This window comes from Eleutherodactylus coqui, chromosome 6 (genome assembly GCF_035609145.1).
Source record: "Eleutherodactylus coqui strain aEleCoq1 chromosome 6, aEleCoq1.hap1, whole genome shotgun sequence".
In the NCBI taxonomy this organism is placed as follows: Eukaryota; Metazoa; Chordata; class Amphibia; order Anura; family Eleutherodactylidae; genus Eleutherodactylus; species Eleutherodactylus coqui.
In genome coordinates this window covers 242,599,633-242,667,216 of record NC_089842.1, presented here as the reverse complement: position 1 = coordinate 242,667,216, position 67,584 = coordinate 242,599,633, and the positions used below count along the sequence as shown (strand labels likewise).

The 67,584-nt window shown below is 45.2% G+C and overlaps 1 protein-coding gene and 1 long non-coding RNA gene across 2 annotated transcripts; one reads left to right on the top strand and one right to left on the bottom strand.

Annotated features, from left to right (window-relative positions):
- Nucleotides 1-16,356: 16,356 nt before the first annotated feature.
- On the bottom strand, nt 16,357-21,370 carry LOC136633455 (nicotinamide N-methyltransferase-like). Its single transcript, XM_066609208.1, has 3 exons — nt 21,186-21,370; nt 19,141-19,348; nt 16,357-18,487 (listed from the first exon to the last, which is right to left on the bottom strand). Exons 1-3 carry the CDS (start codon nt 21,334-21,336, stop codon nt 18,064-18,066), a joined length of 783 nt encoding a protein of 260 aa, XP_066465305.1. The 5' UTR covers nt 21,337-21,370; the 3' UTR covers nt 16,357-18,063.
- Nucleotides 21,371-22,449: 1,079 nt separating this feature from the next.
- LOC136631667 (uncharacterized) lies at nt 22,450-45,035 on the top strand. The gene is made up of 3 exons (XR_010793081.1): nt 22,450-22,535; nt 43,016-43,071; nt 44,757-45,035. It is a non-coding gene; the product is annotated as an uncharacterized lncRNA (long non-coding RNA).
- The last annotated feature ends 22,549 nt before the right edge of the window (nt 45,036-67,584 follow it).

The window sequence follows — 67,584 nt, the reverse complement described above, 5'->3', positions numbered from 1 at the left end:
GCAGGTCAAAAGATTACATAGATACAACGTATTGTTTAATTATTGCATAAGCATCTTGCAATTCTTCCATCCTCCGGTCCTCTGTGATTGGCCATCAGGTGGTGGATGAAATGACTGGGTTGTCTTAGGCCCACGTGTGGTTCCTTCGATATAATTGGGTTACATCATGAGTTAGTAATAGCATAGACCTCCCATGTTATTTGCATACGTTTCCAGTAAAATTGCTTGAGTAATTATTGCGGTAGCTGTTTCAGACTGCGGTTGTCCATGTCTGAGTTATACTGTCTTCCAAAGTTGCAAAACAGATGGAAAATGTAACGTGTTTATACTATATATTATCTTGTCAGCGTTTTGAGAACAGAAGTTTCATAAGAGGATGTATTGCATATTGCGTAAATGTAAGAACAGAAGGCAAACATGACATTTGGTTATACAGAATGTTAAATTCACTAATGTCCACTACCAAAGGCTCAAAGTCCAAAATATAGAAATATTGGGTTTCCACTACAGACCCCCCTTGAAACTATCTGTTTCACTAAACTCGCCCTGCTCCGTCCCACCCCCACCGCTGACCCTAGACTCGCATTGTGTTGTACACTGGAGCTACTGCTGTCATGGGGGTATAGGATGGTTCGACATCATCGTATTCTGGATTCATGATGACGACGTTTGCGCTGACAGTGGGCTTTTTGTTGGACCTCGTAGTGAGACAGGTGGACCAGGTAGTCATCAGGGTCGGAATACACTGTATGCAACGACAAACAGAAATTAGGATGACTATAAAGGTGACAAATATAATTAAAGGGGTTGTCCCGAGGCAGCAAGTGGGTCTATACACTTCTGCATGGCCATAATAATGCACTTTGTAATGTACATTGTGCATTAATTATGAGCCATACAGAAGTTATAAAAAGTTTTATACTTACCTGCTTCGTTGCTGGCGTCCTCGTCTCCATGGTGCCGACTAATTTTCGCCCTCCGATGGCCAAATTAGCCGCGCTTGCGCAGTCCGGGTCTTCTTCTTTTCTGAATGGGGCTCCGTGTAGCTCTGTGTAGCTCCGCCCCGTCACGTGCCGATTCCAGCCAATCAGGAGGCTGGAATCGGCAATGGACCGCACAGAAGCCCTGCGGTCCATGAAGACAGAGGATCCCGGCGGCCATCTTCAGCAGGTGAGTATGAAGACGCCGGACCGCCGGGATTCAGGTAAGCGCTGTGCGGGTGGTTTTTTTAACCCCTGCATCGGGGTTGTCTCGCGCCGAACGGGGGGGGGGGGGGGTTTAAAAAAAAACAAACCCCATTTCGGCGCGGGACAACCCCTTTAATAACTTCCTTATCAGAATAACCTCTTGTGTAGAACGTTCTGAAAACTCAGTAGAGTGGCGGTCTTTCACAACTGTCGCTTAGGCTGTAAATGCCCCTCTGATACCTAGGTGTGGGTTCATGGCAATCGGGTCTTTGGTACATGTGGAGGTCTAGGCTACCACCTGGGATCTCGAGGCATTAGGTTAGGAGAGGTGCGACTTTTACTATTTCAGGTAAACACTGCATAACTTGTATAGAACCCCGCCTTCTTGACATTACCTCGATTCATCAACAAGAGTGCAAAGTCAGGACTATCTAATGACTGATCAACATGACTGAATCTTTGTCTTATTAGTAAGTGCATTATCATATATATTAGTCTGGAAGGAAAGAGCTACAAAGGGATTATTCCCACTTCCCTTTCCCAGAGGCAGCAAGGTAACAGGACCAGGGGCGTTGTAACACCGGTATGTTGCGTGGACATAAGCAGAGTGCACTTCCTGAGGAAAACAGACTAAGGTTAGCTCTTTTTGGTTAGTGCGGTCAGCTTCTTAATGGCAACTGCGTCTTTACCCGCGGGTCACGTGTTGTCTGGAATGTAGGTACAAGTCAACCCTATCATCTAACAGACACTCCCTTTTTTGTCTAAAATCGTACCTAGTGCCATTCTATTTTGAAAAGTCATAGTCGAGGTAGGTCCTATTGGTCGACTAGTCCCTATAAGGCGTTTCTAGTATAACTTATAAATCACTTTTAATTGTAATAAACATAATTAATCCAGTCAACATTTTATTTACCATAATAATCAGGAAAATTTTAAAAAACTCGTCAGGTACCCCCCTTGGCTGTCTGATGACGTCAACGTACACGTGTAGGTCAAAACTATCACCAGGAGCCTCTCTTCTCACTCTAGTGTGCTGTTACAATACTAGTAGTGTGCACAGGTACGCATGGATTGGGACTCCCTGATCTTCACCCACACCAATGTCCCTCCTGGAGATAGTCCTGATGGTGAACACGTCCAGGCCGCCTACCCTGACCCTACACTACCTAGTGACAAGACTGGAAAGAGCCCTCGTACCTATGCAGAAAACAAGGGTAGACCAACATGACAGGATAACTACAGAACACAGCAGAGTTGGATCAAGATAGAGTAACTATGGGGGGTAACCTCATTATCCTCAATGTTGTCTGACAGGATGTGGAGGAGCATAAGGGCTTTATTAAGGCACACTCCCCTGTCCACTTACTTCCCAGACATGATGTCACATTATTTCACCTATGAAGTGTGTACCTTTGTTTACCTCATTCGCTTCCGGTACCCTGTATCTGCAGATTACCTCATTCATGAGCTTCTGTGTGGTTATCTGCTCATTTACCTTAGTATCAGGGTGAGCCTCCAACCTGAAAAAGACTCAAGCAACATCAAGCACATATTCATACCCCCCAACAGGTGTGAGCTGAATGTGGTCAAATTGGCAATCCCTGAAATGGGTAGAGTGGTCAAGGCAAGTGTTATATGGCCACCTTACTTCTGTCCGGACTCGCATATGGCAAAGATCATGCTAACTGGACAAATGATGCAGCAGCTACAGAGAACCTAGGTGTCACCCATTCTTGTTCAGTGTCGACGTCATCGCCGCTTTTGATTCTGTGTACCAGTTGGGCCATCATGGGGGACAGGGACCTCTGTAGGCGATTTCTGTTGATTGTTCGCCATACGCCGTCCTGTTCTGTTGCTCCCGTCTTTTAGCCCATTTGCTTTCCTTCCTCGTTGACTTGTAACTGTAAAGTCCTTGACATATCAAAGTCTTTATCAAAGTCCAAAGTTTTTATCAAAGTCCAAAGTCTTTATCAAAGTCCAAAGTCTTTGTCACTGACTCATGCTGTCAGTATCTATTCTTTCTTCCACGGTTTGAGGGCCGCTGCCTTTGCTGTGTTGTCGGCGAGGGTGTCACCTCTCGCTTCTCCATTGTAGAAATCGGTGTGAATTCTCCATTGCCAGGTAGTAGTAGTAGGGTTTCCATGAGACTCTGCACCGCTGCACCATTCTTAATTGGCTGTCCTACTGAGATAACAAGCTGTCTGGCCCTCCATATTGGGCCATAATCATGAGCTATGCCAAATGCATTCCAGGAGTCAGTGTAAAGAGTTGCCGTCTTACCTTCTACCACTCCACACGCCTCAGTGAGGGCCTCCGGTTTCGCTTCTTGCCCTGAGACATGCGGAGGCAGAGCTTCTGCGTTTAGGACATCTTGTTATGTGACCTCTGCATATCTGGTTCGGAATCATCAATCCTCACCCTGATACCATCTACAAAAGAAAACTCAAAATATGCATCATTAACAGTGTATTCTAATAACAGTTTTTGTCAGAATTTTGCTGCACAGAATCTTAAAAAACTTAAAAAAATAGCTGATCTGTCATACTCAGATCACCTATGCCTCACCTCCCCCGTTTGAACCGGAATACCTGATTAAAAGAAGAGTAGCCGAGTTCAAGGTATTACAACATTGGGAAGAAATATTGGGGGAGGCATGGAAAGGGCACATTGTAGCCGGATCTAATAGGCCAGAGATAAGTGCTTGGGTTGCACTTGCATGAGTATGTTCTGGGTGTCATTTGGGGTGTGGACCACTAGGGGGTAGTCCAATACCAACTTAGAAGATTTGTCAGCCATTGCCTGTACTGCTGCCACCGCACAAGCAGATGAGGGAGCTCCTCGAGTCACTGGATTTAACCTCATGGAGTAGTATCCCAGTGGCCGTGGTCGTCCTCCATGCTTTTGTGTCAATACTGTCGTATGGGTGGCAGTATGAAACAAGGCCCAGAAAGGTGCGGAATTTGGCAACAGTGTATGTACCGGTATGGCCTGCAGAACTTGGTTAGTCTTTGGGGGCCTCCAGGCCTTACCGCCTTCTGCAAGAGAAATTAACAGTGAAATTGTGGCCGGTTGGCAGTTTTTCCAAAGCATCAGCACACAGCACGTAACATGCGTGGCTGACCCTTTTTAAACTAGGGGGATACTGTTTGACCCAGGGGTGTGTATCTGGGTCTCGTATATATTATCATGGTGGGTATATTCAATTTCCCTATGCCTGTCTTGTGGGTGTCAGGAACCGTGGAAAGCTGAGTTTGAGACAGGAGAAAAAAACAAAACTTTTTCTTCTGGCTATCTATGATTCTTACCCCCTCCTTGGATAAGAGACGTGTTCTTGCATCATCTAGCTCCACCCCTCTGAATTTGGCTAATCACTTACTTCCTTATTCTGTCATTCAAGGTTGGCAGTGCTTGGATACACATCACAACCCAATAAAGATAAAGTCTTATGCATCACACAATTACATTTTACAAATTACGGGTCAATCTGCCCCGTTCCTCCTGTGGATACCTGGCCTTATCGTTACCTGCTTGTTTCCCATTCCTTGGCTTCTCTGCAGTTTCTCTTACTCCCTGTAGTTTATTTATTTATTTTATATTGTCTGCGAATGTACTTTACTGGTGCTGGGACGTTGTCAGGACTAGTAACTTCCTCTTTTTAAAATCTCTCGCTCCCGTGACAGCCTAGCGACAGGATTACAAGGGAGAACGTGGCTAATTTTTACTTTTACAACAGTTATTGTCCCAGACTTCCGGCGACCGGGCAGATGCAGTCTTAGATGCCGGGCATCTCCATTTGATTGGTAATGTTCTGCAATTCTTCCTATTTACTAAACTGTTATATTGAACGCTGGTGTCTTTGGCGTGTGTTAATACAGACGCCATTTCAGCCCACCTTCTCTTCCTCTTTCTGACACTTAGGGAAATTCTAACGTCTAATGCATAAATTACATATATTATGTTGTAACTTTACTGTCACAGCGGTGACCACCTAACATTGTATGTGGTTACAATTGAATTGGGGACTTGGCAAACATAGATGTATTTTCTTGTGGGCATGATGGGCTACGCAGTCTGTTACAGTTTGTATTCTTAAGAGCCCCCTCAGGATGTGAGTGGCATATAACTTTTTACATTTGTGTGACGGATCTATAACAAGGATTAGATTACATAACAAGCCATCCGCAGTAGTTTTAACATCCAACAGTAGTTATTTATTACAGCACAGGAATTGCTTCACTTCTATTAAGAGTTATGGCACTTCCTCTTTTTAAATGAAGTTAGCAGCCTTTTTTTTTTTCCTCTAAACACATTCAGTTAACCCTTTTTTATACATTCACTTACGGGCACAAGCCTATACTTTCAACGTTTAACAATTCAACAGCAACACAGTCTAGTAGTCTGTCTTACTAGAAGGGATCCAATAATGAACATGCAACCTACAAAGTCCAAACCCACAGCGCGCCGCTGTGTACGGTGCATTAATCTTGGCTATAACCCAGCCAATGCATTCTCATTGCTAACAATCCCTTCTTACAGTTGAGCAGGACTGATACTAATTCTATACAACAGACAAACAGACTATTTCTATATAACAACTCAGCAGGATTAGCTCTACACAACAGACAAGCACACTAACTTTATATAAAAGACAGGTAGGACACACAGGAAGATTGCTTCATTAATCAATGATAACTTGACTCTCCACCCCTTCCACACTTTTCTGGAGGGTGTAAGAATTGACCTCGGTACAATGTTTGTTGCCTTTCAATTTCAATCATGGCTGCCAGATTTATGATTATAGAAGTCTCCTCAGACGCCAGACACAATATGCCCCGCCCTAGAGTCTCTAGCATTTCTGTCACTACACAGTTTATTAATCTACCCTCAGACGGAGGGATCCACTCGTGGCCATTTAAACGATAAACAAATATTTGTGGACCACCATCCTCAAACAGTGGACCGTAACCACAGCGGTGGGCGGGGTAGGGATTATTCTGACTACAGATCTCCCATCCGAGGGTACTTTTCGTCAATAACAATCCTTTTTGGCAATTTGGGCAAGACATGGGTGGTATACCCACACAATTAGACAGACAAATAGACGGAGCACCAGTACGGCTGGTTTAGTCTAAACTGCCCCTCGGGATACTGTCTGGCAGCCCCTCTCTCCTAGGTCTCTTACCAGACTCTAACGGAGCAGCGGTGCCTGTCCAGACGTTTGACCGTTTCCTGACTCTAAGGTTTTAGACACCAAACCTGACCCGAGCAGGACCACCTAGTCAAACTACCCCGACAGGTCCCCTTACTCTAAGGTTTTAGACACCAAACCTGACCCGAGCAAGGGGCCCCTGTACAGGGTCTTCCTCCCCCTTAAAGCAATTCACTGACCTTGCCAACCGACCAGTACTCTCAAAACGACAGGCATGTAAACATTCCTTTATATCTTATGACAGGTTCTTATCGAGTGATCGAGACTTAAAAGTACCTGTCGTGCAGTTCCAAATCGTTCGGCCTTGACACGGCACATAGGCGAGCCTGGACTTAGCCACACAGGTATAGATAATTAATTTATCTTACCGTGTTCTGATGATATTTTGGGCCCACCAAGTCCAAGGTCGCATATGTCCGTGTCTTCTGTCCGCACTCTATGGAACCTATCGATCACTCCCCGTACGGGCCACCAGCTGTCGTGGCTTTCCTTTGTGGAACCACGGCTTACTCAATTTGGAATGTTTACACCCCTCCATATTAATTCTGAATTGATAATGCGCATAAGAAGTTTTCACACTGACACGAGGTTCAGCATGTATAGCTTCCTCAATTCTAACTTTAATGTTGGGCGTGTAGCCTCTTTTAAGAGTTTAACATCTGGGCAGGTCAAAAGATTACATAGATACAACGTATTGTTTAATTATTGGATAAGCATCTTGCAATTCTTCCATCCTCCGGTCCTCTGTGATTGGCCATCAGGTGGTGGATGAAATGACTGGGTTGTCTTAGGCCCACGTGTGGTTCCTTCGATATAATTGGGTTACATCATGAGTTAGTAATAGCATAGACCTCCCATGTTATTTGCATACGTTTCCAGTAAAATTGCTTGAGTAATTATTGCGGTAGCTGTTTCAGACTGCGGTTGTCCATGTCTGAGTTATACTGTCTTCCAAAGTTGCAAAACAGATGGAAAATGTAACGTGTTTATACTATATATTATCTTGTCAGCGTTTTGAGAACAGAAGTTTCATAAGAGGATGTATTGCATATTGCGTAAATGTAAGAACAGAAGGCAAGCATGACATTTGGTTATACAGAATGTTAAATTCACTAATGTCCACTACCAAAGGCTCAAAGTCAAATCTCACTATACCCCCCTTTCGGAGACAATGGGGGGGCAACTTGCAGCTGCGGCTTTTCACAAGAAGCACACATTAACCCTCTATCTCTCTTATATTCTTCCATTTTCAAAACCATACAATTCACACAATACATTCAACGTCTGTCTTTCTTCTATGACTTTGAATTTTTCATCTCTCTCTGGAACAGAACAATAACTAAGATTTTTAGAAAACAGCCAGAATATCCAGGCTCCAAACCACACCAATCATTAGCAGCAACAAGAGAAAACTAATATTTCTCTGCACAGACTATCAAACCCAGACGGCAGAGGAATAGTTAAACACATAAAAGAAAGTACAAAGAAGACTAAACGTATAGATTACATAACATGAAGACATACAGACAATATTGGTTATTTGACACATAATTATCCACAGATTCTGCATGAACTTGCTTTATGTCCCAAAGGAACACAAACTATAAAAGAATTCCCTTTTTCTGATAATTACCGTATCTACACGTGCCTTACTCCATTTATCTAACATACGTTACCCAACTTTGGCTTATCTCTGAATCTTTTTAAGACTTGTTGGTCTCAGATTCCCAAAATTCTAACTGGCTTTTCTCAACAACTTGCTAGATCCTCTCCTCACGGCTAACTTGCTTTGTCTGTCCTTTGTTATTTCTCTAGCTGTTTCCGTATAGGCATACTCCTTGCCTTGAACGTTTCTACTATTTCACATGAATTTTTGAGACAGGATTTGTAGCCCCAGTGTCTATAAGGAAGGGCACTTCCTCACTTCATATGGAAGCAGGCTCAAAAGTCTGAGTGCCTCTATCCTTTGTTTCCACGGTAGGGATACTGGGGCGGGATCGCCGGGGCTTATGAAAGCAATCCCTGGCCAGGTGGCCTATCTTGCCGTAATTATAACACTTGCGTGTTCCTCTATGGAGTCTGTCCCGGAGCTGAACCTTCCCCTCCTGGTTGCTATAGTATTTAACCGCCACTGCGGGGCGCTCCTCATCCATAGCAAACCCTACTGCCTTTTTATACAAGTCTCTGGGCTTGGCTTGTCGCCAGTCGGGGGTACACGCTTTTATTTTATCTGCCAATGATGGGCCAATGCCTTGCATGAACGCTTCACACATCATTGGGTAGTACACTTCATCTGCACAGAGGGTGAGACCCATGTCTCTAGCCTTTGTTTCTATTCTGCCAAAATAGCATTCAACGGTTTCATTCTTTTCCTGTTTACACATAGTTAAAGCTGTTTGTTTTTGTAAGGGGTTTTGTTGTCCGCACCTGGGACAATCCCAATAAGGTTTTTCTCTTTGGGGCTCTTGTGGCGGATTTACAGCGGTACAACTCTGATACTCAGGAAGAATTCCAGAGCTGTTTGCGGTTGGTAAGATCGGGTGCATTCTGGCTGGATCAGGCACCGGGGGTGCATACACAAGTATGCCCTCATTCCACGGTTCACAATCCCACCGTTCTACGTTTACCTTTCTACTATATTTGATTATGGCCTTTATTCCTTTATCTAGACTGACGTCTTTGATAGCTTTCATGTGTTTTGTTCCGTACTGCCGCCAGAACTCATAGTTAAAAGTTCCTGCTCTTTTAAGCCCTATCAGCTTGTAGACTTTACGGGCTTGCCTATAAATGTCCTCCCCCTCTCTCTCCCTAATTATCTCAATAGGGATCAAGAAAGTCTTAGACTGTCCGGACCCCATACTAATAATTGGACTTGCCGTTTTTGATTTACCACAATCACGGAGTAGTGAGGATGTACAAAACGTCCTCTGGGTAAATCTGGCGGTCGCAATGACCTTTTAGTCCCTTCTGCCAGATACGCGGCTGGCAGGACACGAATGTTCACTATGGACTTGATGTCCTCTGTTTCTACCTCAGTCCTTCGGGTAGATCAGGACAGTCCCTTCTGCCAGGTACGCGGCTGGCAGGACACGTATGTTCACTTATTAGTAGACCTTTTATGGAGAGAGAGGAGACCACGGCTCGCCTCTATACGTGGCTTTTGTAATCTTATAACAAATTACAGCTAGGAAAATGAGTGCGGCAGTTAAAGTACAACAAAAAGCTATCAGTTTGTGAGGGTATATATATATATTGCCATATGTGTTTTTTATGCTTTTATACCTATATGCAAGTTTTATTCAATTCCAAATGAAAAAAACTTATATGTCGCCTTACATCAGATATTTCAAGAGAGATGTTCTAGAAATTCAGAGAAAACCACCGAACCAGACATGAAGGACGCATGTACTTGGCTGTTTTCCCAGAAGCCCATATCAAGATGTTCAAATGTACATAACTTTCACTGTCTTAGGCCGAAATCCGGACTTCTTAGAATAGAATGGGTGATTCTTTGTACTGGAGTTAATTGAATACGTGATTTTCTGTACGTAAGCCAGAGGCGCCAGTATCAAGATAATGACTGTTGTATGACTTTCACTGTCTCAGTCCGCAAATCCGGACTGCCCATATATGGTTATAAGCCCATCACCCCTTGGTGGTGAGGGAGCAGAATGTATAAGATCTCATGTAATCTGTAATAAAGCACGGCGGCGACGTCGACGTCAGCCGAGACCCATGTCCCGTGTGAGAAACTATACCAGACCTCTGTGTGGTGTCTATTCTTACGGCCGGCAACGGGGCAAGTGGGGTGGGCCCGATTGGTGTTGCACTTAGAAATTTTAACCCTGATAAATGGCACCCGAACGTGCGGCGGTAAAATCAGAGCTTACAGCGCAATTCACCCGGATCCACGCCACTGAGGAACCGTCCTGCTGCAAACCGAGCCTGATCAACTCACAAGAACTCCAGGTAAGGCCAGTATATATTTATGTTGTGTTTTATACTGCGAGTCTTGCAGCAGGACTGACTATCTGTGGTTTGTGACCGGACGGGTTGGGTTAAGAGTTCTACACGGTAACTCGTGTGGGCTCCGGGTTTGGCGTCATGGACCACTGACCGTGATATGCGCACCAATGGCTCACCCAGAAACTAGTCTGTAGTCTATTTGTTGTTGAAGTCCGTAGCGTTTTAGCGATAGTGGAGATTGTTTGATTGTTTGTTGTATCTGCAGAATTTTTTTTTCTCTTACTTTTCATTTGGTCTCACAGACGAAGGAACCCTCCGTTTGAGTTTATTTAGTCGTTAATGGTTTAGAGGAGAGGGAAGCACTCTGTGAGACAGGTCCCATTGACGAAGGAACCCTCCGTTTTAGGTTAGTTTAGTAGTTAATGGTTTAGCTGAGGAGAGGGATGTACTCTTTGGGACTGGTTCCATAAGAAGAAGATGCCTTCGGTTGTATTGCCATATATTAGGGGCTGACAATTCGGGTCAGAAGGATTCACTCTATGGAGCGTGTTATTATTATTATTATTATTGTTGATGTTCTAATATGCGTAAGATCTTATTAAAGAAGATAAAGCCCCTCAAGGGCTGCCGCCGTGTGGATGAATCTGTAAAATGTAAGAAAACTCTAATGAAAATGTGTGACACCGACCCGCACGGCAGATTACAAAATGGTGTCTGGGAGGAGGTCTTTAGGACCCAGAGGTGCCTTGAAAGATCAAGGTTTGCTAGAAGAAGAGAGAGAGACAGTCAGAGAAAGTATGTACACATTATTTGTTTAAGAAAGTATCCGTAAGTGAAATGTTGAAAAGTACAGTAAGTGATGAAGAGGGCGTCAGGAGAGTGTCTATTGAAGGTTATATTGGCAGTTAGGTAGGGGAGAGAAATAAGGGGAGCAAGCAAGTCGATAAGTAAGTTACAATGCACGTGATTGGTTGGCAAAGAGAGAAAAAAATGTGTATAATACAAGATAGATAATAGATAATATGTATAATCCATACTAGGTGGATATATGTGTGTATATATGTATACTGTATGTGCAAATAGTTAACAGCTTGCTTGTAGGGGAGAAGAGTCTGTTGACATGTAGCTGCGACTCTGTGTAGCCTTCCAAGGTCAGGAAGATAACAGCGAGAGAGAAAATGCAATAACAACCTTGGTTAATATCTTGGCTTGCTTGCAATGAATTGAAATGAATTTAATTAGTTATACTGTCTTAGTAGGCAGGGAAATATAGTAATTTCTAATGTATATTATTACTTATACAGGGGTTGAAAATGAATATTGCAAGGTCCCAGGATATGTGTTAATTATGATTTCAAAATGCAGGCAATAGTTTAAGCTAAAACTTATTCAGTCTGTTTCATATTCGTGGAGAGATAACAGTCAGGGTCACAAGGGGGGCTGAAAAATACCCAGAGATTCTAAAACACTTCAGCGTTTAATACAGCATATAATAGCTTCAGTAAATAAGAAATATAGAATATTACAGTCACTCAGCAAACTTTTTCACATAATTTGTCATAAATAGCGCTCATTCACAATCTCACCTCAATAGAATTATGTACTTTATAAAATTAAAAGCACTCACCTCGGTGTTTTTCAGCTGATGTATGTATGTTTGTCAAACTTTTTTTTTGTCCGTGCATCTGTGTGTACTGGTACACCTTCAAGGGGGGTGACGGAGCAGACTTGAGAGCATGGATGGATGAGAGTTAGTGACCCGTGTTCAAGCTGCGGTGGGCTGCGTGGAATGTGTGATGCAGGTAATGACTGGGGATAGAAGTCCTCCCCATGCATGGGACTTTGCTTGGTTGTGATGTGGATGCTTGGACTGTTAAGCTGAAATTAAGCTGAGAAGACGGACGCACGGAGCCAATATCGAAGGGGTGGAGCTATATGATGTAATAGTACGTAATAATGTTTCATCCCTCCTCTTGCACGAGGGAGGGGGTGAGGATTTTGAGCAGCTAGTTTTTTTTTGTTTTGTTTTGGTTTTTTTCTCCTGTCTGAAATTTGATAAAGATATTGCAGGCAGGAACAGACTAATAATGAATTCACTTAAAGGGATATCACATTTCAAATATTAGTAGAGGTTTTGTAGATTATTCTGCCCCGGTGTAACTCATGTTTCTGCTATTGGTGTTAACATTTTACAGGCCTTATCTGCATCCATCAAATCTTTTTACAATGTTGTACTAACTTAAACCCGGCTACTATTGTTCCAATTGAGTACCCTGGTTTAAAGGGGGGGAGGAGAAGGCATAGGTGATCCAGGTATTGCAAGTCAGCCATTTTAGGTATTGCAAGTCAGCCATTTTAGGTATTGCCAGTCAGCCATTTTAGGTATTGCAAATCAGCCATTTTTAAATTTTTTTGCAAGTCATTTTTAAATTTCTAAATTTTTTGCAACAAGATTCTAATCTTTTTGAAATAGAATATCAGCCTGATTGTCTAGCAGTGATGCAACAAGAAAATTTAAGTTTTAAAAAGTTACTGAAAGCCCTTGTTAATAATGCATATTTTGAGTTGTTTTTTATAGATGGTACCCAGGGTGATTGACGACTCCACACTGGATATACAGTGGTTACACAACAAGATGTCCTAAAAAGCAGAATGCCTCCGCATGTCGCAGTACAAGAAGCGGAACTAAAAGCACTCACGGAGGCGTGTAGAGTGGCAGAAGGTAAGACGGCAAACATTTACACTGACTCCCGGTATGCATTTGGCATAGCTCATGATTACGGCCCAAAATGGAAGGCCAGACAGTTTTTTACCACAGCAGGACAGCCAATTAAGAATGTTGCAGCGGTGCAGAGTCTCATGGAGGCCCTACATCTACCTGACAAGGTGGAAAGCTCACACCAATTCCTACACCGGAGAAGCAAGAGGCAACGCCATCACAGACCACACAGCAAAAGCAGCGGCCCTCAAGCCGTGGAACAAAAAGAAGAAAAGAAGAATTTGATAATAACTTTGGACTTTGACTACTTTGATATGAACTTGGACTTTGATAAAAATCTTGGACTTTGATATGAACTTGGACTTTGATTATAACTTTGGACTTTGACTAAAACTACAAATGGACTAAAAAGGGACGGCGTATGGTGAACAGTCAACAGAACTTGCTTACCATAGTCCCTGTGCCCCATGATGGCCCAGCTGACGCATGGAAAGACGCACCTCTCAAAGCAGTAATGATGTCGATGCTTGAACGACGACGGGTGGCTCCTTGGTTTTCTGTAGCTGCTGCATCATTTGTCCAATTTTGCATGATCTTTGCCGTAAAGCAACAGGGCAGAAGTAAATTTGCCACATCACGCTTGCCTAGACCACTCTACCCATTTCAGGGATTGCAAATTGGCTACACTCAGCTCCCACTTGTTGGGAAGCATGAATATGTGCTTGTTGTTGATTTCTTTTCAGGTTGGAGACGTACTCTGTTACCAAAGTAAATAAGCAGGTAACCGCACAGAAGCTCATGAATGAGGTAATCCGCAGATACGGGGTACCGGAAGTGATTGAGTCAAACAAAGGTACACACTTCACAGGTGAAATAATGCAATACATCATGTCTGTTTGGGTATATTCTAGGTTTTTCATACACCCTACCATCCGCGGAGTAGGGGGAAAGTAGATACAAAAGACAATAGTGAAAATGGGTTAAATTTGAATTGAGTGTCTTCTATTAGTTTTTCTTTTTCTTAGGAGGGTACATGCCACAGTAGCAGAGTTTGGGAAATGATTTTCTTGTTAATTTTGTCATAGGTCTCTCCAAGGAATTGTTAGTAATGTATTCTGTAGTCTCTGCTTTTATCCCAGGTCCTACAGATGAGTGTCACAATCTGAAACCAGGTGACAGGGTCTATGTGAAAAAGTTGAGAGAGAAACCCGGTTTGAATGTCCTTACCAGATGTTGTTCACCACCCCAACTGCAGTCAAGCTCGAAGGAAAGCCCACTTGGATCCACACTTCGCACTGAAAAAACTAATGATCCTGCATATCCTTTACATGCTATGATGTGGTACAATTCCTCTAACACACCTTTGACTACTGTACACTAGCCCCCTGTTTCAGAACAAATTAATACAATCAAATGTACAATCAATATGAATCCTACACTGAGGGTGAGAATCCAACACCGCATCGTGCTAAGAGAGAAGTTGACGCTACAGGTGGTAACTTTAATCCACATGTATACATAGATGCAATAGGAGTGCCAAGGAGGGTGCGAGATTAATTTAATTCTAGAGATCAGGTTAAAGCAGTTTTTGAGTCCTTATTTGCTTTTGTCACTGTTAATAATAATGTAGATTGGATGAATTATATCTTTTACAATCAGCAGAGGTTTGTAAACTACACTAGAGATGCTTTGAAAGGGTTAGCTGACCAGTTAGGGCCCACTGCATCCATGGCCCTAGAGTGGCCCTGGATATGATTTTAGCAGAAAGAGGTTGGGTATGTAATTTTCTGTATGTGTATTATCCCTTTGATCAAAGAGTATGAGTATGAGTAATGTGACACCAACATTTCCCTTGTTTGAAAAAGATGAAGAGCCAGTTCCGATAATGCCAACCAGGTACGTTACCAGAAGAATGGAGAGATGGACTAGTACTGTGCCACCCCGGTCTCATAAGATGGACTGTCAGGGGACTTCCCATTTGCCTAGGGAAAGTGCAGAAGACCTTAGGTTCCGGCGAGGGCACACCCTGTGGGGTGTTAACTTGTACAGATAGAGGGTATGGATGCCCGGAAATAAGCCCAGGGAATCCATGGCCTCCTTCTGAGGTGAGGTAGGGATCCCTCCCCTTTAGGAGTAGGGACTTACGGGCAGTGGAGAAACCCTGACGCAAGGGAGAGACGACCGAGGAAGAGTGCAAAGTCTGATGCTTGATCTCCATATTAAGTTTTTTAGGGGGGTTTGTGAGGGTATATATATATATTGCCATATGTGTTTTTTTATGCTTTTATACCTATATGCAAGTTTTATTCAATTCCAAATGAAAAAAACTTATATGTCGCCTTACATCAGATATTTCAAGAGAGATGTTCTAGAAATTCAGAGAAAACCACCGAACCAGACATGAAGGACGCATGTACTTGGCTGTTTTCCCAGAAGCCCATATCAAGATGTTCAAATGTACATAACTTTCACTGTCTTAGGCCGAAATCCGGACTTCTTAGAATAGAATGGGTGATTCTTTGTACTGGAGTTAATTGAATACGTGATTTTCTGTACGTAAGCCAGAGGCGCCAGTATCAAGATAATGACTGTTGTATGACTTTCACTGTCTCAGTCCGCAAATCCGGACTGCCCATATATGGTTATAAGCCCATCACCCCTTGGTGGTGAGGGGGCAGAATGTATAAGATCTCATGTAATCTGTAATAAAGCACGGCGGCGACGTCGACGTCAGCCGAGAGCCATGTCCCGTGTGAGAAACTATACCAGACCTCTGTGTGGTGTCTATTCTTACGGCCGGCAACGGGGCAAGTGGGGTGGGCCCAATTGGTGTTGCACTTAGAAATTTTAACCCTGATAAGTTCAATGCTTGCAGCAGACAGCATGGCAATATACACATGTGGGTTCTTCCGTCTAGCACGGTTACCAAGAACACCGTAAATAACAGGCAGAAGTATCCTATAAACATGCAGCAACAAACCGTTCTGTCGACACGTGACTTTGAAGACAGGGGAACTCAGATCTAGGGCGGTAAGTCAAGGGCTTACCTTACACCGGTGTTTTGTAGATCTGGGGTCCCGTGGCCTCTGGTCCAGCTGGTCGGCAGGCAGGGTTGTCAGATATCGGCTGCAGGTAAGGAGTTAAATTCTGGCCCTCGTTGGTCGCCAAGTAATGTGGGGGGTCATAAACCGACCGTTGAGCTGATGCTGTCTGCTTCCGAATTGGTCTTTAGAGGTGAGTACTCAGACGACACAAATGGACAGCCACATGCAAGATGGGATTGCCATGAGTGAAGTAAGTGTTTATTCAGAGTTACAGAAGATATAGGAAAGGTTTGCTGACGTATTGATTTGATTACTGCGCATGCCCCAGGCATGCCCAAGGCTACATAACATCTGCAGATTTTAATTAACAATACACATCTTTCAAAGACGTCTCCTACATGAACAATACATCAATGTCCGGTGACAACTGTATCAAAACAAAATGTTCTTGGACGCTTCTTACTAGAAGGGAGTGAGCTTTCTCAAGGAAAGAAGACATGGGAGAGAGAAAGCTGATAAGACATATGGGAACATGTTCAGGGTCATTATAATTGGGATCTAACATCTTTCTAGGTAAAAGTTGAAATTAATACAGATACATGTATTAAAGCAAAGAAGCAAAGAGATACAAAATGGAGTCGCTGTAGTCTATTATTAAAGCGTCGGCCCTTACACGTATAAGCTTAAACCTTTAGCAGAAGAAGACGCAAATTATAAACACATAAGTATTCTGTGAAATACACTTATCAATTTAAAGGCATAAACCTGAATTAGCCCCTCACAGGTTCCTTGGGGTACCAGATGTTAGGAGATATGTTTCTCTGCATACGGTACATGTTAAGTGTAGCATACCATGATTTTCATAGCAAATTCAACAAAGCAACCTTTTGTATGCTGTTATATGAAGACAGAGGCACACAACCATATAGCAGAGCAGAGTCTTTATACACCTCTTTGTTGGAAAAGTTATGATTTTATATAAAATATAATAAGTGATTGAGCCCTGAGGATGAGCAAAGGTTCACGATGAATGGGGTCATTAATTTTTTTATATGCATTTTCATTTCTTGAATTTCAGACATATGAGGATTTTACGGCTCATACATCAAGATTCAGAATCATGTAGTAAGTAGGCAAGACATCCTGATCTCCTCAAGGAAAATACACAGTTCAAAGCTAAATATTTACCTTTATCACCATATTGATGTAATGCAGATGATCATATGAGATCTCAGGGCTATTCTCAGTCCAAATAAAGTTTCCAAACACAAAGTTTTAATAACATCAAACTAACCAATTGTTTAAAGGGAACCTTTTACCAAACTAACTTACGGGGCTGTTAGGGCAGGTGACAGAGATTTTCATCCGCATCACAGACTCCGGTGGCAGGTACCTCAGAATGCACAAAGAGGCCAAGTAAAAAAAAGTACATCACCCCCCAGCCCCCTTTACCTGCAAAGGGAATCCGTGACCACAATTATGCTGCTCTGTCATAGAGCAGCATCAATAGTCACACACGCTGATTCCGGCAGTATGTCTGTAATTTGTAAATATCCTATAGCTTAATTATAGCAGCATGCTACCACCACTATTAAACAGTATAGAAGTGTATTCATGATATGCAGGCTTCTCCCACTGCACAGTGATAGCTTTCTCCCTATGCGCAGTAAAAGGGAGAAGGCTGTCAATCAGTTGCTGGAGGGTGGGGGAGCTTACATTTCATGAATACATTGGACTCTTACTATACGGGCATCATACTGCAATGATGAAACTATAAGTTTAAATTAAACTATTGCAGACACCTATAGGCACATTAATAGAATTGTCTATGAATTCTGTAGGAGAGTGAGATCATACAGGAAGCCCCGGTTTGATTATTAAATTCTATTTGAAAGATTTACATATGAATTACTAACTGGCAGACTTAATTTTAAGTTTCTACTTCTCCTTGTGGGCGACAATGAATATGGTGCCCTTAGTGTCACAAAGGTCACTCACAACTTTTGACTCCATAACCTTACAGCAATCAATAACAAAGCCTTCTCCAACTAGAGCTTTCCTGGCCAAATCCTCATCATATCTGAGAACATGGATCTTGTCTTTACCGACTGTGAAATAGGTTGCATTTAAAGTCCCAATTAATATGATATGTCCTCCAGGTTTCAGCAGCCTTGAGAACTTCCCAAGACATCTCCTGAAATCATCATGGTCTTTGCTGATAACATCTAGAAGCCAAGCGCTGATAATACAGTCGGCTGGTGGGAGGTCCAGCGGTTCTATTATATTTTCTTTCTCGAAGTCATATTTCATAACATGTTGAATTGCTGATCTCATTTTTTCTTCTTTGTCCTGTAACTGCTCTCTGAAAGAAATGGGAAAAATGAGGAAAGTCATTATCCCACTGACATCACTATGGGCATTACAGCTCAGCAGTTACCACTATATATCAGTAATCTGTAGATTGTTGGCTCCCAGTGCGGGTAGAAAGACTTGAAGTCAACCAAGACCGGAGTACAAAGTGTCAGGCTTATATTTCTAACTATAGACTAGCATTACAAATGTATTGGGCCTATTCTGTCCAGTATATTTATTAATGTCCTGGTAGAGGGGCTGCACAGTAAAACAGCAATATTTGCAGATGAAACAAAACTATGTGAAGTAATTAACACAAAAGAGGACAGTGTACAATTGCAAATGGATCTGGATGAATTGGGAGTTTGGGCAGAAAAGTGGCAAATGAGGTTTAACACTGCTAAGTGTAAGGTTATACATATGGGCAGGAAAAAAGGCCACCAGCGCAGACTAAATGGGAAACCACTGGGCAAACCTGACATGACAAAGGACGTGGAGACTTTAATTAACAGTAAACTTAACTGCAGCAACAAGTGTCAGGTAGCTGCTGCCAAGTCAAATAGCCTCATGGGTGCATTAAAAGAGATATAGGAGCACATTTGTACTGCAGCAATGATGACAATGACAGCAGGTTTTCTCCTAATAGTTGATCCATTATTTCACCTCTTTCCCTCTGTGTCTACATGAAGCTGTGTGGCATGGCCCCAATGAAATGCTCCGGTCCGTGTGTCCAGCCATCTTTTCAGCTCCAGGATGCATCTGTCAGTGGCCTTCAGCACTATAATGTGTTTGAAAAACTCACAGGCCGCATACAAATGATGAATCATGGGACCAACGCTGAGGTCAACCAAGATCTCTCCTCTAATGAGACCTGTAAGAATAAATGGCAGATATTGAAGCATCTACAGTCATATGTTAGACCCTCATACATAGCTAGCTCCACGTATATGTGGGACTACAGAGTCACTGTGGTCTCCCCTTATGCCTTAACTTATTTCATTCACCCACTTTACTATACACTAAATAGCACAAGTGATGCTTTTTGTGTTTTTTTTTAATGTATATTCATTAACATTACGTAAATATGCTTTCCTTTAATTTCTACCAAACAAAACATGAATAGTCAACTGTACCATCAGCAAAGGTTGGGATTTTCAGACCATGGAGGGAATTACCTATTCGATGGAATCCTTGCTAGAGACAATGGGAACCTTACAATGGCAGGAAAGCATATGTTTATCAGGCACCTTGCTGCTCTCATCAGGAGAGCTTTAAACTATAACAATATGAGAAGGGAAATGAAAGGCCAGGAAACAATATACAGCTAATGAATACAACTGTGTACCTTGCTATTAAAAGTGGAAAGGAAAAATAAATGGTAAAAATTCAAAAGGAAAGCAGAGGAGCAAGAGACCCCGATCACAAACTAACATGTTTTTATACAAATGCACAGAGCATGGGAAACAAACAAGAATTAAAGCTTCTAACACAAGAGAAGAGAAATATAATGTCATTGACATCACGGAAACTTGGTGGCGTGATACACATGATTATTCCAAGGCTTTAAGGATACTACTTATTTATAAGACACAGACCTAATAAGAATGGAGGAGGTGTTGCATTTTATGTTATGAAAGCCTATATCTCCACACAGATCTTAGCTTCAGAGAAAAGCCGTTCTGTAGATGGTGTTTGGGTAGGAATACATGGCAGGAACAACAGAAAGTGCCATTGTAAACATTTTCTTTAGGGCTCCTGGACAAGCAGAAGATATGGATGAGCTGTTTCTACATCAGATGGCCACGTTCTCAAAAAAGTAGGACTAAGGCCCATTTAGACGGGATGAATGTCTGGCATACTCGCTCTCATGCTGCTCACTGTCGCTGGCTCACAGCAGGGTAGCGGGATATTTCTTTCCTCGGGCACCCCTGTTCCTCTCCATTGACTTAACATAGTGGCCATTCAGTAGTGAATGGCTGCTATTTACACTGAACGATGATCATTCAGCTCATCGTCCATCCTTTTTGCTGCATAAATTATGGATGATCATCATTTAGTGTATATAGCAGCCGCTCAGTATTGAATATCCGCTATGTTAAGTCAATGGAGAGGGGCGAAGGAGTGCGAGGAGTGAAATATCCTACAGCCTCTCTGTCAACCTGTTGGCCTTTCTGTCAGAGAGCCTGTGATACTAGCTTCCGTGCAATAGCACGGGAGCGAGTGTAAGCGGGGAACGAGTATTGGTCATCGTCCCGCAGCATAATTGTGGTCACGGATTCCCTTTACAGGTAAAGGGAGCTGGGTGATGTACTTTTTTTACTTGGCCTCTCTGCGTATCCTGAGGTACCTGCCCCCGGACTCTGTGATGTCTGTCACATTTCCTAAGATTCGTTACATCTAAATAGGCCTCCAGTGATCATGGGAGATTTTAATTATCCAGACATTTGTTGAAAATCTCTTACAGCCAAAACGATTAGGTTCAACAAATTCATTAACCTCTCTTGCTGACAACTATCTCTTCCAAGAGGTACAAGAGCTCTGCTCCTAACCCTACTGTATGTTACTTTAGGCACAGAGTGATATTGATAATAAGATACAGTTGTGTTGTAGGGATGAATATAGCTCCATAATAAAAGTAGGAAAAAGTAAAGTAAATAAACGGACTAGGAAAAATATATAATAATAGTTAAACATAGAAAGATACATACCAGCTGTGAACGTTTTTGTAAGATTTTCAATGGGGAATTTCAAGGTCTCCTCTGCAAAGACCATTTCAGGTTTATCTGAAAAGTATATCTCCAGATATTGTCTGGAATCAAAGCCATCTACATGATAGAGCTTACAGGCAGAGGACTCCATTGTCTAACCTTCACAGTCTGATAAGTAAGGACTGACTGAGTGACTGGTTCTACACCTCAAGCTATTTATATGAGTACTAGGGAATCAATTTGCAATTTCTGTTACTTATCACATGATGAGTATTATTACCTTCATGTGACAGTCAAGGTAGCCGATTATAGTAGCTTTATCTTAGGTTAGCATAAAATATTAATCAACTTCAAACAATGTTTTATGAAAATAAAGACAAAGGAAAATAGTTTCTCAGTCTGCAATGGCTTTTAAAATGAGCCTCTGATCAACCATCCGGTAAGGAGTGATGAATTAAAGAGTTACACTGAAATGGCCCGCACCCAATGAAATATAATATATTTAGCATAACGATACAAGTCAGCATATAATTACAATCAACCAGTAATAGTATAAGTTCCACAAATACAGTATATGCATGTCCATGTTATACTGTGTATGTAGTAGCTTTATGAAAGTAATACTTGACAGTGGAGCTCTGCTGCGGGCGTGACAGTCTTCTTGACTTTCCGCTATAGAGGAAAGTATGAATGTCAGCAAAGGCCCGGGAAAAGCCAGATATTGACTTGAAAGTGTGAGAAGTGATGTAGATGTGCTGAACGACCACGCTGTTAGGATGAAAAAAGAAAAGAAATTGGGCACCAATGGGCAGAGTGCAGATGGTTTTCAGCCACAAACAGGGAAAGTTAAACGTGGCCCATTGTTTATTCATGTTCATGGATCCCCTCTAACCTGATTTCAATTCTTGATACTTTTGAGGAAGTGAATTTGCTCCTTGGGGAGCTCAGTCATAAATTATGAGACATTGCTGCTGAATAGATGCTGCTACTTAAGAGTGACAACTAGCTGAGAGCTGAAGGCATATTGGGTGTTAGTAATCCAGCGTTTAAAAAAATAATGTATATGACCACGAAAAGTGTGGATGTCCATTCAGTAGTGAATACAACTTGGAATTAGTCCCAGTGTTTCTTGATCATTCTTTACCTTTGTGTTTTGTTTTTTTCTTATGTATCTTTGCAGGAGCTTCTCTGATCTTGGCCTGGATACAGGGCCATTCTTTTATCCTCTGGGTACACAGGAGAGTAACACTGCTGAAGGATGGTCAATGGCTGAGCTCCTCTAGAGATATAGTGGATGGAAACTGCTTTAAATACCATCAAAGTTTATGAGACACCGTGGTGTCTGAGGTGGTAAGGCTGTTGGGTCTTTTGGATGCTTCTAAGTACTGCTTGGTACTACTTGGGTCAAGTTTTGCAGAGGGACTTAAAACGTGTAATCAAGTGGGTTCGTTTCTTGCCTGGGGAATGACTGGTCTAGTCAGAAAGATTTTTTCACATTTTCTGGTCGTTTACCCAAGGTTCCAAGGCATTACAGCAATCCAAAAGAATAGAGAATAAAGAGTTAATCTACTTTGTACACCTGCATGTAAATATGGTAGAAGGGTATCAGATGCTGGAAGGTGATATCACTGAGCTATTTTGACAATATGGGATACACCTGACTTGATTCCATTTACTGTAGTTTCACCTTCAACAAGTTGTGATTAGAGATGAGTGAGCACCAAAATGCTCGGGTGCTCGTTACTCGGGACGAAAATTTCGCGATGCTCGAGGGTTCGTTTCGAGTAACGAACCCCATTGAAGTCAATGGGCGACCCGAGCATTTTTGTATATCGCCGATGCTCGCTAAGGTTTCCATTTGTGAAAATCTGGGCAATTCAAGAAAGTGATGGGAACGACACAGCAACGGATAGGGCAGGCGAGGGGCTACATGTTCGGCTGCATCTCAAGTTCCCAGGTCCCACTATTAAGCCACAATACCGGCAAGAGTGGGCCCCCCCCCTCCCAACAACTTTTACTTCTGAAAAGCCCTCATTAGCAATGCATACCTTAGTTAAGCACCACACTACCTCCAACAAAGCACAATCACTGCCTGCATGACACTCCGCTGCCACTTCTCCTGGGTTACATGCTGCCCACCCCCCCCCCCCCGCACGACCCAGTGTCCACAGCGCACACCAAACTGTCCCTGCCCAGCCTTCAGCTGCCCTCATGCCACGCCACACTCATGTCTATTTATAAGTGCATCTGCCATGAGGAGGAACCGCAGGCACACACTGCAGAGGGTTGGCACGGCTAGGCAGCGACCCTCTTTAAAAGGGGCGGGGCGATAGCCCACAATGCTGTACAGAAGCAATGAGAAAAATAATCCTGTGCCACCGCCATCAGGAGCTGCACACGTGGGCATAGCAATGGGGAACCTATGTGCCACACACTATTCATTCTGTCAAGGTGTCTGCATGCCCCAGTCAGACCGCGGTTTTTTATAAATAGTCACAGGCAGGTACAACTGGGAATCCCCAACTCCGCAATGGGAATTCTGTGTGCACCCACAGCATGGGTGGCTCCCTGGAACCCACCGGCTGTACATAAATGTATCCCATTGCAGTGCCCTGGACAGCAGAGCTAACGTCAGATTAAATGCAGGTGGGCTTCGGCCCACACTGCATGCCCCAACCTGACCAGGCTTTTTAATTCATAGACACAGGCAGGTACAACTCCCTATTGTGAAGTCCCTGTGGACCGACAGCATGGGTGGGTGCCAGGAAGCCACCGGCGGCACATAAATATATCCCATAGCATTGCCCATCACAGCTGAGGTAATGTCATGTTTAATGCAGGTGGGCTTCGGCCCACACTGCATGCCCCAGTCAGACTGGGGTTCTTTAGAAGTGGACACATGTAGTTACAACTCCGTGTGGACCGACAGCATGGGTGGCTCCCTGGAACCCACCGGCGGTACATAAATATATCCCATTGCAGTGCCCAGCACAGCTGATGTAACGTCAGCTTTAATGCAGGTGGGCAAAAAATTAATTGGATTACACTGTAGGCGAGGGCCCCCCAAAAATTGGTGTACCAACAGTACTAATGTACCTCAGAAAAATTGCCCATGCCCAACCAAGAGGGCAGGTGAAACCCATTAATCGCTTTGGTTAATGTGGCTTAATTGGTAACTAGGCCTGGAGGCAGCCCAGTTAAAATAAAAATTGGTTCAGGTGAAAGTTTCAACGCTTTAATGAGCATTGAAACGTATAAAAATTGTTTACAAAAATTATATGACTGAGCCTTGTGGGCCTAAGAAAAATTGCCCGTTCGGCGTGATTACGTGAGGTTTCAGGAGGAGGAGCAGGAGGAGGAGGAGGAATATTATACACGGATTGATGAAGCTAAAAGGTCCCCGTTTTTGATGGTGATAGAGAACGATGCTTCCATCCACGGGTGCAGCCTACGTATTGCTTAGGTATCGCTGCTGTCCGCTGGTGGAGAAGAGAAGTCTGGGGAAATCCAGGCTTTGTTCATCTTGATGAGTGTAAGCCTGTCGGCACTGTCGGTTGACAGGCGGGTACGCTTATCTGTGATGATTCCCCCAGCCGCACTAAACACCCTCTCTGACAAGACGCTAGCCGCAGGACAAGCAAGCACCTCCAGGGCATACAGCGCGAGTTCAGGCCACGTGTCCAGCTTCGACACCCAGCAGTAGGGGGCAGAGGCGTCACGGAGGACGGTCGTGCGATCGGCTACGTACTCCCTCACCATCCTTTTACAGTGCTCCCGCCGACTCAGCCTTGACTGGGGAGCGGTGACACAGTCTTGCTGGGGAGCCAGAAAGCTATCAAAGGCCTTAGAGAGTGTTCCCCTGCCTGTGCTGTACATGCTGCCTGATCTCCGCGCCTCCCCTGCTACCTGGCCTTCGGAACTGCGCCTTCTGCCACTAGCGCTGTCGGATGGGAATTTTACCATCAACTTGTCCGCCAGGGTCCTGTGGTATAGCATCACTCTCGAACTCCTTTCCTCTTCGGGTATCAGAGTGGAAAAGTTCTCCTTATACCGTGGGTCGAGCAATGTGTACACCCAGTAATCCATAGTGGCCAGAATGCGTGTAACGAGAGGGTCACGAGAAAGGCATCCTAACCTGAAGTCCGCCATGTGTGCCAGAGTACCTGTACGCAACACATGGCTGTCCTCACTAGGAAGACTACTTTCAGGATCCTCCTCCTCCTCCTCAGGCCATACACGCTGAAAGGATGACAGGCAAGCAGCATGGGTACCCTCAGCAGTGGGCCAAGCTGTCTCTTCCCCCTCCTCCTCATGCTCCTCCTCCTTCTCCTCAACACGCTGAGATATAGACAGGAGGGTGCTCTGACTATCCAGCGACATACTGTCTTCCCCCGGCTCTGTTTCCGAGCGCAAAGCGTCTGCCTTTATGCTTTGCAGGGAACTTCTCAAGAGGCATAGCAGAGGAGTGGTGACGCTAATGATTGCAGCATCGCCGCTCACCATCTGGGTAGACTCCTCAAAGTTTCCAAGGACCTGGCAGATGTCTGCCAACCAGGCCCACTCTTCTGTAAAGAATTGAGGAGGCTGACTCCCACTGCGCCGCCCATGTTGGAGTTGGTATTCCACTATAGCTCTACGCTGCTCATAGAGCCTGGCCAACATGTGGAGCGTAGAGTTCCACCGTGTGGGCACGTCGCAAAGCAGTCGGTGCACTGGCAGATGAAACCGATGTTGCAGGATGCGCAGGGTGGCAGCGTCCATGTGGGACTTGCGGAAATGTGCGCAGAGCCGGCGCACCTTTCCGAGCAGGTCTGACAAGAGTGGGCAGCTTTTCAGAAAGCACTGAACCACCAAATTAAAGACGTGGGCCAGGCATGGCACGTCCGTGAGGCTGCCGAGCTGCAGAGCCGCCACCAGGTTACGGCCGTTGTCACACACGACCATGCCCGGTTGGAGGCTCAGCGGCGCAAGCCAGCGGTCGGTCTGCTCTGTCAGACCCTGCAGCAGTTCGTGGGCCGTGTGCCTCTTATCTCCTAAGCTGAGTAGTTTCAGCACGGCCTGCTGACGCTTGCCCACCGCTGTGCTGCCACGCCGCGCGACACCGACTGCTGCCGACCTGCTGCTGCTGACACATCTTGATTGCAAGACAGAGTTTGCGGAGGAGGAGGAGGAGGGTGGTTTAGTGGAGGAAGCATACACCGCCGCAGATACCACCACCGAGCTGGGGCCCGCAATTCTGGGGGTGGGTAGGACGTAAGCGGTCCCAGGCTCTGACTCTGTCCCAGCCTCCACTAAATTCACCCAATGTGCCGTCAGGGAGATATAGTGGCCCTGCCCGCCTGTGCTTGTCCACGTGTCCGTTGTTAAGTGGACCTTGGCAGTAACCGCGTTGGTGAGGGCGCGTACAATGTTGCGGGAGACATGGTCGTGCAGGGCTGGGACGGCACATCGGGAAAAGTAGTGGCGACTGGGAACCAAGTAGCACAGAGCCGCGGCCGCCATCATGTTTTTGAAAGCCTCCGTTTCCACAACCCTATACGGCAGCATCTCCAGGCTGATAAATTTGGCTATGTGCACGTTTAACGCTTGAGCGTCCGGGTGCGTGGCGGCGTACTTGCGCTTGCACTCCAACACTTGCGCTAGCGACGGCTGGACGGTGCGCTGAGAGACATTGGTGGATGGGGCCGAGGACAGCGAAGGTGAGGGTGTGGGTGCAGGCCAGGAGACGGTAGTGCCTGTGTCCTGAGAGGGGGGTTGGATCTTAGTGGCAGGTTGGGGCACAGGGGGAGAGGCAGCGGTCCAAACTGGAGGCGGTGAACGGCCTTCGTCCCACCTTGTGGGGTGCTTGGCCATCATATGTCTGCGCATGCTGGTGGTGGTGAGGCTGGTGGTGGTGGCTCCCCGGCTGATCTTGGCGCGACACAGGTTGCACACCACTGTTCGTCGGTCGTCTGCACTCTCAGTGAAAAACTGCCATACCTTCGAGCACCTCGGCCTCTGCAGGGTGGCATGGTGCAAGGGGGCGCTTTGGGAAACAGTTGGTGGATTATTCGGTCTGGCCCTGCCTCTACCCCTGGCCACCGCACTGCCTCTTCCAACCTGCCCTGCTGCTGCCCTTTGCGTCCCCCTCTGAAGACCTGTCCTCAGTAGGCGTAGCAAACCAGGTGGGGTCAGTCACCTCATCGTCCTGCTGCTCTTCCTCCGAATCCTCTGTGCGCTCCTCCCTCGGACTTACTGCCCTTACTACTGTTAAGGACCGTTACACATGACCGGTCACATTAACCTTTCAAGCCTTGGGTTCCAAATCAGTTCATACCTGGATGCATCAGAGAGGCCAAAAACTATGATTTATAGTAATTAGCTCTCACAGATATGTAGAGATGGGCCGCGGCAAGTATATACAGCCCACTCTGCTTAAGGCGCGTACACTGAAAAGTTTATTGACTGACTATAGTTCTAATACAGAAAATGAATACGTCATTAGTCACGGGGGTTAATCTCATTGGGTTAGAAAAAACATTAGAATCATGCACTGTTTAGTGAGAATATATTTATGTTCTCAAGCTTCAGCATTATCTCGTCCTCCCTGGTCCTCCCTTTGTTATTCAACTCACTGTAGTACAGTCAGTTCCCTTGTCCAAGTTTCTCCGCAGGTGTGGGAGGACTTTTCCTGATAAGAACTGTTGTCCAGACTTGGTTCTCATGAAAAAAAACAGAGACAGACACATCATTACACATTGTACCGAATATACTGCTGTAAAGTTATTTCTGCTTGAATAATTGTTTCACTACACACAAGCTTATTTACATCTTATAATGCTCCATTTTGTATCTAGCGGCCATTTTGAGACAGATTCTTCCATTTTATGAGCCTGTACTTTCTCAATTCCCCCTAGAAACTGTCTCAAAATAAACGATACTTTATAACTTCTACTGGGCGGGGTAAGGTTTGCTTTCCCTATTTCTAGCTTATGATCTATGCCCTACCTATCATTGTTGGTCAGCTGTCCAAGGGCTAATCCCTTCCCCGACAACTAATCCTAGCTAACTAAACGCGAAGACCTGATGGACACAGAAGGGATCTACAACACACATGCTATTCTATTCTAATGGCTGGGAGACTAGAGTGGTCACCCCTGTTTCTGCTGAGACAGATCCATAAGGGGACAAATCGCCTTGTTGTATCATAGGCATATAGCCATTGCCTGGGGTCGCTACATCTACGTATACGGGGCCGACAGGTACCATCTGATCTGTAAGCTTAGCACAGGAGCGTTTTATGCAGGGCACAATACAGACAGAAAGTAGCAGGAGTATGATAAGAGTAACCAGAATCCCTATTCCTATCTGCATTAAGAATTGTTTCCATTGTCCGGTCCATGCAAACCACTCATCCCAGGGGTTAGTTATCCCAGAATTACGCTTCAGCTCTTCTGACAATGTGGCCAATTTCTTTATTGCGATAGTCACTTTACCTGAGGGGCCTGTGTTATCTGGAATATATGTACAGCAAGTTTTCACCAATCATTTTACAAACACCACCGTTCTCGGCTAGCATCGTATCCAGAGCCACTCGGTTCCGGAAAGTCATGGTGGCCGTGGGGCCCAACTGATCAGCAAGCCCCTAAAGTGCATCTCTTGTATAGCTCACGAACATTTGTTAGTTGTAATATATATACAAACATTCTTATTGATGGTTACTATTCCAAACAGGGACTCAAATCCGGCCTTAACTTGATCCCTGGCTTTAAACTCATCTGGCACCCCCCCCCCCTTGGCACTCTGATTGCATCTATATATATATACACATGTGGATCAAACCTGCCACCTGGTTTCAGATTGTGACGCTCGTCTGTAGGACCTGAGAGAGAAGCAGAGACCACAGAATGCGTTATTGACAATTCCTTGGAGAGACCTATGACAAAATTAACAAGAGAATCATTTCCCAAACTTGGCTACTGTGGCATGTATCCTCCGGAGAAAAAGAAAAACTAATGGAAGACACTCAATTCAAGATTTCCCGTTTCCTTCATTGCCCATGGATCTACTTTCCCACTACTCCGTGGACGGTAGGGTGTGTGAAAAGCCGGGAATATACCCAAAGCAGACATGATGTGTTGCATTATTTCACCTGTGACATTTGTACCTTTGTTAGACTCAATCACTTCTGGTACCCCGTATCTGCGGATTATCTCATTCATGAGCTTCTGTACGGTTACCTGCTTATTTACTTTGGTAACAGGGTAGGTCTCCAACCTGAAAAGAAATCAACAACAAGCACATATTCATGCTTCCCAACAAGTGGGAGCTGAGTGTAGCCAATTTGCAATCTCTGAAATGGGTAGAGTGGTCTAGGCAAGCGTTATGTGGCAAATTTACTTCTGCCCTGTTGCTTACGGCAAAGATCATGCAAAATTGGACAAGTGATGATGCAGCAACTACAGGAAACCCAGGAGCCACCCGTCCTTGTTCAAGCGTCGACATCATTGCTGCTTTGAATGGGGTGCTGGATGAGGCAAGCATCGCCACCATGCTGAAGGAGGTGCTAGAAGGCCTGGAGTACCTGCATAAGAATGGCCAGATCCACAGGGATGTTGAGGCTGGAAACATCCCCCCGGGTGAAGACGGCTCAGTGCAGATCGCAGATTTTGGCGTCAACGCGTTTCTAGCCACAGGAGGCGACATCACCAGGAATAAAGTCAGAAAGACCCTTGTGGGCACGCTATGCCGGACGGCACCGGAGGCGACGGAGCAGGCCAGAGGACACGACCTCAAGGCGGACATCTAGACCCCTGGTAGGTGTGTCTTTCCGTGCATCAGCTGGGCCATCATGGGGCACAGGGACCGTGGTAGGTAAGTTCTGTTGACCGCCCCATTTCTGCTGCTCCCATATTTAGTCCATTTGTCTTTTTTCTTCATTGCTGGCTTGTAACTGTAAAGTCCTTAGCATATCAAAGTCCAAAGTTTGTATCAAAGTAATTCAAAGTCCAAGTTCATATCAAAGTAGTAAAAGTCCAAGGTTTATATCAAAGTCCAAAGTTATTGTCAAATTCTTCTTTTCTTCTTTTCTTCCACGGCTTAAGGGCCGCTGCCTTTGCTGTGTGATCTGTGATGGCGTTGCCTCTTGTTTCTCTGCTGTAGGAATTGGTGTGAGCTTTCCACTTTGTCACTGCTGCACCATTCTTAATTGGCTGTCCTGCTGAGGTAACAAGCTGTCTGGCCTTCCATGTTGGGCCGTAATCATGAGCTATGCCAAATGCATACCGGGAGTCAGTGTAAATGTTTGCCGTCTTACCTTCTACCACTCTACACGCCTCAGTGAGGGCCTGGAATTCCGCTTCCTGTCCTGGGACATGCGGAGGCATTCTGCTTTTAGGACATCTTGTTGCGTGACCACTGCATATCCAGTGTGGAGTCGTCAATCACCCCTGGTACCATCTACAAAAACAACTCAGAATATGCATTATTAACAGGGGGTTTCAGTTAACATAAAGAAGAGACAGTGTCTGCAATTGCATCTTCCTGGACATGTGCCAGGGGGTACTGACGGACCAAAGGGGGCTAAGAGCTTGTTCCTCTGCGTACGTAAGAGTGAGGACGGGTAGAGGTGTCGCTTGGTCTGCTGCCATCCGACATAAGGTCGGGTGACTTTTCAGACCCGGGGTGTATACGAGCCTCACCAGACGGGTGAAGTTTGATACAACCTCCCAAGGGTCCCATCACGCAATTCTCAATACGCTTTCAGGACCTTCCAGCATAAGGAAGCGCGTGAGGTATCGTGACCCTTTAAACATTACCTCAAGCGGTTCAGTTTCTGCCAGCTGAATTGGCACTTCTGAACCCCTTGCACCGATTACCGCTAGACAATCAGGCTGGTATTCTATTTCAAATAGATCAGAACCTTATTGTAAAAAGGAAAAAGAAAAAATTTAAAATTTAAAAATAGCTGACCTGCAATACCTAGATCACCTATATCTTCTCCCCCCCCCCCCCCTTTGAACTAGGGTACTTAATTGGGAGAGTAACCGAGTTCAAGGTAGTAGCAACAGTGAGAAGAATGACAAGAGCACATTGTAGCTGGATTTGACAGGCCAGAAATAAGTGCTTGGGTTGCACTTGCGTGTATACGCTCCGGATGTCATGGGGGGGGGGTGAGGACCACTAGGGGGAGTTAGTTCAATACCAACTCCGAAGATTTGTTAACCATTGCCTGTACTGCTGCCACCGCACAAACACACGAGGGAGCTGCTTCAGAGGTGAGAGAGAAAAGAATAATTGAAAGACAGTCATAGAGTGGTTGCATAAGTAGGGAAACCGAGTGCATTCATGGTCGGCAGTATGAAACAAGGCCCAGAAAGGTGCGGGGTTTGGCAACGCATATAGGTACAGGTATGGCCGGGACAGCAGCCTTTTGTTCCTATGTCAGATGTCCAGTTCCTTGGCCTAAACAGTGACCCAGGAGAACAACCTTAGTTTTGCAGAACTGGAGTTTGTCTTTTAGAGGCTTTACAGACATTTTCTGCAAGAAAAATTAACAGTGAAATTGTGGCTTGTTGGCAGGCTTCCAGATCATCAGCACACAGCACCGACATCACACAGCGCCGACAGCACACAGCACCGACATCACACAGCGCCGACAGCACACAGCACCTACATCACACAGCGCCGACAGCACACAGCACCTACATCACACAGCGCCGACAGCACACAGCACCTACATCACACAGCGCCGACAGCACACAGCACCTACATCACACAGCGCCGACAGCACACAGCGCCGACATGCGGTAGGTGGCAGACTGACACCTCATCAGCACATAGTGCCTACATCACACAGCGCCGACAGCACACAGCGCCTACATGTGGTAGGTGGCTGACTGACACCTCATCAGCACACAGTGCCTACATCACACAGCGCCGACAGCACACAGCGCCTACATGTGGTAGGTGGCTGACTGACACCTCATCAGCACACAGCGCCGACATCACACAGTGCCGACAGCACACAGCACCTACATGCGGTAGGTGCCTGGCTGACCCTTCAGCATCTTTTCTGGACTGGAAAAAGAGGGGTGTTTGTTGGAGCAGTTAGTTTACAAAACTCTTCTGAAGCGGCACCTGAGGTCTCAACCCGTACTGATCCATCCGGGGAGAATTTGGTGGATGCAGATAAGGCCTGTAAGATATCAGTGCCAATAATAGAGACATGAATATTCTACAAACATCTATCCACATTGAAAATTTACAGTCTGCATATGCAGAAGGGGGGGGGGGGGGGGGGGAAACTTGTATCCCCAGTCAATATCTGCATCACACATCTTACATTTATCATAGTCTGAACACGGGTCATTAACTCTCATCCATCCATGCGGTCAAGTCTGTCTCTCTCTCATTCAAATGTTAGTAAGAGTTCACACAGGACGTAACGCGTATGATGCAACTGTCCTCATCTTGCAAACAAATGCATTCAATCACTCCCACCTCTCCTGTCTGTAATACCAGAGAAGTATACCACATTCCACAGCACTAATATTTCCCATAAAAGGAACACACATTTAGCAATTATGCACACGTCTGACCAGTCACAGAACTGACATTTACACAAAGAACAGCAAAAACAGTAAGATTCACTTATCACATATTGACCCTCTCTTTCGTTCTGTAAGCTTTCCTACTGCCGTCTGCGATCCTAGCACCTATAGTGACCTTTCTTCTCAGCAGTATCTGACTTATGAGGAATGGACAACACGTACAGCAATGACACAATGTTGGGACCTTAAGACATACAAATTGTCACATAGATCACAGATTCTGCCTGAACTCGCCCCCTGGTTCCTCCTTGCGACAACTACATTTGTGAGCAATTTTAAGCACAGACCTACTTGGGATGGGGGTGCTAAACACAGACTGCAGAACAGATAATCGTGAGGAGGCTATTTGCAGGTGGGATGAGGGGACTTGAATGTTTCTATGCAAAATTCAGAAAAGGCACTCGTCATTGCAGTTCAAAGAATTGGTATGCTGGGTAAAAACATACATAGATGGGAGGTCAGAGGCCAGCTCATTTCTACTGCGGAGCTAAGATGACGTCTGAGGGGTAACTGAAGGTATTGTTACAACAGATGCTAAAATGGCCGCTGGGCCATGGCTGGCACTGAAATGGCCACCGAAGGTGTGGCCTGACTGGGCGATGGTGACGGGAGGGTCCAGGAATACTACATACTAGACACGTATCAAGATATATCGACTGGTATTGGCCCCAATAACAACACGGTCATCTAGGGGCAGGGCAAAGGGAGAAAAACATCATCCATGACACAGCCGGGGCGGTGCTCTCTGATGTTAAAGAAGGACTGCCTTTCTTTGTCTTCAACTTGAAACTGCAATTATCTTACTTCAACTTTACATTACTTATTGACTCTACATACTACCAACTGGGTATGCCTAGCCCTATGCTCAATGACACATTGGGAAGTATATCTCTAAGTGCCTGAGCCTTTTGCTCAATGACTATACCAACAGTTTCACATAACTTCTTGACTTTCTTCACATACTCCTTCCCTCCTCTACATGACACCAAGTGGACAGGATCAAACAGACCACTGTAAACATGTTCCGAAACTAAACTCTGAGCCGTCTCTCAACCGGGAGTCCGAAGCCGTATGCTCAATCACGTGATCGTACTTGTCACGTCCGATGCCGTCTGCTCAATCACTCCCTGAGAAGTATGCTCAATAAACTAAACCTCGAAGCCGTCTCTCAACCGGGATCTGCAGTCCCTGAGAAGTATGCTCGATAAACTAAACCCTCGAAGCCGTCTCTCAACCGGGACCTGAAGTCCCTGAGAAGTATGCTCGATAATACAATTTATAACGTCCTAAAAGATTCTGTCCCCTGGTGTCATAGACCACCCAAGACCTGAGGTAAACTTCTTTACCGATGACAACTATGATGTCAAACATCAAACATCCGACTGACCTAGGAGTCTGTCAATCAACTGAGCCAAAACAGACCAACGGCAGACATCATATGATAAATATGACACTTACCGGGCTGTGTGTGAGGTTGATCAGTCCTCTGGTTTGGCACAGTGGATATATGTCCTCCCAGTCCGATGTCGTCGTCCGATGAGTGACACAAGAGTCAAGGGTAAATCCTGCCGACTACGCCAACTGTTAAGGACCGTTACACATGACCGGTCACATTAACCTTTCAAGCCTTGGGTTCCAAATCAGTTCATACCTGGATGCATCAGAGAGGCCAAAAACTATGATTTATAGTAATTAACTCTCACAGATATGTAGAGATGGGCCGCGGCAAGTATATACAGCCCACTCTGCTTAAGGCGCGTACACTGAAAAGTTTATTGACTGACTATAGTTCTAATACAGAAAATGAATACGTCATTAGTCACGGGGGTTAATCTCATTGGGTTAGAAAAAACATTAGAATCATGCACTGTTTAGTGAGAATATATTTATGTTCTCAAGCTTCAGCGTTATCTCGTCCTCCCTGGTCCTCCCTTTGTTATTCAACTCGCTGTAGTACAGTCAGTTCCCTTGTCCAAGTTTCTTCGCAGGTGTGGGAGGACTTTTCCTGATAAGAACTGTTGTCCAGACTTGGTTCTCATGAAAAAGAACAGAGAGAGACACATCATTACACATTGTACCGAATATACTGCTGTAAAGTTATTTCTGCTTGAATAATTGTTTCACTACACACAAGCTTATTTACATCTTATAATGCTCCACTTTGTATCTAGCGGCCATTTTGAGACAGATTCTTCCATTTTATGAGCCTGTACTTTCTCACTACTACCTCACTGATAGACAACTGTGTCTCATCGTCATCGTCCTCCTCACCCACTGAAAGCTCTTGAGACAGTTGCCGGAAGTCCCCAGCCTCATCCCCCAGACCCCGGGAACTTTCAAAAGGTTGGGCATCGGTCACGACAAACTCCTCCAGTGGGAGAGGATTTGGAACCATTGCTGCCCATTCTGGGCAGGGGCCCGAGAACAGTTCCTGGGAGTCTGCCTGCTCCTCAGAATGTGTCATTGTAATGGAGTGAGGAGGCTGGGAGGAAGGAGGAGCAGCAGCCAGAGGATTTAGAGTTGCAGCAGTGGATGACGCAGAACTCTGGGTCGATAGATTGCTGGCTGCACTTTGTGCCATCCACGACAGGACCTGCTCACACTGCTCATTTTCTAGTAAAGGTCTACCGCGTGGACCCATTAATTGTGAGATGAATGTGGGGACGCCAGAAGCGTGCCTCTCTCCTAATCCCGCAGCAGTCGGCTGCGATACACCTGGATCAGGAGCTCGGCCTGTGCCCACACCCTGACTTGGGCCTCCGCGTCCTCGCCCGCTTCCACGTCCACATCCTCTAGGCCTACCCCTACCCCTCAGCATGGTGTATTACCAGTAGTGCAGAAACAGAACGCTGTAATTAAATGTGCCGCTTATTGGCCTGTGGTTGGAGGCTGACTTCGCTTACGGAACGCACAGCAGAGCCAGGATATAATTTTGCGCAAGCCTGCTGTAACACTTAGCTGGCTGCGTATGAATTAGGAGGACAACTACACCCAGCACAGACCCAGTACACTGAGGACGGTCACAGGCAGCCCAAATAGATTTTTTTTCCCAAATGTTTTTGGAAAGGCCCACTGCCTATATACACTGTATATGTCTTCTCTCTCTGCGTCACCACTACTGGCCCTGGAGTATGTAAAATAACTGCAAACTGTTGCACTGTGGACTGGAATACAGCAGTGATGTAACAGCCAACACAGAGCCAGGAAATAATTTTGCGCAAGCCTGCTGTAACACTTAGCTGGCTGTGTATGAATTAGGACAACTACCCCCAGCACAGACCCAGTACACTGAGGACGGTCACAGGCAGTCCAAATAGATTTTTTTCCCAAATGTTTTTGGAAAGGACCACTGCCTATATTCAATAAATATGTCTTCTGTCCCTGCCTCACCACTACTGGCCCTGGACTATGTATAATTACTGCAGGGCGCAATGCTCTGCACGGCCGATATACAAAAAAAAAAAAAAGTGCAACACTGCAAAAAGCAGCCTCCACACTACTGCACACGGTTAGATGTGGCCCTAAGAAGGACCGTTGGGGTTCTTGAAGCCTAAAATACTCCTAACACTCTCCCTATAGCAGCTCCGGCACCAGCAGCACTGTCCCTCCTCTATGTCAGAAAGCATCTGTGGCGAGCCACGGGAGGGGCCGATTTTTATACTCGGGTGACACCTGATCTCGCCAGCCACTCACTGCAGGGGGGTGGTATAGGGCTTGAACGTCGCAGGGGGAAGTTGTAATGCCTTTCCTGTCTTTCTATTGGCCAGAAAAGCGCGCTAACGTCTCAGAGATGAAAGTGAAAGTAACTCGAACATCGCGCGGTGCTCGTTTCGAATAACGAGCATCTCGAACACGCTAATACTCGAACGAGCATCAAGCTCGGATGAGTACGTTCGCTCATCTCTAGTTGTGATCTAATTTTCTGCGGTTTTCTTTGTTTTTTTGTGAATGATACATGGTTAAAATCTAGAGATGAGCGATCACCAAAATGCTCGGGTGCTCGTTGCTCAAGTCGAACAGGGGACCTGTTTTTATGAATGTAGGCATTCTGTATGCCAGTATTACTCAATTTTGTTTGCTCTTCTACAAATATAGATATATAGATATTTTTTGTGTATCCAATATATTCACTTCCTTATATGTAAAGATGAGGAAACTTTCCATTCTCTAAACTCCTATAGATGCAAGCAGAAGCTAGCAGTTAGCAAGAACACTCTATTTCCCAATTCTTAGTAACTTTAGCAGGGGTAAAATCAGACATAAATAACCGCAGTCTGAAGCAGTACCGCTTTTAGCTACCGCAATAATAACCCAAGCAGTTTTACTGGAAACTTATGCAAATAACATGGGAAATTTATGCAATTAATAGTTCAAGCTGTAACCTCCAATCATATCGGAGCAACCACACGTGGGTCCAAGACAACCCACTCATCTCGTCCTGCCCTCTCCGGACTGATACCACGTGACGGGCAATAACAGATGACCGGATGATGGAAGAATTTCAAGATGCTTATCCAATAATGAAACAATACGTTGTATCTATGTAATCTTTGACCTGCCCAGATGGGCAGATATGTTAAACTCTTTAAAAGAGGCTGCGCGCCCACAAATAAAGGAGAATTGAGGCAGCTTATACATGCTGAACCTGTGTCAGTGTGAAATCTTCTTGTGCGCACGTCCAATTCATAATTAATCTGGAAGGGTGCAAACATTTCCTATTAAGTAGGCCGTGGACTCACAAAGGAAATCCACGACAGTTGGTGGCCTGCACGGGGATTGGTCGATAGGGTCTAGAGACGATTGGAAAACAAGGCGCGGACATAGGCAACCTTGGCCTTGGCGGGCCCAACAAATCATCAGAACACGGTAAGATAAATTATCTATACCTGTGTGGCTGACTCCAAGCTCGCCTATGTGCCGTGTCAAGGCCGATCGATTTGGATCTGCGTGACAGGTATTTTAAGTCTCGACCACGTAACAGAATGATAAGATAAAAGAGGGAGTGTTTGCATGCCTGTTGTCTTAAGAGTACTGGTTAACTGGTGAGGTCAACAGGTTGCCCTAGGAAGGGAACCTGAACAGCTATTCCTACTCCCTGGAGGTCTGGTAGAGGATCTGTGAGAAAGGGAACTGTCAGGGGAGTTTGAGCAGGGATCCCTACTCTTGCGAGGTTTGGTTATAAAAGCTGGGAGAAAGGGAACTGTCAGACGTCTGGACAGGTATCGCTACTTCTGGAGGTCTGGTATAAGACCTGGGAAAAAGGGAACTGCCAGACACGGATCCAAAGGGAACAGTGAGACTAAGCCAGTTGTACTAGTGCTCTGTCTATTTGTATGTGCGTCCCTTGTGTAGTCAACAGGTTGCTCGAGGGAGGGCCTGGACTGGATCTTCCCCTCCTAGAGAGGCAGGAAGCGGTCGGGTGTTTTGTGCAGAGACTCAACTCCTCCAAGGCCTGTTTGTAGGGCCCGGGAGAAGGGAGCTGTCAGACGAGTATCCCAAGGGGCAGTGAGACTAAGCCAGCTGTACTGGTACTCTGTTTATTTGTGTGTGTACATCCTATCTCCATGTCGTGTCCTGATTGTAAGACAGGATTATTGTTAACCATAAGCACATGGGAATGGGAGATCTTTAAGCAGGATAACCCCTAACCCGCTCACCGGTGTGGCTATAGTCCACTGGTTGAGGGTTACTATCCACACTTATTTGTTTATCGTTTGAACGTTCGTGAGTGGATCCCTCTGTCTGAGGGCAGATTATTAAACTGTGTAGCGGCAGAAATGCTAGAGACTCTAGGGCGGGACATACTGTGTCCGGCGTCTGAGGAGAATCCTATAATCATAAATCTGGCTGCCATGATTGAGATTGAGAGGCAGCAAACATTGTACCAAGGCCAATTCTTACACCCCCCAGAAACGTGTGGAAGGTGTGGAGAGTCAAGTTATCATTGATTAATCAAGCAATATTTCTGTGTGCTCAAAACATCATGTTTGTAATTGAATAAAGTTAGTGTGCTTGTCTGTTGTGTAGAGTTAATCCTGCTGAGTTGTTTATATAGAAATAGTCTGTTTGTCTATCATATAGAATTAGTAGCAGTCCTACTCAAATTGTAAGAAGGGATTGTTGGCAATGAGAAGCATTGGCTGGGTTATAGTCAAGATTGATGCACAAGTACACAGCGGATCATTGTGGGTTTTGGAATTTATAGGTTAAATGTGCATTATTGGATCCCTTCTAGTAAAGGCAGATTGCTAAACTGTGTTGCTGTTGAATTGTTTGAAAGTATAGGATGTGATACATTGTGCCCGTAGGCGGCAAGGAGAGAGAATCAATACGTGACAAGGTGGATGTTGACAAGAGATATAGATAGATATAGATGTATATGTATGTGAAAGTATACAGAGGGTTAACCGAGTTTATTTAAGTGAGAGAGAAAGGCTGCTTGCTCGACCCCCTTACTTCCTCCTTTTCTAGGAGGAAGTGCTGTAACACAAAATGTAAGAAATAACCTTGTTGCTTTAATAGGAATAAAAAGTTATAATGAATGTAATGAATTATACTGTCTTAGAAGGCAGGTAAGAGAGAAGTATTGTAAGGTGCATTCTTACTGGTGTCTAAAGTCACAGATGGACGTTCAGTGATGTACTAAATTGTTAGAGCAGGTGGATTAGACCCAAGCGATAGAAGAGAAAGCAAATTCATGTGCTGTGACAAATAACAACTACTGTTCGTATGTCTTGTTATGTAATCTAATCTTTGTTGTACGTCCTTCATACAAATGTAAAAAGTTATATGCCACTCACATCCTGTGGGGGCTTTTAAGAATACAAGGGTTAAAGAATGCAGAAAATGTTGCGTTACAAATAGAGATGAGCGAGCATACTCGTCCGAGCTTGATGCTCGCTCGAGTATTAGGGTGCTCGAGATGCTCGTTACTCGAGACGAGCACCACGCAGTACTCGTCTCGATTAAACGAGCACTGACCATTGAATTCAATGGAGCCGGCAATACAGCCGGCTCTATTGAAAGCAATTGTCTGCCAGCGATTGCGGGATGAATTGTCGGGAAGAGCTTAAATATATAAGCCCTTCCCTGCAATTCATCTAGAAATGTGTAAAAATAAAAAATATATATATACTCACCTGGTCCTGGCAGAACGATGTTAGCCCATTGAATTCAATGGAGTCGGCAATACAGCCGACTCCATTGAAAGCAATGGGCTGCCGGCGATCGCGGGATGAATTGTCGGGAAGGGGTTAAATATATAAGCCCTTCCCTGCAATTCATCCAGAAATGTGTAAAAATAAAAAATATATACATTCTCACCTGGTCCCGGCAGACGGAGTTCAGCGCGGCAGGCTGCAGTTCTCCTGAACTGCTCTGAACAGCTGTGAGTAGTATTCAGCAGTCGGGGATTTAAAATCCCCGCCTGCTGAATGAGATGCCTCTGATTGGTCACAGCCTGACCAATCAGAGGCATCCCTCACTCACACCCATTCATGAATTCATGAATGGGTGAGTGAGGGCTGCCTCTGATTGGCTCAGGGGCAGCTCTCAGCTGTCCCTGCGCTGAGCCAATCAGAGGCAGCCCTCACTCACCCATTCATGAATTCATGAATGGGTGTGAGTGAGGGATGCCTCTGATTGGTCAGGCTGTGACCAATCAGAGGCATCTTATTCAGCAGGCGGGGATTTTAAATCCCCGGCTGCTGAATACTACTCACAGCTGTTCAGAGCAGTTCAGGAGAACTGCAGCCTGCCGCGCTGAACTCCGTCTGCCGGGACCAGGTGAGAATGTATATATTTTTTATTTTTACACATTTCTGGATGAATTGCAGGGAAGGGCTTATATATTTAACCCCTTCCCGACAATTTATCCCGCGATCGCTGGCAGCCCATTGCTTTCAATGGAGTCGGCTGTATTGCCGGCTCCATTGAATTCAATGGGCTAACATCGTTCTGCCGGGACCAGGTGAGTATATATATATTTTTTATTTTTACACATTTCTAGATGAATTGCAGGGAAGGGCTTATATATTTAACCCCTTCCCGACAATTCATCCCCCGATCGCCGGCAGCCCATTGCTTTCAATGGAGTCGGCTGTATTGCCGGCTCCATTGAATTCAATGGGCTAACATCGTTCTTCTCTGCCACAGCTGTTACAGCTGTGGCAGAGGAGAACGATCTTTACGCTGACAGTGGGGGGGGGGGTCTCACTCTTGCCGCTATTGTGGCTTAATAGTGGGACCTGGGAACTTGAGATGCAGCCCAAAATGTAGCTCCTGGCCTGCCCTATTCGTTTCTGTGTCGTTTCCATCACTTTCTTGTGTTTTGCAGATTTTCACAAATGAAAACCTTAGCGAGCATCGGCGATATACAAAAATGCTCGAGTCACCCATTGACTTCAATGGGGTTCGTTACTCGAAACGAACTCTCGAGCATCACTGAAAGTTCGACTCGAGTAACGAGCACCCGAGCATTTTGGTGCTCGCTCATCTCTAGTTACAAACTGTAACAAACTGCATAGTACGCCGTGCCCACCAGAAAATACAGCTATGTTTACCAAGTCCCCAAATCCAATTGTAACCACATACAATGTTAGGTGGTCACAGCTGTGACCGTAAAGTTACAACATAGTAGTTATACATTAGACATTAGAATTTCCCTGAATGTCAGTCAGAGGAAGAGAAGGCGGGCTGAAATGGCGTCGGTACCCACGCATGCCAAAGACACCAGTGTTCAACATAATAGTTTAGTTGTATAACAGTTCAGTACATAAGGAGATAGAATAATATCTCAGTCACTCAACAACCTTTGGCACACAATATGTGAGCTACAGTACGTTACCAATCAGATGGAGATGCCTGGCATCTAAGACTGCATCTGCTCCGGTCTCCGGTTTAAAATGCCAGTTGGTTTCCCATTCGCATAGGGATAGTGTAGAAGGCCGTAGGTTCCAGTGAGGGCGCACTCTGCAGGGTGTTAACTTGTACAGATAAAGGACGTGGATACCTGAAAAACATAGCCCGGGGGGATCCATGTCCTCCTTCTGAGGTGAGGTAGGGATTACACTCACCCTAAGAGTAGGGCCTTGTGGGCGATGGGGAAGCCTTGACGCTGGAGGGACGACCAGGAACAAGTCTGGGACAGAACTGTTGTAAAAGTAAATTAGCCACGTTCTCCCTTATACTCCTGACTCTTTGTCTCTTCCATTCTGTGTTATAGAGTTAATGTACATTGTGGTCTGCGGAGGGCAAGGAGGGGCTGTATGGGGGAGAGATTTTAAAAAGAGGAAGTCACTGGGAGAAGCATTAGTACTGCAGCGTCCAGCAGTCCCAGGGTAGATAAATTAGCAGACAGTATAAAAATAAATAAATTATAGGGAGTTAGGTATAGCTCTAAGTTAAGCGGAGAAGCCAAAGAATGGGAAACAAGCAGGTAACGATAATGCCTGGTATCCACAGGAGGGACGGGGCAGATTTGACCCGTAAATTGTAAAATGTAAATTGTGTGATGCATAAGACTTTACTTGGTTGTGATGTGTGTCCGAGGACTGCAAACTTTGAATGAAAAAATAAGGAAGCAAGTGATCAGCCAAATTCAGAGGGGTGGAGCTAGATGATGTAAGAATACATAATGGGTCATCCCTCTCTTGTCGACAAAGGAGGGGTGAGAATCTTGGGCAGCCAGAAAAAGTTTTGTCTTATTTTTCCTCCGGTCTCAAATTTGATGAGACATTGCAAGCAGATTAGATTAAATTAATAATGAATTCTCTTAAAGGATATCACATTTTAAATATGGCTGCCCTGATGGAAGGCATGTCTCTGTTAGTGGCACTGATATTTTACAAACCCTATCTGCATCCATCAAAATGGCGGCAGATGGATCGGTACGGGTTGGGACCTCAGGTGTCATTTCAGAAAAAAATTTGTAAATTAAAGTGCTCTTTTGGTGGAGCTGCCTTATGTGTTTGGCCTGATAGCCGCTGCGGAAACTCAGCTTTCCACAGTTCCTGACAAATTATGGGCCACCTACAAGACAGACATAGGGAAATTGAATGTACCCCCCATAATGGTATATCTGAAGCCAGGATACACACCCCTGGGTCAAACAGTATCCCCTTAGTTTCAAAAAAGAAAAAAAAAAGGGGTGAAGGGTCAGCCACGCATGTAGGTGCTGTGTGCTGATGATTTTGGAAAACTGCCGACCGGCCACAATTTCACTGTTAATTTCCCTTGCAGAAGATGGCTACAAGGCCCGGAGGCCTCCAAAGACAAACTCCAGTTCGGCAGGAAAGGTTGGTCTCCTGGATCATTGCTTAGCCCAGGGAACTAGACATCTGGCAGCAGTACAGGCAATGATTGACAAATCTTCTGAGTTGGCATTGGACTACCCCTAGTGGTCCTCACCCCAAATGAAATGTGCTCTTTTCATGCCTCCCCCAATATTTCTTTCCAATGTTGCACTACCTTGTACCCGGCTACTCTTCTTTCAATCGGGTATTCCGGTTCAAACGGGGGAGAGGAGGCATAGGTGATCTGAGTATTGCAGATCAGCTATTTTTTAAATTTTTAAATTCTTTGCAACAAGAAAACTGTTATTGGAACCCACTGTTAACAATGCATATTTTGAGTTTTCTTTTTGTAGATGGCATCAGGGTGAGGATTGATGACTCCAAACCAGATATACAGAGGTCACACAACAAGATGTCCTAAACGCTAAAGCTCTGCTTCCGCATGTCTCAGTGCAAGAAGCGGAACTGAAGGCCCTCACTGGGGTGAGTAGAGTGATAGAAGGTAAGACGGCAAACGTTTACACTGATTCCCGGTATGCATTTGGCATAGCTCATGATTACGGCCCGATATGGAAGGCCAGACAGTTTCTTATCTCAGTAGGACAGACAATTAAGCATGGTGCAGCGGTGCAGAGTCTCATGGAGTCTCTGGAGGCCCTACTACTACCTGGCAGTGGAGAGCTCACACTGATTCCTACAATGGAGAAGCGAGAGACGACACCCTCGCTGACAGCACAGTAAAGGCAGCGGCCCTCAAGCCGTGGAAGAAAGAAGAAAAGATACTGACAGCATGAGTCAGTGGCAAAAACTTTGGACATTGGCAAAAACTTGGACATTGACAAAAACTCTGAACATTGACAAAAAAACTTTGGACATTGATATGCTAAGGACTTTACAGTTACAAGCCAGCCAGGAAGGAAAGCAAAAACTGACTAGAGATGGGAGCGTCAGAACAGGACGGTGTATGGCGAACAGTCAGCAGAACTGGCCTACAACGGTCCTTATGCCCCATGATGGCCCAACTGGCACACAGAAAGACGTACCTATCAAAGCAGCAATGACGTCGTAACCGAACGAGAACAGGTGACACCTGGGTCCTCTGTAGCTGCTGCATCATTTGTCCAGTTTGCATGATCTTTGCCATATGCGAGTCAGGACAGAAGTAAGGTAGCCATATAACACTTGCCTAGACCACTCTACCCATTTCAGAGATTGCAAATTGACTACATTCAGCTCCCACCTGTTGGGGAGTATGAATATGTGCTTGTTGCTGTTGGTGTCTTTCCAGGTTGGAGGCCCACCCTTTTACTAAGTTAAATGAGCAGGTAACCACACAGAAGCTCATAAATGAGGTAATCTGCAGATACAGGGTACCGGAAGTGAATGAGTTAAACGAAGGTACACACTTCACAGGTGAAATAATGCAACATCATGTCTGCTCTGGTTACATCCTAGGCCTTTCACACACTCTACCATACACGGAGTAGTGGGAAAGTAGGAAAGATGAACGGTACCCTAAAATCTAAGATAGAAGGCAATGGAGAAAATGGACTAAGTGTCTTTTATTAGCCTGTTTCCTCAGTTAGGTACATACCTAACAGGAGAAGAGAAAAAATAAGTTTAAAACATTGTGTATTTAGAACACTGTGATAGGTTTTCGCTAAGATTTTGCTTTATTTTATCTGCAGTGCACTCTGCTCATGCCAAGCAACATGCCGGTGTTACAACGCCCCCAGTCCCGCTACCCTGCCGCCTCTGGAAAAGGGAAGTGGGAATAATCACCTTGTAGTTTTTCCTTCCAGACTGATAGATATGATTATGCACTTACCAATGAGACAGGGGTTTAGTCATGTTGATCAGTTATTAGATAGCCCTAATTTTGCACTCTTTGTGGATAAATCGAGGTATCGTCAAAAAGCAGGTTTTACACAAGTTATGCAGTGTTTACCTGAAATAGTAAAAGCCGAACCTCTCTTAACCTACTGCCTGGAGATCCCAGGTGGTAGCTTAGACCTCCACATGTACAGAGATGCCGTAGGGGTACCTATGAGGGTACCAGATGAATATGAAGCCAGAGATCAAGTTAAAGCAAGATGGGTCTGGTCCTGTGGTAATTTTACCTACACAAATATCCCCACCAATATTCCAGGAGGGCCGTGTGCACTGTCCCGACTAAGTATCCTTATGTACCAAAGACCCGATTGCCATGAACCCACACCTAGGTATCGGAGGGGCATTTACAGCCTGAGCGACAGTTGTGAAAGAGCGCCCACTCTACTGAGTTTTCAGAACATTCTACTCTAGAGTTTATTCTGATAAAGAAGTTATTAATTATGTTTGTCACCTTTATAGTTATCCTAATTTCTATTTGTTGTTGTGTACAGTGTATTCCAACCCCGATGACTACCTGTTCTACCACAATGACTACCTGCTCCATTGTGTGCCTACCACGATCTGGGACGTCAAGGAGAGTCAATGGTTGAGGATTAATATGGGGTAGTGTAGGGACAGTTAGTGTAGTTAGTTTAGTGAAACTGATAGTTTCAAGGGGGGTTTGTGGTGGATATCCATTATATCTATATTTTCGGGACAGTGGACCTGTGTAGTGGACAGTGGACCTGTTTTTATATGTTAAGCATTCTGTATACCAATGACAGTACTTTTCCATTGTTGTTTGTTTTTCCTACAAGAATAGATATATACGTATTCTTTCATGTATCCAATCTATCCACTTCCTTATATGTAAATATAATGAAACTTTCCATTCTCTAAACTCCTATAGATGCAAGCAGAAGCTAGCATTTAACATTTAGCAAGAACGCTCTATTTCCCGATTCTTAGTAACTTTACCAGGGGTAAAATCAGACACAAGTAACCACAGTCTGGACCAGTACCGCTTTTAGCTACCGCAATAATAACCCAAGCAGTTTTACAGGAAACGTATGCAAATAATATGGGAAATTTATACTAACAATAATGCAAGATGTAACCTCCAATCATATCGGAGAAACCACACGTGGGCCCAAGACAACTAACTCATCTCGTCCTGCCCTCTCCTGACTGATACCACGTGACGGGCAATAACAGATGACTGGATGATGGAAGAATTTCAAGATGCTTATCCAATAATGAAACAATACGTTGTATCTATGTAATCTTTGACCTGCCCAGATGGGCAGATATGTTAAACTCTTTAAAAGAGGCTGCGCACCCACAAATAAAGCAGAATTAAGGAAGTTTATACATGCTGAACCTGTGTCAGTGTGAAATCTTCTTGTGCGCACAACCAATTTATATTTAATCTGGAAGGGTGCAAACATTCCTATTTGAGTAGGCCGTGGACTCACAAAGGTAATCCACGACAGTCTTAGTGTGGACACCCACTGGCGATATTTTCTTTCTTGCGCTGCGGAAGCACGGGAAAACTCTCGGCTCGCAGCGCAAGAAAGACGCCGGAATAGAACCGGCATATCGCTAGTGCTTTCAATGGGGCCAGCGGCAGCAGCGCTAGCCCCATTGAAAAGAGATGAAGAATGCCGCGGACTTCTGCCACAGCTGTGACAGCTGTGACAGCTGTGGCAGGAGTTTCCTTCATCCCCGCGGTCCTCTGTCACAGCTGTCAAGGCTGTGGCAGAAGTCCGCGGCATGCTATCCCATTGCTTTCAATGGGATCGGCACTGCTGCCGATCTCATTGAAAGCACTGCTTTCTGGCAAGCCCCGCAGTATGATTATCGGGGAAGGGCTTGAAATATAAGCCCTTCCCTGATAATCATCAATAAGTGGTAAAAAAAAAACTTTAAAAAAAATTACTCACCTCTCCGCCGCTCAGACACGTCCTCCGGCTGGCTCCCCTGCACTGCTGTTAAGCTCATTCAGCAGGCGGGGATTTAAAAATTCCTGCCTCCTGAAAGGGCTGTGCTGATTGGCTGAGGGCTCAGCCAATAGCAGCTACTGCTTAGCTATTGGCTGAGCGCTCAGCCAATCACACATAGCTCTTAGCTATTCATGAATGAATAGCAATATCTTAGCTATTCATGAATGAATAGCTAAGAGTTATCTGTCATTGGCTGAGCGCCCAGCCAATAGCTAAGCACTAGCTGCTATTGGCTGAGCCCTCAGCCAATCAGCACAGGCCTTTTAGGAGGTGTTTTTTTTTTTTAAATCCCCACCTGCTGAAAGAGCTTAACAGCAGTGCAGGGGAGCCAGCCGGAGGACGCGTCTGAGCAGCGGAGAGGTGAGTAATTAAAAAAACAAAATGTACCACTTATTGATGATTATCGGGGAAGGGCTTATATTTCAAGCCCTTCCCCGATAATCATACTGCGGGGCTTGCCAGAAAGCAGTGGGATAGCATTTTATTTTATTTATCCATCAACATAGTGTCTACCCTTGGCAATGGGCCTTTCTGTCTGGGGCAGAAGTACACATAATCCATATGGCTAAGCCAGAGGCCATGCAAGGGAGAGGAGGTGGCATGCAGCATGGCAATAAGGATGGAAACCAACTGCACCCCTGAAAGTAGGTGAGCAGAGGTGACTATGGCGGTATGTGTGACATATACAGTTTCCTGTATTATACTCCACTCATTTAATTTATTCTCTTTTTTACAGATCAGTGAAGCCATCTCATACCTCCCCATTAATAATGCATTACGGCGCAATCTCAGTCATTTATTTAACACCATAATGCTATATGATGTAAGTTTAAGTCCTGGCTTTGATTTGCTGAATGCAACAGAATATAAAATTAGTCTCAAGCTGAGTCCTTGCCATCCCTCTGTTAACCCTTTACATGCCACGATCTATGTAGATCACGGAATGTAAAGGGTTCACAGAAAGAGCTTGCTCCCTTTGTGACATGATTGGCCTGCCACAATGTAATTGCGGTCGGTTGATGGGTTGCTGTGAGGGTGTGCTCTATGCAGGAAGATTTGTGGTTTCTATTGGCACCATATTTGGGTTAAATATGGATTTTTGAAATTTCCTTCGAGATGGTGTGACCAAAAAAGTCCAACATGTTATTTACATTCTAAAAAGCAATATTACATTTTAAAAAATTTCAAATCCGTGAAAAGTTTTTTTTAAACTTTTAATATTTATTATTTTTTGTATGAAATGTAAAACCTTTTTTCACTTATTTGTATCTTTTTCTTAGTCCCTCAAGGGCTCTTGAACTTGCAATCACTTATGCAAAATATTGCAATACTTCAGTATTACATTATGTTATATCCCTGCTTTGATTCTATTAAGTGGAAAAGGGAAAAAAATAAAAATAGGAGTGGAGCTACCTGAATGGGTGAGTGATTTGGAAAACATTATAGGCAGAAGAACATGCAGAAGATGTGATTCTTCTTTCTCGTTAAGATGGCGGGTCATGGAATAGACCTAGTTGTTCGGGTGCAGCCAACCCAATGATAGTCACACTGACAATTGAGAATATTCTGATGGATTAGTGAAAAACAAAGCTATAGGCGCAGTTGACTGAAATATAAAGGTCAGTACAATACAGAAAGTAAGCTCAGCTACTCCGTTTTATTTTAAACCAGTACAAAAAGATGTGCTTCTGGGCAACGCGCCCTTCGTCAGTTATAGCACGGGATACACCTTGTGTTGGCTATTGGTATGTGCATTGATTCTATTAAGACGTAGCACTGACGTCTTAAAAGGTAGGAATGCATGGCAGCCCTAAGGGTTTTTTAAAAGGTCATCAGCTGTCATGACACCCAAACAATAGGCAAAGTACAGAGTAAAAGTTGGTGGCGCTGCTACTGAGCTGCATACCTAGAGTCTAAATGGTTTAGCATTGTGTAGAGAATGGATATCATGGAAGTGCTGCCAATCCAGAGGGTGTGCCACAGCAACTAGGAAAGGGCTTATTCATAGTAAATGGGAAAATAGATACCAAATAAATAATGGCGCAAACTTCTTATTCAGACAACTTAAGGCGACTGAATAACGTCCAGCTTCTCTTTTACTTATTACACAGCAAAAATCATGTGTTTGTCAGCATAGCACCCCTTCCTCAGCTTAGCTGGCGGTCACACTGTCATTATGGAGAAGGGCTGTATAAACAGTGTCCCGTTCTGAGAAAAGTGTCAGACTGACCGTTAACAACTGAATTACTTAGTGTTTCCTGGTTTAATACCTATTTTGTTTCCTCTGATATTTTGTCTTCTTTTTGTAGCATGGAGACATAAAAATTCTACTGGGTAGTGTCCCTCATTCATCTCTATGGAAGTTATCAGCAATGTTTCTCTGTATTTCAGTGAGTGTGTTGGGCATACCCAAAGAGACAATGGACTTATTGTAGGCCGAGCATCTGGAAGGTGAGTTATACTTGGTTTCAGTCAGAGAGAATGCAGACTCAGCACTATGTCCTTCTTTTCCAAACCCAATACCAAATAGGATTATGGGCTCATGTACCCAGCAGACCCTTGTGCATGGAGCTTATACAGCATTGCACAGGGGCCATATGGCTTCATAGTATGGAGCTCTACAGCCTCAATGTGCTGTCATATGGGCTCCTTGGGGTACCAGATGTTAGGAGATATGCTTCTCTGCATACACATTAAGTGTAGCATACGATAGTTTTCATAGCAAATTCAACAAAACAACTTTTTGTATGCTTTCATATGAAGACAGAGGCCTACAACCATATAGCAGAGCAGAGTCTTTATACACCTCTTTGTTGGAGCAGTTATGATGTAGGCAAGACATCCTGATCCCCTCAAGGCAAATACGCAGTTCAGAGCTAAATATTGACCTTTATTACCATATTGATGTAATACAAATAGCCATAAGTCATACAATACCCCATGATGTCCCCGATGATGACATGATATCCCAGGGCTATTATCAGTCCAAACAAAGTCTCCAAAACAAGTTTTAATAACATCCAACTAACTGATTGTTAGTTTCATCTGATATTTTGTCTTCTTTTTGTAGGTTAGAGACACAGAGAATCACTGGGTAGTGTCCCTCATGTGTCTATGGAAGTTATCAGCAATGTTTCTCTGTATTTCAGTGAGTGTGTTGGGCATACCCAAAGAGACAATGGACTTAGGGTGGCTTCACACGAGCGTGTTTTTGTGCGTACATAGGTGTGTACATAGGTGCGCACCCATGTACATGCAAAAACACGCGTGAAAGTAAGTCCATGCATTGTTTTACATAAAGTAGCAGCTGCTGCTGGCGGCTCCATTGAAAACAATGGTCTGCCGGCACCCCTGCATTCTTTTTCAGGGAAGGGCTTTACATATACGCCCTTTCCTGATAAAGAAAGATTTTAGTGTAAAAAATATATATATATACTTACCTCTCCGCCGCTGCCGTGACCCCCGCGGGGATGAAGAACACATTTGCCGCATGCGGCAGATGTTTCCTTCATGCCCGCTAGATAAAAGAATTCCCTGCTGCTACATCTGCCACATCTGTCATTCATTCCCGGAAGCCACCCCTACTGTAGTCAAAGCATCTGGAAGGTGAGTTATACTCGGTTTCAGTCAGAGAGAATTCAGACTCAGCACTATGTCCTTTTTTCCAAAGCCAATACCAAACAGGATTACAGGCTCATGTACCCAGCAGACCCTTGTGCATGGAGCTTATACAGCATTGCACAGAGGCCATATGGCTTCATAGTATGGAGCTCTACAGCCTCAATGTGCTGCCATATGGGCTTGTGGGGGGTCATAAACCGACCGTTGAGCTGATGCTGTCTGCTTCCGAATTGGTCTTTAGAGGTGAGTACTCAGATGACACAAATGGACAGCCACATGCAAGATGGGATTGCCATGAGTGAAGTAAGTGTTTATTCAGAGTTACAGAAGATATAGGAAAGGTTTGCTGACGTATTGATTTGATTACTGCGCATGCCCCAGGCATGCCCAAGGCTGCATAACATCTGCAGATTTTAATTAACAATATACATCTTTCAAAGACGTCTCCTACATGAACAATACATCAATGTCCGGTGACAACTGTATCAAAACAAAATGTTCTTGGACGCTTCTTACTAGAAGGGAGTGAGCTTTCTCAAGGAAAGAAGACATGGGAGAGAGAAAGCTGATAAGACATATGGGAACATGTTCAGGGTCATTATAATTGGGATCTAACATCTTTCTAGGTAAAAGTTGAAATTAATACAGATACATGTATTAAAGCAAACAAGCAAAGAGATACAAAATGGAGTCGCTGTAGTCTATTATTAAAGCGGCGGCCCTTACACGTATAAGCTTAAACCTTTAGCAGAAGAAGACGCAAATTATAAACACATAAGTATTCTGTGAAATACACTTATCAATTTAAAGGCATAAACCTGAATTAACCCCTCACATTCCCCCATTTTGGACATGGAGTCAAGACAAGTATGACTCCTAGTCCATAAACACGTGATTCATATCGGCGAAGAGAAAGCTTTTCAGTACATTTAGAAATACATGAAATTATAACCTTAATTGCTCTATAAATGCATAATAAAATCATCACAACTTGTAATATACTTTGTAGAATCCCCATAAACCAACCTCCTAGACCAGAAAACCAATTGGCAGGGTTCAAAGAACTAAATGTGTTACCCCACCAGCTATCTCTGGTTTCTGAGTTTTCATTTGTCCATGCAAACAGTTCTTTTGACGGAACAGGAACAGCCAAGAAAGGAAAACCAGTGGCACTAGGTGTGTGTACAAGTCCAACAGTACTTGGTGGTGTCTAACAAGGTGGTTCTGGGCATTGTCCCTTTGCACCCTCTCACAAGGGCGAAGCATGGAGTGAGGAGTCCAAAAAGTCCATCAATAAACAAAATGTCCTTCATTTTTCCTTCTCATGAGGGGGGGCAAAGGTAGGGTGTGAAAAGTCCATTAGTCCCAAAACAAACAACAATTCCTTCAACCTTTACCAAAAAAGGTGCGATCAGCAGGACTCGATAGGGCCCCTCGAGTCCGGGCTCTAGGGTTTCCGGACACGCCTCTTTACGACCACCCAGTTTCCAGGTAGTAGGGAATGAGATCCCTCTAGGTTGTCTGGGCCTGGAATGGGAGAAAAAGACTAGATTGTGGGTTACCATTAGTTGGTCACACAGGTGCTTTACATATCCGGCTACTATGTCATAGCCCTGCTGTAGGACCTGTGGATGATACAGCCCCAATCTTGGCATAGAGCCAAACAACACTTCTTTTAACTTAAGCGTACCATTTAGTCTTTTAACTTTGCCTAAACTCTGCAGGTGTGAAGTGTGTACCTTTGTTTGAGTCAATCACTTCCGGTACCTCGTATCTGCGGATTACCTCATTCATCAGCTCCTGTGCGATTACCTGCTTATTTACTTTGGTAACAGGGTAGGTCTCCGACCTGGAAAGACATCAACAACAACAAGCACGTATTCATACTTCCCAACAAGTGGGAGCTGAGTGTAGTCAATTTGCAATCCCTGAAATGGGTAGAGTGGTCTAGGCAAGTGTTATGTGGCAAATTTACTTCTGCCCTGTTGCTTACGGCAAAGATCATGCAAAATTGGACAAGTGATGATGCAGCAGCTACAGAAAACCCAGGAGCCACCCGTCCTTGTTCAAGCGTCGACATCATTGTTGCTTTGAACGGGGTGCTGGATGAGGCAAGCATCGCCACCATGCTGAAGGAGGTGCTAGAAGGCCTGGAGTACCTGCATAAGAACGGCCAGATCCTCAGGGATGTTAAGGCTGGGAACATCCTCCTGGGTGAAGACAGCTCCGTGCAGATTGCAGATTTCGGCGTCAGCGCGTTTCTAGCCACAGGAGGCAACATCATCAGGAATAAAGTCAGAAAGACCCTTGTGGGCACGCCATGCCGGACGGCACCGGAGGCGACGGAGCAGGCCAGAGGACACGACCTCAAGGCGGACTTCTGGACCCCCGGTAGGTGTGTCTTTCCGTGCATTCGCTGGGCCATCATGGGGCACAGGGACCGTGGTGGGCAAGTTCTGTTGACTGTTCGCCATTCACCGTCCCATTTCTGCTGCTCCCATATTTAGTCCATTTGTCTTTTTCTTCCTTGCTGGCTTGTAACTGTAAAGTCTTTAGCATATCAAAGTCCAAAGTTTGTATCAAAGTCCAAGTTCATATCAAAGTCCAAAGTTATTGTTAAATTCTTCTTTTCTTCTTTTCTTCCACGGCTTAAGGGCCGCTGCCTTTGCTGTGTGGTCTGTGATGGCGTTGCCTCTTGTTTCTCTGCTGTAGGAATTGGTGTGAGCTTTCCACTTTGTCACTGCTGCACCATTCTTAATTGGCTGTCCTGCTGAGGTAACAAGCTGTCTGGCCTTGCATGTTAGGCCGTAGTCATGAGCTATGCCAAATGCATACCGGGAGTCAGTGTAAATGTTTGCCGTCTTACCTTCTACCACTCCACACGCCTCAGTGAGGGCCTGTAACTCCGCTTCCTGTCCTGGGACATGCGGAGGCATTCTGCTTTTAGGACATCTTGTTGCGTGACCACTGCATATCCAGTGTGGAGTCGTCAATCACCCCTGGTACCATCTACAAAAACAACTCAGAATATGCATTATTAACAAGGGCTTTCAGTTAACATAAAGAAGAGACAGTGTCTGCAATTGCATCTTCCTGGACATGTGCCAGGGGGTACTGACGGACCAAGGGGGCTAAGATCTTGTTCCTCTGCGTACGTAAGAGTGAGGACGGGGAGGTGTCGCTTGGTCTGCTGCCATCCGACATAAGGTCGGGTGACCTTCAGACCCGGGGTGTATACGAGCCTCACCGGACGGGTGAAGTTTGATACAACCTCCCAAGGGTCCCATCACGTCAGTTCCCAATATGCTTTCAGGACCTTCCAGCACAAGGAAGCGCGTGAGGTATCGTGACCCTTTAAACATTACCTCAAGCGGTTCAGTTTCTGCCAGCTGAATTGGCACTTCTGAAACCCCTTGCACCGATTACCGCTAGACAATCAGGCTGGTATTCTATTTCAAATAGATCATAACCTTGTTGTAAGAAGGAAAAGAAAAAATTTTTAAAAAATTTAAAAATAGCTGACCTGCAATACCTAGATCACCTATATCTTCTCTCCCCCCCCCCCCCCCCCCGCTTTTGAACTAGGGTACTTAATTGGAAGGGTAACCGAGTTCAAGGTAGTAGCAACAGTGAGAAGAATGAAAAGAGCACATTGTAGCTGGATTTGACGGGCCAGAAATAAGTGCTTGGGTTGCACTTGCGTGTATATGCTCCGGGTGTCATGGGGGGGGGGGGGGTGAGGACCACTAGAGGGGGGGGTTGGTTCAATACCAACTCCGAAGATTTGTTAACCATTGCCTGTACTGCTGCCACCGCACAAACACATGAGGGAGCTCCTCGAGCCACTGGATACAGCTTAGTAGCATCCAGGTGGCCGTGGTTGTCCCCTGTGCTTTTGTGTCAATACTGTCACCTGGCCAGAAAATTCAGTACAGAAAAGAATAAATGATCAGTGGTGAGAGAGGAAAGAATGATTAAAAGGCAATTATAGAGTAGTTGTATAAGAGTGAAAACAAAGTGGACCCATGGGCGGCAGTATGAAAACAAGGCCCAGAAAGGTGCGGAGTTTGGCAGCAGGTGTAAGTACAGGTATGGCCGTCCACACGTTTCTTCTATAGAGCATTCTCAGAAACAGTATAATTGTGACTTGTTGGCAGGCTTCCAAATTATCAGCACACAGCGCCTACATCACACATTAACTCTCATCCGTTCATGCAGTCAACTCTCATCCAAATATTAGTAAGAGTTCACACAGGACGTAACGCGTATGATGCAACTGTCCTCATCTTGCAAACAAATGCATTCAATCACTCCCACCCCTCCCTGGAATCAGTCAAACCTTAACTGTCTGTAATACTAGAGAAGTATACCAGATTCCACAACAACCACTTTGTAAAACTAATATTTTCCCATGAAAGGAACACACATTTAGCAATTATGCACACGTCCGACCAGTTACAGAACTGACATTTACACAAAGAACAACAAAAACAGTAAGATTCACTGGATTCATTACGGGTTCTGTTCTGTTCAAGCAAGCAGGGCTACTTGTCCAGTGTTCTCCGCTCTAATCTTTGGCCTTGAGAAGCACACATTGTCGTGGCTTTCCTTTGTGGAACCACGGCTTACTCAATTTGGAATGTTTACACCCCTCCATATTAATTCTGAATTGATAATGCGCATAAGAAGTTTTCACACTGACACGAGGTTCAGCATGTATAGCTTCCTCAATTCTAACTTTAATGTTGGGCGTGTAGCCTCTTTTAAGAGTTTAACATCTGGGCAGGTCAAAAGATTACATAGATACAACGTATTGTTTAATTATTGGATAAGCATCTTGCAATTCTTCCATCCTCCGGTCCTCTGTGATTGGCCATCAGGTGGTGGATGAAATGACTGGGTTGTCTTAGGCCCACGTGTGGTTCCTTCGATATAATTGGATTACATCATGAGTTAGTAATAGCATAGACCTCCCATGTTATTTGCATACGTTTCCAGTAAAATTGCTTGAGTAATTATTGCGGTAGCTGTTTCAGACTGCGGTTGTCCATGTCTGAGTTATACTGTCTTCCAAAGTTGCAAAACAGATGGAAAATGTAACGTGTTTATACTATATATTATCTTGTCAGCGTTTTGAGAACAGAAGTTTCATAAGAGGATGTATTGCATATTGCGTAAATGTAAGAACAGAAGGCAAGCATGACATTTGGTTATACAGAATGTTAAATTCACTAATGTCCACTACCAAAGGCTCAAAGTCCAAAATATAGAAATATTGGGTTTCCACTACAGACCCCCCTTGAAACTATATGTTTCACTAAACTCGCCCTGCTCCGTCCCACCCCCACCGCTGACCCTAGACTCGCATTGTGTTGTACACTGGAGCTACTGCTGTCATGGGGGTATAGGATGGTTCGACATCATCGTATTCTGGATTCATGATGACGACGTTTGCGCTGACAGTGGGCTTTTTGTTGGACCTCGTAGTGAGACAGGTGGACCAGGTAGTCATCAGGGTCGGAATACACTGTATGCAACGACAAACAGAAATTAGGATGACTATAAAGGTGACAAATATAATTAATAACTTCCTTATCAGAATAACCTCTTGTGTAGAACGTTCTGAAAACTCAGTAGAGTGGCGGTCTTTCACAACTGTCGCTTAGGCTGTAAATGCCCCTCTGATACCTAGGTGTGGGTTCATGGCAATCGGGTCTTTGGTACATGTGGAGGTCTAGGCTACCACCTGGGATCTCGAGGCATTAGGTTAGGAGAGGTGCGACTTTTACTATTTCAGGTAAACACTGCATAACTTGTATAGAACCCCGCCTTCTTGACGCTACCTCGATTCATCAACAAGAGTGCAAAGTCAGGACTATCTAATTACTGATCAACATGACTGAATCTTTGTCTTATTAGTAAGTGCATTATCATATATATTAGTCTGGAAGGAAAGAGCTACAAAGTGATTATTCCCACTTCCCTTTCCCAGAGGCAGCAAGGTAACAGGACCAGGGGCGTTGTAACACCGGTATGTTGCGTGGACATAAGCAGAGTGCACTTCCTGAGGAAAACAGACTAAGGTTAGCTCTTTTTGGTTAGTGCGGTCAGCTTCTTAATGGCAACTGCGTCTTTACCTGCGGGTCACGTGTTGTCTGGAATGTAGGTACAAGTCAACCCTATCATCTAACAGACACTCCCTTTTTTGTCTAAAATCGTACCTAGTGCCATTCTATTTTGAAAAGTCATAGTCGAGGTAGGTCCTATTGGTCGACTAGTCCCTATAAGGCGTTTCTAGTATAACTTATAAATCACTTTTAATTGTAATAAACATAATTAATCCAGTCAACATTTTATTTACCATAATAATCAGGAAAATTTTAAAAAACTCGTCAGGTACCCCCCTTGGCTGTCTGATGACGTCAACGTACACGTGTAGGTCAAAACTATCACCAGGAGCCTCTCTTCTCACTCTAGTGTGCTGTTACAATACTAGTAGTGTGCACAGGTACGCATGGATTGGGACTCCCTGATCTTCACCCACACCAATGTCCCTCCTGGAGATAGTCCTGATGGTGAACACGTCCAGGCCGCCTACCCTGACCCTACACTACCTAGTGACAAGACTGGAAAGAGCCCTTGTACCTATGCAGAAAACAAGGGTAGACCAACATGACAGGATAACTACAGAACACAGCAGAGTTGGATCAAGATAGAGTAACTATGGGGGGTAACCTCATTATCCTCAATGTTGTCTGACAGGATGTGGAGGAGCATAAGGGCTTTATTAAGGCACACTCCCCTGTCCAGTTACTTCCCAGACATGATGTCACATTATTTCACCTATGAAGTGTGTACCTTTGTTTACCTTATTCACTTCCGGTACCCTGCATCTGTAGATTACCTCATTCATGAGCTTCTGTGTGGTTATCTGCTCATTTACCTTAGTATCAGGGTGGGCCTCCAACCTGAAAAAGACTCAAGCAACATCAAGCACATATTCATACCCCCCAACAGGTGTGAGCTGAATGTGGTCAAATTGGCAATCCCTGAAATGGGTAGAGTGGTCAAGGCAAGTGTTATATGGCCACCTTACTTCTGTCCGGACTCGCATATGGCAAAGATCATGCTAACTGGACAAATGATGCAGCAGCTACAGAGAACCTAGGTGTCACCCATTCTTGTTCAGTGTCGACGTCATCGCCGCTTTTGATTCTGTGTACCAGTTGGGCCATCATGGGGGACAGGGACCTCTGTAGGCGATTTCTGTTGATTGTTCGCCATACGCCGTCCTGTTCTGTTGCTCCCGTCTTTTAGCCCATTTGCTTTCCTTCCTCGTTGACTTGTAACTGTAAAGTCCTTGACATATCAAAGTCTTTATCAAAGTCCAAAGTTTTTATCAAAGTCCAAAGTCTTTATCAAAGTCCAAAGTCTTTGTCACTGACTCATGCTGTCAGTATCTATTCTTTCTTCCACGGTTTGAGGGCCGCTGCCTTTGCTGTGTTGTCGGCGAGGGTGTCACCTCTCGCTTCTCCATTGTAGAAATCGGCGTGAATTCTCCATTGCCAGGTAGTAGTAGTAGGGTTTCCATGAGACTCTGCACCGCTGCACCATTCTTAATTGGCTGTCCTACTGAGATAACAAGCTGTCTGGCCCTCCATATTGGGCCATAATCATGAGCTATGCCAAATGCATTCCAGGAGTCAGTGTAAAGAGTTGCCGTCTTACCTTCTACCACTCCACACGCCTCAGTGAGGGCCTCCGGTTTCGCTTCTTGCCCTGAGACATGCGGAGGCAGAGCTTCTGCGTTTAGGACATCTTGTTATGTGACCTCTGCATATCTGGTTCGGAATCATCAATCCTCACCCTGATACCATCTACAAAAGAAAACTCAAAATATGCATCATTAACAGTGTATTCTAATAACAGTTTTTGTCAGAATTTTGCTGCACAGAATCTTAAAAAACTTAAAAAAATAGCTGATCTGTCATACTCAGATCACCTATGCCTCACCTCCCCCGTTTGAACCGGAATACCTGATTAAAAGAAGAGTAGCCGAGTTCAAGGTATTACAACATTGGGAAGAAATATTGGGGGAGGCATGGAAAGGGCACATTGTAGCCGGATCTAATAGGCCAGAGATAAGTGCTTGGGTTGCACTTGCATGAGTATGTTCTGGGTGTCATTTGGGGTGTGGACCACTAGGGGGTAGTCCAATACCAACTTAGAAGATTTGTCAGCCATTGCCTGTACTGCTGCCACCGCACAAGCAGATGAGGGAGCTCCTCGAGTCACTGGATTTAACCTCATGGAGTAGTATCCCAGTGGCCGTGGTCGTCCTCCATGCTTTTGTGTCAATACTGTCGTATGGGTGGCAGTATGAAACAAGGCCCAGAAAGGTGCGGAATTTGGCAACAGTGTATGTACCGGTATGGCCTGCAGAACTTGGTTAGTCTTTGGGGGCCTCCAGGCCTTACCGCCTTCTGCAAGAGAAATTAACAGTGAAATTGTGGCCGGTTGGCAGTTTTTCCAAAGCATCAGCACACAGCACTGATAAGGGCCAATGGGGGCTGTAAAGAAATTAATAAATGTCGCTAATCAAAAAGGAGTTAATATATTTTACTTAGTAATCTATTTGAATCAAGAAGGTTGACTACTGCAAATATTCTATTCTGCTCTGAAGGACTCATGACTATTGAGTAATAGGCCAAACGTCTGATCTAAGTGGAATCAGGAAGTTCTAAGGCCAGATGTCTCGGAAGACATGGCCTAACCGCAAAGAAGTTGTCAGCTATTTCTCTATATTTACTAATGTACTAGTCTAAAAGTCATGTGAAATCAGCTATTTCTTGAATGTCATATATCAAGCCTAAATGTCAAAGTTTATTGAATGATTATGTCATTGTAAGATATAGAAGTCATGTGTTTTTATCAGATGAATGTATGTATCATGAGGTTACTCCTTGTATTACCAGAGGTCGCATCCCTGCGTGGGCGATCTTCTATATAAACTGAGACTATGCCAATAAAGACTTAGAGTTCATTACTTCATCATATACCGTGTGTATGGTCAGTACTTAGACTCTCAAAAGGAGCGCTCCTCCTGCTTAGGTCAATTCGGAACCGACAACATAACTGACCAGTCTGTTTGAACAAATTAACCCTCGACAGTTCTTGGCGTCCAACTAGGGGGCGGGGCTTACCTTTACGGGACATCGCAACCAGTAGACTGAAACAAACTCCTGGCCCGTTGACGTGGATACTGGATTCGGAGACCCCAGACTAAAAACACCGGTGTACAGGTAAGAGCTTATCTTACTATTATACAGTCTGGATTCTTTTGATCTGTGTCTCTAACGGACTAGAGGTATGTTGTTGCCTGTTTCCTATATTTTCTGCCCCGTCCATATTTTAGAGTGAATAAGTTCATTTAACTGTCCTAGACGGAAGAACTCACTCATTGGGACTTAAAGAGTCATGTTGTCTGTATTGGAGATTGAAATAATTGTTATTGTTATAGTCTCATTTCTGGCAGTCATATTCTTACTCTGGATCTGTTATAATATTACTAAAAGTTCCCTAAGAGGCGAAGTCTGGTCTCCCCTGAATCCTAGTGTTTGAAGTTGACCACGTTTTAGTTCTGTAAATCTATTCCGGGACAGGGAACTGTGTGTTCCCAGATAGTCTCAGTGATTATCTTAGTTTACTGTGTGAAATATACGTCCTGTATACTTAGTGAAGAATAGTCGGAAGTGGTCAAGATGGGGTCTGAACAATCTAAGATATATCAGACTCCTATTGAGATAATTAAAGATAGAGAAGGGGAGGACATTTGCAGACAAGCCTATAAAGTTTACAAACGTATAGGCCTTAAGAAGGCGGGAACATTCAATTATGAATTTTGGTCACAATATGAGGATAAGCATAGAAAGGAAATAAGAAATAAGGGTTTGGAAAAAGGCATGAAGGCTATTCTGGACTGCTCTAAAACAGCAGAAGACGAACACTGGGACTCCGAGTCCCGAGGCGAGGGCATTTTAGTTTATTGTCCTATGCCCCGGCCACCAATAGACGTTCCCATGGAAACCCCTACGGTTCCATTAGTCTCTCCTGTCGTCCCGGCCGCTCCACCAATGTCTCCTAATAATCCCTTTAATTCTCTGTATCCCAATTTGCCGCCCCTGCCTCCTACGTATCCACAGGCTACTGCCCAGATGGATACACCTCCCTACAGCCCTCAATCAGGATCCCCAGGCCCTGAAGTAAATAGAGGTCCGGCTTGGGACTGTCCACGTTGTGGTCAACAGAATGCCTGTTTTAAAGAACTCTGTACAGTATGTGGGACTCCACGTCGCAGGGATCAGTGTAGACAACCGATTCCCTTATTCCCAGTTACAACCTCCACTACCCATTATAGAGAACCAAACAGACCAAGTCCACCATTGGGCACGGTCAGACAAGAGGACACTGACAGACCATCGTCTTCTAATGACAGACCTACGGACGCACATAGACCAACTCCCGGGTCTACAGTCACTACATGGCGACCCTGGAGCGCCACAGACCAGATGGCACTGTGTCAGCAACTGCCCGATCCCCAGACAGAGCCAGCAGCTTTCCATAGAAAGTTGGAAGTCATACAGAAAAACTATTCTGCCACTTGGACAGATATGGAATGTCTTATGAATGTAAAATGTCCTCTGGGCCTTTACAATAGTATTGCTCAATTTTGTGGTCTTGAAGATCGCCCAGATGACCCCCAGACATTACCTAGTGGTACTCAATATGTGGACAAGGTTAAAACCTGGTTTAAGGATAAAGCCCAAGAGAGACGCACAGCCCTAACCCAGTGTAGACAGAACAAGGGCGAGTCTATTGAATGTTACTTTGGCCGTTTAGAGGAAGTTGGCAGAGATCTGGGTTTATATGATTGTCCAAAAGCAATACGTAATGCTGCTTTTTGTGAAGCCTTTATGCAAGGAATAGATAAGCGCCTGTCTGAACGCGTTAAAGCATGTACCCCCGATTGGCGACAGGCCAAACCGCGTGATCTATATAAGAAAGCTGTAGGATTTGTCATGGATACAGAAGACCACGCAAAGGGTGTTATGGTTAAACATTACACCATGGAGGGGGACACAGTCCGACTTAATGACCCCAGGCGGGAGACCCGTAAGTGTTATAACTGCGGGAAGACTGGACACTTGGCCCGTAATTGTAGAGCCCCTAAACGCCCTAGACAGAACATGTCAGACGAAAGGGGGCAACAGGGAAGTACGGCCACTACCACATCATCCCGCCCACAGGGAAATAACGGGTATACCAATTACCAATGAAGGTCTGGCACACCTTCCCCCGTGTCCCTTATAGTTACTGACGCACGTGGGCCACAAATTTTTCAGCCTCTAAAAATCCAGGGGAAGGAGGTGCCCTTTTTAATTGACACAGGGGCTACTAAATCATGTGTCAGTACCTCACAAGTCAACGATCTTAGTATTCCCCTCTCAGACTCCATAGCCATAGCCGTTGGAGTGTCCGGGGAACCAACACCCATGCGTGAGACCGAGCCCATAGAAGTCTCCTTTCAAGGGTCACGAGTCCTCACTCGCTTCCTGGTGTCACCCGCTGGGGATTGCATCATGGGAACCGATGTGATGGGACCCCTGGGGTGCTGTATTCAGCTCCATCCTTCCGGTGAGGCTCATGTCAGTACCTCTGCGGCCGACCACCAAGTATTCTGTCTCATGGCAGCAGACTTGGTCACTCCGCCTCCTTCTTGTACTGTATATGTGTTGACCCCAGAAGATACACAGGTTCTCTCAGCAGTGCCAGAGACCCTTTGGGCAAAAGGGAAGACAGACTTGGGCCATCTCCACGTACCCCCAGTCATGGTATATCTCAAAGATGGGGAAAAAGCCCCCATGATCCGCCAATATCCCCTAGCCATGGCACAGGAAGACGCAATAGCCTCCACTATTACAGAGTTATGTGCCTTGAATGCTTTAAAACCTTGCGTCTCACCCGCTAACACGCCACTCTTCCCGGTTAAAAAGAAAGGGAAGAAAGGTGAACCTGATACCTACCGGATGGTTCACGATCTAAGAGAAATCAATAAGGTGACCATCCTAGAAACACCTTTGGTCCCCAATCCCTACACTCTGTTGTCCACCATACCTTCCGGAACCTGTTGGTACACTCTGATCGATTTAGCCAATGCATTTATGTCCGTCCCGATCCACCCCGATTGCCAGTACCTGTTCGCCTTCACGTTCCGAGGAAAACAGTACTGCTGGACTGTCCTACCACAAGGGGCACAAAACAGCCCAAATCAATTCACCCGATGTATGAGGCTTGTACTTGATGCATGGACGGTCCCACCAGGTGTGGCCCTGCTTCAGTATGTTGATGATCTCCTACTGTGTGCACCGGACAGACCTACCTGCGTTGCGGCCTCACTCAGCCTCCTTTGTTTTCTTGCAGACAGTGGGTGTAAAGCCAGTAAAGACAAATTACAGTTTTGCAAATCTCATGTTGTGTTTCTTGGTCACTGCCTAGGTCCTGGTACAAAACACCTCACGCCAGAACGTACCAAGGTGGTGGAGGACATGCCACTCCCTACCTCCCATGCTCAGTTGCGGACATTTCTGGGGTTAGTTTCATATTGTCGGCCGTGGATTCGCTCTGCCTCCATGACCATGCAGCCTCTGTACGACTGCCTGAGTTCTAAGCCATTTGCTTTGTCTCCGGAAGCCGAGTCAGCTTTTCATCAGCTGAAAATACAGATTACCAGTGCTCCAGCACTGGGTCTGCCAGACTATGATAAACCCTTCCAGATGTTCGTGACTGAGATGGCGGGACATGCTACTGCCGTCCTCACACAAGAGCATGGTGACAAAAAGCGCCCTGTAGCATACTACAGTGCACATCTTGATGCAGTAGCCAGGGGTTCACCCTCCTGTGTAAGAGCAGTTCTGGCTGTACAAGCACTACTTGAGAAAGCTTCTGAGGTGGTCCTAGACTACCCTCTTGTGGTCCTCACGCCCCATGACGTACATGGAATTCTGACACAGGTGAGCCGTAGACATCTTTCTCTTGCTAGACAGGTCAAAATGGAACTTGCAGTACACTCTTCATCCAATGTCTCATTTCAACGTTGCACAACTTTGAATCCGGCCACCTTACTGCCATTAGGTGACACTGATTCAAAAGGGGGAGTAAGCACAGGGGATCAACTTTTTGTCAATTCCCTAGGCGAAGAGGAAGCTTTTGACGCCGAGCACCAGCATGACTGTGCTGCTCTGATGGAGCAGGAGACAGCTGGATTTGCTCATGTCACAGATAAGCCTCTCCTGAACCCCCACCTTGAAATGTTTGTGGATGGATCACGATACCAGAATGAGATGGGCAGATTTGTGACAGGGTTTGCTGTAGTATCAATGAATGAAGTACTGATAGGCCGCGCCATGCCCCCACATATGTCAGCACAGGAAGCGGAGCTGTGCGCTCTGACCGAGGCCTGCAAGTTAGCCCGGGGAGTCACTGCTAATATCTACACGGACTCCAGGTACGCGTTTGGCGTTGCGCATGACTATGGGCCGATTTGGCGCGCGCGGAGCTTCCTAACAGCTCAAGGCAGACCGATAAAGAATGGTGAGGCAGTAAGTAATTTAATGTCAGCTATCATGCTCCCAAAGCAGGTAGCCATAATAAAGGTAAAGGCACACACCCGAGGGGACTCCTTGGAAAGCAGAGGCAACGAGAAGGCAGACGGAGCAGCAAAGGCTGCAGCCCTGCTGGACTGGAGGGCACCCGTGTGCAGAGTTCAGACCAGGTCCTGCCCAGCGGAGGAGGATCCTGATCCCCCTGCCAAGGACCAGACCCTCTCTGTCCCACCACAGAAGGAGGTGGACCTACTCCCCTCAGGGCAAGAGCAGGAGCGCTGGGCAAGTGCAGGGGCAGTAAAAGGAAATGAAGGTTGGATGATGGGTTTCCGTATGTGTTTACCTGCGGCTGCCTATCCTAGTATGGCCCTTTTGGCTCATGGAAAGGTGCACGCTTCTCGTAATGCCATGGTAGCCCTGGTGGAGAAAATGTGGTACGCTCCGGGATTTGACAGGATGGCAAAGGCATACGTCAAGGCTTGTGAAATCTGTGCACTACACAACCCCGGTCAAGTAGTAAAGACCCCTCGGAAGTGCACTCCGCGACCTTTGTACCCCTTCCAGAGACTACAGATAGATTACATCCAGCTGCCCAGGTCAGGAAGGTATGAGTATGTCCTGGTATGCATTGACCTCTTTTCTGGGTGGGCTGAGGCCTACCCGGTCACGAAGGCCACTGCCCAGGCCACTGCAAAAAAACTTGTGTCAGAGTTAGTGTGCAGATTTGGGGTACCAGAGACCATTGAGAGCGACCGTGGTACTCACTTCACTGGTGAGGTAATGAAGGAAGTCATGTCCGCCTTAGGAGTAGAACAGGCCTTTCACACCCCCTATCATCCGCAGAGCTCCGGAAAAGTAGAAAGACTCAATGGCACCCTCAAACTTAAGATACAGAAAGCCATGGTTGAAACAGGAAAACCTTGGCCCGAGTGCCTACCTCTGGCCCTCTACTCAGTACGAACCACACCAAATAGGAAAACAGGACTGTCTCCTTATGAGATTCTCTTTGGCTCCGTGCCCAGGTTAGGACTGTATCACCCCCAAGCTCTATCCCTGGGTCATGATAAAGTTACTTCCTTTGTGCAGGATTTATGCCAAAAGCTAAAAATAACACACGACCTAGTCTTCTCTTCTATTTCAGACCCTGATAGTTTGGAAGGATCCCACTCTCTGAATCCCGGAGATTGGGTGGTGGTAAAGAGACACGTCAGAAAGACTTTGGAACCTCGCTTTGACGGACCATACCAAGTGCTGTTAACCACTCCCACCTCGGTCAAGCTAGAAGGCAAACCCACTTGGATCCATGCCTCACACTGCAAGAAAGTTCCAACGCCTCAGCACCACGAGGGGGGTGGAGAGTAAGCCCAACCCAGGGTGGGGGAGGAGGATGGCAACCTGGACACCAGCATTGATAGTCTGGATAGGTGTATTATTTACCCTTTGTTTTCTTGGACTACTCTCTTTTCGGGACAATTCTTCATCAACTGTCAATGTAAGAAGAAGATGGACTGTTTGGGCGGAAGGACACCCCAACATGTGGGAATACTTTGCAAAAGACGTACTGAATATTTCCCACATGTGCATGCCCAACCTGCGGAGTGGGGAAGATATTTTACGGACTTGCTTACTGTCTATCCCCACTCCAATAAAGACACTTCGCGATATATATTCAATAGTGCATAATGATAGTGATGTAGAGGAGAGCAATGTTATTCAGGAAAATACCTTTCTTAATGTATATGAATATTGTCCGCACTGTGATGCGGTCGAACATACACTTTGGTCTAATATGACTCGTTTCCGGGTCAGGAATGTCGCTCCGGCTGAGGTATGCTATAACTTCACGTGTAATAAAGAACATATGGGAGGCTGTGCGCAGAGAACCAGGGTGACTAGTGATTCCCAGAGACTATGTAATCGCACAGTCCAGCAATGTAGAAAGGTACACACTCCTATGCTTTGTAACCACACAGTCCGAAGCCCCAGCCATTTTAGGCACGTCAAATTACCATTAGGCTGGGTCCTGTCCTGCGGTAACCTGACTTACACATATATCCCAGCTAACCTGACCGGAGGTCCCTGCTCCTTAGCTAGATTAAGTATACTAATGTACCAAAAACCTAGCATCCCACAACTCACCAACAGACAAAAGAGGGAGGTAGAAGGACTGGATAGCAACTGTGAAGGACCACCCACTCTACTTAGCTACTCAGAACATACGGCACTGGCAGTCAGTATTGTGGGTGTTCCCGGGTTGGCACAATATAACACAAGAGTAATCAATGGATTAGCATGCGATATGGTAAAGGGCCTGAATGCGACATCACAGGCCTTGGACCTCCTCTTACTAGACATACAAGGAGTCAGGAAAGCAGCTTTACAAAATAGAGCCGCCATAGATTACCTGTTGCTCGCAGTAAACCACGGATGTGAGGAATTTGAGGGGATGTGTTGTTTCAACCTCTCTGATCACTCAGAATCCATTCACCAAAAGATCAATACCTTGGGAAAAATAGCTACTAGCATAAAACAGGATAAAGACCAGGGATGGTTTAATTTTCTTAACCCTGCAAATTGGTTTTCTGGTCTGGGAGGATGGTTCATGGGAATCCTACAAAGTATATTACAGATAATTGTCATGCTGTCCTACTGAGATAACAAGCTGTCTGGCCCTCCATATTGGGCCATAATCATGAGCTATGCCAAATGCATTCCAGGAGTCAGTGTAAAGAGTTGCCGTCTTACCTTCTACCACTCCACACGCCTCAGTGAGGGCCTCCGGTTTCGCTTCTTGCCCTGAGACATGCGGAGGCAGAGCTTCTGCGTTTAGGACATCTTGTTATGTGACCTCTGCATATCTGGTTCGGAATCATCCATCCTCACCCTGATACCATCTACAAAAGAAAACTCAAAATATGCATCATTAACAGTGTATTCTAATAACAGTTTTTGTCAGAATTTTGCTGCACAGAATCTTAAAAAACTTAAAAAAATAGCTGATCTGTCATACTCAGATCACCTATGCCTCACCTCCCCCGTTTGAACCGGAATACCTGATTAAAAGAAGAGTAGCCGAGTTCAAGGTATTACAACATTGGGAAGAAATATTGGGGGAGGCATGGAAAGGGCACATTGTAGCCGGATCTAATAGGCCAGAGATAAGTGCTTGGGTTGCACTTGCATGAGTATGTTCTGGGTGTCATTTGGGGTGTGGACCACTAGGGGGTAGTCCAATACCAACTTAGAAGATTTGTCAGCCATTGCCTGTACTGCTGCCACCGCACAAGCAGATGAGGGAGCTCCTCGAGTCACTGGATTTAACCTCATGGAGTAGTATCCCAGTGGCCGTGGTCGTCCTC

Excerpts from the sequence above, each read along its gene's own strand:
- LOC136633455 (XM_066609208.1), bottom strand. The coding sequence starts at position 21,336 with ATGGAGTCCTCTGCCTGTAAGCTCTATCATGTAGATGGCTTTGATTCC. Across the intron at positions 19,349-21,185 it reads TACAAAAACGTTCACAGCTG|GTCTCATTAGAGGAGAGATC; the intron begins GTATGTATCTTT and ends TTATTCTTACAG. Across the intron at positions 18,488-19,140 it reads GTAGACACAGAGGGAAAGAG|AGAGCAGTTACAGGACAAAG; the intron begins GTGAAATAATGG and ends CATTTCTTTCAG.